This window comes from Gossypium hirsutum, chromosome D01, assembly GCF_007990345.1.
Source record: "Gossypium hirsutum isolate 1008001.06 chromosome D01, Gossypium_hirsutum_v2.1, whole genome shotgun sequence".
Lineage (NCBI taxonomy): Eukaryota > Viridiplantae > Streptophyta > Magnoliopsida > Malvales > Malvaceae > Gossypium > Gossypium hirsutum.
In genome coordinates, this window is record NC_053437.1 from 24,884,412 (window position 1) to 24,945,359 (window position 60,948).

General features: G+C 33.8%; 1 protein-coding gene, 1 long non-coding RNA gene and 1 other non-coding gene across 4 annotated transcripts; 2 read left to right on the forward strand and 1 right to left on the reverse strand.

Moving 5' to 3' along the window:
- Positions 1-24,169: 24,169 nt before the first annotated feature.
- On the reverse strand, positions 24,170-24,277 carry LOC121214240 (small nucleolar RNA R71). Its single transcript, XR_005909826.1, has one exon. It is a non-coding gene; the product is annotated as a small nucleolar RNA R71 (small nucleolar RNA).
- Positions 24,278-37,692: 13,415 nt separating this feature from the next.
- LOC107921160 (uncharacterized) lies at positions 37,693-39,936 on the forward strand. Its single transcript, XR_001690956.2, has 2 exons — positions 37,693-38,109; positions 39,472-39,936. It is a non-coding gene; the product is annotated as an uncharacterized lncRNA (long non-coding RNA).
- A 1,616-nt stretch (positions 39,937-41,552) lies between these two features.
- Positions 41,553-51,883, forward strand: LOC107922198 (F-box protein At1g78280). 2 transcript variants are annotated; one of them, XM_016852087.2, is made up of 17 exons: positions 41,553-42,104; positions 42,218-42,328; positions 42,439-42,494; positions 42,605-42,747; positions 42,982-43,179; positions 43,332-43,531; positions 43,845-43,944; positions 44,040-44,615; positions 44,957-45,079; positions 46,472-46,552; positions 46,631-46,962; positions 47,075-47,341; positions 47,910-47,994; positions 48,073-48,283; positions 48,789-48,957; positions 49,054-51,027; positions 51,589-51,883. In XM_016852087.2, the coding sequence occupies exons 1-16, from the start codon at positions 41,953-41,955 to the stop codon at positions 49,217-49,219; spliced, it is 2,970 nt and encodes a 989-aa protein (XP_016707576.1). In that variant the 5' UTR covers positions 41,553-41,952; the 3' UTR covers positions 49,220-51,027; positions 51,589-51,883. The 2 variants fall into 2 exon arrangements, with proteins under 2 accessions (XP_016707576.1, XP_016707577.1); XM_016852088.2 differs by lacking the exons at positions 42,218-42,328; positions 51,589-51,883 and having other exon boundaries at positions 41,556-42,104; positions 49,054-49,568.
- Positions 51,884-60,948: the final 9,065 nt, after the last annotated feature.

The window sequence follows — 60,948 nt, forward strand, 5'->3', positions numbered from 1 at the left end:
GATTTAATTAAATATATCTCAGATATAAATACAAAATGAACAGTCCATCATTAAAACACCCTTCATAAATCTTTGATAAATGGGTTAGATTTTGGCTTCTATGAAAAATACTTACTCTTGTAATATTTAATCGAAGATATAATCACTTTTGAAAATACTAACATTCCAAAATAGTCGTATTTGGTCCTCCATCATCAAAATAATATGCGATATGTTAATTTTGGAAAAGAGCGATATCTAAAACTACTACTACATTCAACTCTTAATGAAAATAATGGAAAGAGCTGATGATCTATACCCAAATCATCCATACTTACGTTATTCCTTAACCAAAACTTTGTTGAATCCATCTATCAAAAAGAGAGCAAGGATAAATCAAAGAAATAGTTGATAGAAAAAGATCTATTTCGGATAAAAACAATAAAATTCCAAAATCATTTTATCAAAATAAAATGATAGAGATTCAAGTGAAAGTGGTGAGTTTTTGAGAAGAAAAAAGAAGATTAGAGAAAATGGTTGTCACGGTGGTGGTCTGGCAGTGGTGAAGTGGTGGTGCAATGGTGGTGAAGTGGTGGAGAATGATATCAAGTGGTGGTGAAAAGAACGGAAATCAGTGGTACAAAGGAGAAAGTTTAGAGGCTGAAATAAAACAAAAAGTGAGAAAATGGGGAACAAGGAGGAGGAAAGGCCAAAAAGGGAGGAGAAGAAAACAAAATGAAAGAAAAATGTGAATAAAGGATACCTTAGGTGGGATGGACAGTTCAAGCTTAGTAAATGAGAGAAAATGGAAGCTTTAGAGGACAATGGCATGAAAAGTGGATCATAGGGAACATGTGGAGTGAAAAGAGAGTTTATAGGGGAAACTTGACTAGTTAAAAGAGGAAAGAATCTCCCTTTGCATGTTAACTAGGAGGGGATGGCAATGGAAACTTTGACCAAGGTTTTATGAGCCAAAATTAAATAAAAATAATGGGGATGTGAGGAATTGAACATGAGACCTAATCAAATTTCTTTCTACTCTTAACCACTAGGTCAACTCAATTGTTTGTTAATTATCCAATAACATTTATTTAAAAGCATGGTGTGACATTTACTAAGGTTTGAAGCAAAGTTGCACCAATTAGAAAATAATGTGAGGGGAGAGATTTAAACTCAAGTCTTCAAACATGGCTTCACCACTACTTAATCACTAGACTTGATGCTAATATATTATCAAATGCGCAAAGGTCAACTTAAAAAAATTCGAGGGTGAACACTCTCGGTTCATTAACCAAATTTCTACAAACCCAGCTTTTAGGATGCGACAACTCGGGCAATCAATGATATGGGCTGATAACTCTTGAAAAGAGTTATATTTTCTGTCTTTCAACCTAGCTACTTATTTGTACTTAGGTATCTTTTGTTTCATTTTAGGGCATTTAATTAGCATTTGTTATATTGCATTCGGACTTTGAATATGTTAGGTTATTTGGTGCTTTTAATTGTTTTTTATGGAAGTTTTGTGTAGTGGTAGGAAACGAATAGGTTTTCGAAGAAAGGAAATAAATCAGTAAAGTTTTGTTGGGGCAAAGTGCAAATGATATGCCAACATGAGTACCACAGCAATGCCAGGAAGACTGAGTCAAATGTTTCACACACAATTGTTTCAGTTTGAAATTTAAACTCGTACCAGATAAATCACCCTAGAAAAGAGGAGAAGATTAACACAAATTGATTAGCTATAATACGACGATGAAGGGAATCTCAAAAGGCATCACTAGAAGAGTAAGAGATCTCAAGTGGAAGAGGAACTCATCCTCTCGATCAGCGCAGGACTACGCTACTAAAGTGTGAATTAGCGGAAGCTATTTTCCCAAAGTTCTTTTTTTACTTCCTTGGTGCTCTCTTGTGAACTTATTTGGTTGTAAATGATGGTGATGGTTTGGAATTATATTTTCCAACCAATGAGTTAAATCTCATCAGGTCATCGGGTTGTGGTTATTTTGATGATACTTAACTATTTTAAGTTTCCATGGTATAAATTTGATTATTTTACTGCTGATTCAATTGTTTAAGTGCAATCCCTAGGAATAGTCGATGGGATATTATTCTTATTAAGTTGATTTAATGTGGGAAAGTTTAGATTACTTAACTAATATTGGATGGCATGAACAAAATTCCAATGATGCTTCATCATAAAGAAGGAATTACATAGGTTACTGTAATAAGACCCTATATGAGCAGGGACAGTAACTTAAGGTTTTACACCTGAAAGAGACAGGTCACTCTAGGACTTTTCTACACAGTAAGTTAATCAAGATTCTCTGCTAAAATATCTTCACCTTAGCATTCTTAGTTGATTATTTGTTAATTTATATATTTTTCATGCAATAGTTCCCATATTTACATTTTTGTGATCACCTTTGCCATAGCAATTCCAATTATTTACCCATCATCACATATTTACCTTGTTTTTTGCCACCACATTTCCTTCAATCGTTTTACTATAGCTTTAACTTGACCGTATTAAGATAACTTTACCAATTTTGTGCCTCAATCTGATTCTCATGGGAACGATACTCACTTACCTCTTTATTACTTGAATCAACGTGTATACTTGCACAAAAATTGCACACCATTTTACACGCAACAAGTTTTTGGTGTTGTTGCCAGGGATCGGCAATTTGGTGAAAATTGGTTTAGTTATTTTACTTACTTTCATTAGATTTATCTAATTTAGTTATCTTTAACTCTTATAGGTTTGCCATCAGTGCATGAGAAGAGGCATTCCTGCTAACACAAAATACCTTTTTTACCCAGAGATTGACAGAACTTTGCGAAGAAAGAGAAAAGAATTGAGAAAAATGGTTGTACACAGGAATGATCTCAATGGCATTCCAAATTATCACAATGAGAATCCTCACATTGGGCGTGTGGTGGATGTTCAAGACAGACCAATCATTATATGAAGATGAAACATTATATGAAGTATAGGAGCAATTTAAAGAGTTAATTAGGAAATGTCCGATGCATGGATTCCAGAACTAGACTCAAATGGAGATGTTTTACAATGGGCTAAATGTGCATACACAAATGGTAGTTGATGCCTCAGCAAATGGTACTTTTTTGGATAAGACATATAATGAAGCAAAAGAGATCTTGGAAAAGATTGCAAATAATGATTATCAATATCTGACCACGAGAGTTGGGACAGGTAAGAAAGCGACCGATACCATCGAGCTTGATGCAATCACTTCGTTGAAAGCACAGGAATCTTCTTTAGCTAATATGATTAAAACAATGAAAAATCCCAATGTTGTCCAGAAGATGAAAATAGTCGAGCTATCGTATGTTTATTGTGGTGAATATCATGTGTTTGACGAATGCCCTCAAACCTAGTATCTGCTTACTACATGAATAATAACCCTTATTTCAACACTTACAATCCAATGTTGTAGCAACATCCAAACTTTAGTTGGAATAATCAAGGTGTAAGGAATTTTAACAATGTTGCAAGAAAAAACGCCAACAATGCACCGCCTGGTTATAATCATCCTATGCCGAGGCAAAATGTTCAATAGGGTCAAGAATCATCTTCTACTTCCATTTAAGGTTTGTTGAAAGAATATATGGTCAAAAATGATAATGTAATTTAGATTCAAGCTGCATCTCTCTAAACTCTTAAGAATCATGTGGGGTAAATAGCAGATGCTTTGAATTCAAGGTCATAAGGAGCATTGCCAAGTGATATCGAAAATTTGAGAACATAAGAGAAGGAGCAGTGTAAGGCCATCACTCTCAGAAGCAGGACTTTGCTAGATGATGTTGTTCAAAATGCCACAAAAAAAGTGGATGACTAAAGATGTGACCAGGTAAAGATCTCAGAGCCATCTGGAAAATGTACTACAGTTGAAAAGGGTAAGAAAAAGAATGTTGTGGCAGAACTAGATTAGGCTGCTAACAAAAATGTCACAGTAAAACAGTATCAACAACGTGAAAGATGACTACCTCTACCTTTTCCTCAGCGATTCCACAATTGTAAACAAGAGGCCCAGTTCAAAAGATTTCTAGATGTCCTTAAGCAACTCCATATCAACAAATCACTGGTAGAAGCTTTGGAGCAAATGCCTAACTATGAGAAATTTATGAAAGACATATTGTCAAGGAAGCGCAGATTGGCAGAATTTAAGACTATTGCTCTCACTAAATGGTGCACAGAAATGTTGATGAACAAACTACCTCTAAAGTTGAAGGACCCAGGGAGATTCACTATCCCATGTTTCATTTTAAATCATTATATTGGTAAGGCATTATGTGATTCAAGAGTGACTGTAAATTTAATGCCTATGTCTATTTTTAGGAAGCTAGGAATTAGGAACGAGAGACCGACTAGGTTACATTGCAACTGGCCGATCGATCCTACACCTATCCGAAAGGTAAAATTGAAGACGTATTGATAAGGGTAGATAAATTTAGCTTCCCTGTGGATTTCCTTATTCTAGAATGTAAAGCTGACCATGACGTGTCAATTATTCTTGGAAGACATTTTCTTCTTATTAATAGGACTTTAATTGATGTGCAGAAAGGTGATTGACCATGAGGATGAATTATCAGCAGATCACATTCAATGTATTTAATGCTTAAAAATGTGCTAATGAGAATGAAGAGTGTTGAACTGTTGACTTGATAGATACCACAGTGGAGGAAGAATTTACAAGATTTTTCCATAGTAATTATGATAGTGATGAAGTGTTACTTGTGCTGAGTGACACAATAAGTTTTGAGGACCTTGGTGAACTTATGGAAACCAAGCAGTTTTCGGATAGACCAGGGAAGAAACCCTTGTGCACTTTGCTAGAGCAAAATAGACCTTTCGATTTTGATGAACATTTTTTGGTAGCTCACGTATATCCTCATGGAGTTGTTGATTTCAAAGATAAAAAGACTAAGATCACATTTAAAGAAAATGGACAATGTTTGAAGCACTACTGGGTGCTCATGTGGAGAGAGACAAACAATCCATTAATCTTCGAGATGTTTAACTTGAGCATCTCGATACTTCTTTTCATTTTATTTTTATCGATTTTAAGATTTTCTTAATTATTTAATTTAATTTGTTTAATAATTTTTCTTCCTTCGTATATAGGTATCTCTGTTTTCTTAAAAGTTGTTGTGAGAGAAATGACCTAGATTACCTGATGAGGAAGTAGAAAAGACTAAATCAATCAGCATAAAAACCGATCACGAGGAAACAAAAGAAGCAGATCCTACCTCTGTACCATCGAGGGATGGTACTAAAGTTGTCCTACCTATGCCAACAGCAGCAATGATCACACAAGACCGGCGAAATCAATCGCATCATTAATGAGATCATCGAGTCTGACAAAGATGAGGAGGACGTGCCACTCCATTCGTTGAAAAGGAAGATTCATTATGAACATCCGGCACGCAAGTCCACTCGTAGATAGTTAAGCAACAATAACCAAGATCCAAGCCAGGGAGTTCTCTTCCCCTTATTACACCATGCATTCATATTTTTCCATGACATTTATTTGCAAATATTTTCTTGCATTCAGGTTACATGTATGTTTATGCATTGAGGGCAATGTATGCCTTAGGTTTAGGGGTGTATTGGGCCTCTAGGTTGCATTTTGTATTATGATATATCCATATTGTTGCATATAGGAGTATTTTGCAATGGCATTGTGACTATTGATATACTGTTTGTCTATACAAACTATAGTTTTTATTCATGATGTTCGATGGTTATTATAAATATTATTTTTCAATTTTCCTGAATTTGTAAAAATGGATTTGGTAAGTTTTGTTGAGGCTAGATTGCTTGGAAATTGATTTCTAAAAATAGGATGCCTTGTACTCTGCACTTCTTTTTTCAAATTATAGTGAGTATCTTTTAATGCCTTAGGGATTCCACAACCTAGTATTATTAACTATTTTACGGCATATTATTGAAATCAAGGAGAGTAGACACTCCAATGCTTTAGCATCGCTAAGTAGGTCAGCACCACTTTGTTTGCTCCATTATTTTCTTGATAAGAAAGGTGGGCTAAGTATGAGTGTGTAATAAAAATTGTTAGGGACATTCCACTATAGTTAAGGACTAAGTAGCTAAAGAGGTAGTTGTATGCTCCATCTATCTTTTTAGTCAAAGGCCCTAGCTTCTTGAATGCTTTCTTGTTTAAATTGTGACATATGCAATGCCTCGGCAACTCGATGTATGCTTTACTGTGATTGTCAGGGTAGAAAAATGTTGTGACATGTTAAATTCCCTATCCCATTCAAAAAAAAAGAAAAGAAAAGAAAAATCTGGAATACTAATAAATAATTTATGTTAGGTGGCAAATGAACTAAGTAGGTTAGAAAATACTTGTTATACAACAGAAAGGGAGAGTGGATGAGTATTTAGGAGATTTTTTGCACTACCTTTGCTAGAAACCTTAGCCATTCGAACAGAATTTAGGAAAGAAAAAATTGTTGAGAACTGAGATATACATTTTTTTCGGACAGATAAGCAGTATGAAAGGGTTTCATGCCAGGGCAAAATATTTGCATTAGTACATATAGGAAATTTTTGCTTCAGGACAAGTAATAGCTTAGGTTTTGGGTTGTCATAACTCTTGAAAAGAGTTATATTTTTTGTCTTTCAACCTAGGTAATTGTTTGTACTTAGGTATATTTTGTAGCATTTTAATTAGCATTGTTTATATTGTATTCAGACTTGACTATGTTGAGTTATTTGGTTTTTTTAATTGGTTTTTGTGAAAGTTTTGTGTGGTGGTAGGAAAGTAACAGGTTTTTAAAGAAAGGAAATAAAGGAGTGAAGTTTTGCTAGGGACAAGTGCAGATGATATGCCAGTACGAGTGTTGCAACAATGCCGGGAAGACTGAGTCAAACGTTTCATGCGCAGCTATTTCAGTTTGAAATTTAGACTCGTACCAGATAAATCACCCTAAAAAAGAGGAGAAGATTAACACAAACTGATTGGCTGAAGTTTATCTATAAAAGAAAGATAACAGGAACCTCATAAGGCATCCCAGAGTGAAGTAGAAGAGTAAGAGATCTCGATTGGAAGAGAAATTCGTCCACTCAGTCAACATAGGATTGTGTAGCTAAAGTGTGGACCAGCGAAAGATGTTTTCCCAACGTTCTTCTATTATTTCCTTAGTGCTCTCTTGTGAACTTATTTGGTTATAAATGATGGTGATGGTTTGGAATTATATTTTCCAACCGATGAGTTAAATCCGGTTGGGGTTATTTTAATGATACTTAATTGTTTTAAGTTTCCATGGTATAAATCTGATTATTTTACTACCCATTCAATTGTTTAAACGCAATCCCTAGGAATAGTTGATGGCATGCTATTCTTGTTAAGTTGATTTACTGAGGGAAAGGTTAGATTACTTAACTAATATTGGATGGCATGAGTTGTTAGAGTATGTCAAAGACCAATCATGAGATGATTATAATAACATACTTGTTTTTCCTCATTTATTAATATAAGGCATTGCCATTACTATTTCAGTTTCTTTTCTGTGCATATAAATAATTTGTTTTATAATAATGTCCTGAGAATAATATGATTATTCTTAAAAGGTCCTTAGTCGGGTATTATTTTCGGCTTACATAATAATAATGCGTTAAGACTAACATGTAGTTGATTGATAACAAAGTGTTTTCATTAACATATGGATGTCAAAATCAATACATGAGTATATGTTAGAGAACGACATATTGGACTGACCCGCTATGAGTATATTTCTTGGATTATTATATAATAGTCACAACATTACTCATAGTGATAACTATGTATACGATCCTTAGACTTGAGATCATCATTGTCCCAACATAGTGAGTCGTATATTTTGATACAGTCAAACATCTATTGTAATAGGTTGTACTATAAAGACTGATGTTAGGTATGCCACAATCTATGTAGTGGGATGTGATTGATCAAGATAGGATTTGTCCCTCCTACATAATAGGAGCAATATCTTAGGCCACTATGCATGGCCATGCTCAAATAAGTTAATATGAGATATTAAACTTATTTGTTTATTGTAGTCTACTTTGGGTATCAAGAAACATGATATTAGACTTTACAAGTGTGACTATTCCATGACTTGTGTCCAATCAAGATATAAAGGACAAAAGGATATAATACATGAAAATTTATCATAAAAAGGTTATGTTGAACCATGAATTCTTGTAACTTAGGTAGTAATGATGCATTGCTAGATGCCACTCATTGTTTGTAACGTTAGAAGTGTTCTAGTGTTACTACCAATGTTACAAGAGCCTACAGCGTCACATGCTATGGTTGAAATGAACAAAATCTAAACACAGTTGATATTAAATTTAACTGTCAAGAGAATTATATTATTATTGAATTACTTTAATTTGATAGTTAAATAAGAAAAACAATATATATGTACAAATTCATCGTGCAAGAATAGGGAACATAATTAAAATAAATGTATGAATTTGGTTCATATAAAATATTAATTATGATATGTTTACCGAAATTATTAAAATAAAGTATTATAATAATTAATTTCGGTGAAACATAAAATATATATGGAAATTAATATCCTTTTAGGAATGCTATTACATTGTGATATTATCATATATATTATGGCACCAAAAAAGGGATTTTGTTTTTTTAGGGAATATTAAAAAAAGAAAGGAATCATAAAATAAAACCCAATGGTGTAAAAGAGTGTTAACCAACATTAACCACAAAAAGAAAAAGTTTTTAAGTCAAGCAGCCGCATTTCTTTTCGGAAAAACTCTGTGAAACATCCAGTGAGAGTTTTTGTTTGTTCGTTCGCAACAAGGTGGACTAAAGAGAGGCCGGGACGATTCTGTTGCGGCTTTGGATCGACAATGTGCAAAGAGGAATAAAACAATAGTGGTTCCTTCCTATTTTTCAGAGTACGAAAGGTATATTTTTCAAACATTTTCTTCTCAATTCGTTCCTCGTGCATGGATTCCTGGTTTGGATCGTCAGACTAATTTTTTTGCTGCGCCATGGGGCGTCTCGATGACTAACATGACCAACATTCGAATGTTGCTTGCGTCATAAAGAAGTAATTACACAGGTTACTATAATAAGGCCTTGTATGAGCAGGGACAATGACTTGAGGTTTTGTCCCTGAAAGTGGCAGGCCACTCTAGGACTTTTCTGCACAATAAGTTAATCAAGATTTTGCCACGGCATTATTGCGAGTAAGGTTGATTATGAGTTATCCCAACCTTCCACATAAATATCGTAGACACTATACTTGATTCTCTGTCGAAACATCTTCACCTTAGCATTCTTAGTTGATTTTTTTTCATTTATATATTATTCACGCAATAGTTCCCATTTTTACATTTCTATTATCACCTTTGCCATAGCAATTCTAGTTATTTACCCATCATCACATATTTACCTTAGTTTTTACCATAACATTTCCTTCAATCATTTTACTACCCTATTAAGATAACTTGACCAATTTTGTGCCTCAATCCGATCCTTGTGGGAATGATACTCACTTACCTCTTTATTACTTGAACCGACGTGTATACTTGCACAAAAATCACAAAACATTTTACACGCGACATGGGCATCTATGTATTAGAATTTTAAAAAGCTCCTAGGTTTCACGAAATCTCCCTCATTCTAATTGTTTGAACGTTGTGATCTCTCCCCTCAGTTGGACCATCCTGCTAATACGGAAAAATTTTGTAGAAATTTTCCTACAAGTTCATCCCATGTCGTGATAGATCTCGGTGCCTGTGAACCTAACCAAGAAAATACGTTATCGATTAACGAGAAGAGGAGTAGCCGAAGATGAATAGCATCATCGATGACCCAGTTGTATTTAAATGTATCACAAAGTTGAAGGAACCGTTTTAAATGCTGATTTGGTTCCTCCTTCATTTTGCCCCTAGACTACAAATTATTCTAGATCATGAATGATTTTATTTCAAAATTGTTAGTCGTGATGGATGGCCTTGTGATTCTTACTTGAACCATCTTCATGTTTGGTAGCGCGTAATCTCTTAGGGTTCTTTCATTTCGCATCATACGTATATTCGCGAGTAACTATTGTGGTGGTGGTAAGTCCTGCGGGTTATTATTATTAATCTCATCAAACAGCGAATTATCGTGTGGTAAATTGCCTGCAGCAGGTGGTTGATTTTGCATCTACTGTTGCTACTGTTGCTCTCAACGATTTTGGTGAATTAGTCTCTTTGGATCAGTAGCTAGTTTAATATGTGTTCCCCTACAATTACTCATATACTGAAACCAAATAGAAAGTAGAAGTTGTTAGTAAAAATAAAAATAAAAATAAAAATAAAATTTGTATCAATAATTTATTGATTTCCTAATTACTCTATTAGAACGTAAAAATTAAAATCAATTTAGTAGTGTTGCCTCCCCAGCAACAGCAACGGCAACAACAATTTGACCGCCTCCAGGCGTACCAACGTCCGGAGTGTGAATATTGCAACTAAAGATATAGATTTGAGGCGATGTCCACAAGTATACAGGTCAAGTTGTAATATAGTGATAACAAAGTAGGGGACTACTCCGAGGATCGTACCCAAAGGAGGCGAGTACTAAATTAATGTCAACTTAAACACAAATAGAAGTAATTAGTAATTTAAAAAATTTATAGTATGATAAAACATAAAGGAAAATATTTTGGTTTTTGATAAGGAAGAAAATAAAAACAGCATAAATAAAAGAGACTTGGGAAAACTAACTTAAAAACTTAATCAAATCTAGACACGAGTGATTAGTTCATTTCGATGGTCGTAACTAATTCCTATTTCAAGTTTCTATACAATCAACTAGTCGTTACCCTAGCAAGATCTCTCAATCTTCCACTAAACTAACGAGTCGATAAGAACTACTTATCTCTTCACCTCACAATCTAGACTGGTTCGGGGATAAGCTATACAGAGATTGGCCATACCAATTTTGGGTTAATTCCCACCTAAATAACTTCCTAAGGTCATCAAGCCTAGGGTTGAATCTCTTCCTCTCCCAAATAGTTGATCCACTAAGAAAACCTTACATAGTAATTAATTAATCACACCTCCACTCGCTAATGCCTCATAAGGGATTAGTTCCTCATGGATCTCAGAAACACAAGGATCTTTATAGATAAAATGAACATTAAAAACATTTCAATTAAATAGTTTAAGAAAAATCCTGAGAAGCATTTGAATGAAGCACGGAATCCACAATTGTCTAATCACGTTTACAAATCACGTTCTCTAAAGAAAATGAAAAAGAAAGAACTGAAAAATAAACCTAACGCCTAAGAGAAAGAAAGACTAAAAACTAAAATTACAAAGAAAACTTAAAGTATTGAAAGTTGTCCTCAAACAAGTGTTTTAAAAGCCTATTTATAGAGATAGGGTTGTCGTCGTTCTCAACCATAAGTCAGCTGACATTCTAATGTTTAATTTCCATTATGTAGACCAAAACACCCTTGGCTCATAAGTCTTTCCCGTACAAGATCCATGTCACGACATCCTTGTAACACTCAAATCCCGTCCCAAATACCAAATAAAGGATCGAAATTACAGAAACAAACTGAACAATTTATCTTAATTCAGAACAAATATTCAACTAAAATATAAATATATAGTAATTCATAGAATAATTATTCACATGGGCCTTATTTCGGAGTTACTGGGCCTAATATTTATTTGGAAGTAATTAGGGATCAAATTGAATCAAAACAAAAATTTAGGAAAAAATTGGAAAATTTGGAAAACAGCGATCACACGGTCGTGTAGCCAAGTCGTGTGACATAGCTCAAATCGTGTGCGCATTTGAATTAGGGGCACACGGTCGTGTACCAGCCCATGTTATAGACTGTGTAACCCACTGACATGGCTCACACGGCCGTGTCGCAAGTCATGTGCTAGCCCATGTAACTCATTGACTTAAGACACACAGTCATGTCTCAGCCTATGTTCCAAACCATGTGAAACCTGTACCTAATTTATAAATCACACATGACCGTGCAGTCAAGCCGTGTAAGGCACATGACCGTGTGTGACAGCCCGTGTCCCAGGCCTTGTGAACCAAAATTTACCGCTACAACAAGTTATATCATCACTAATTCTTGTTCAATAAGACACTTCTTTTGTTCATTTATTCGATAACTTAAAACACACCTTAAACACTCACCCATATACCAAATAACCAACCTATAATTTTTAACCAATATGCCAATCAAAGGCACCTCAATTTATAAGCAATTCAATACCATACTTTATTCAAGATTTTTCATCAAAAAAACCATATCTAACTCAACCATATTAACCACACATACAAAAATTTCTAATCCAAATACACACTATGATAATCATCAACATATCTAAATATAGATACCTTATTTCAACATTACATGATACATTCAAAAGTGTTATTAGCCTACTATATCGTTCATAATTTTTGACACCAACATTCTTTCAACAAGACCTATAACATGTCACCACCAAAAGTAAGATGCAAAAGCTACCAAGATAGATGTGATAATGTGAGCTTTACGATTGATCCTTCCAAACGGTCAGCAACGATTATCTACAAAACAAAATAGAAGAATACCATAAGCTTACATATCTTAGTAAGGACATAATATAACTTTTTTAAAACTAATTGCACTCAAATTGTTCAATAGATCAATACTCCATTTTCAAGGGAATCAATGTTGCCATACCAAAGCACTGAAATGCATTTAAAGTACAAATGTGTGTTAGGGTATCAAGGTATGAACAAGAACACGTATGTGCAATCCAGGGTATCGAAGTACAAATAGGGGCATGTATGTGCATTTAAGGGTACTGAAGTACTGTAACACCCCGAATTTTGGGCCTAGAAGAAATAGGTTTTGAACAAGGGAACAGTTAGGAGACTGCACATAAATTTTTAGTTGTGCAAGGAAGTGACATAAATGAATGTCTGCTTCAGTGGTTAATTGATTTAGGAGTGTTTGGAAGTGTTTGAGAAGTTAGGGGTTCAAGCCTTGGCTTATGCAAAATTTTTATTTTAAGTGAATAAAATCCTTGGATCTAGATAGTAGGTTCTTAAATTATTATGGTTAAATATGATACAATGGAGTTGTTGTTCTAGTGGTAAGAAGCGTGTGGAGTGTACATGGGGTCTAAGGTTCGAGTGGTGGCGTATCAAAAAGGAAGTATTTATTTTGCTGCATAATTCGTGTGGGTGGTAGAGTTGGATTGAAATACTGCTAAATAGAGTTTGAACTGGTCATAGAGAGAATTGAGGGGGATATTTGGAGAGATTTGAGGAGAGAATATTGGGATTTGGGGAGGTTAGTTTTGTGGAGAGATATATATCATCTCATTTGTTCATTGTTCTCGATGGGAGATCGACGAGGTTTTCAAGGTTTTCGTCGCTTTCTCCAACCTACATTGCTTCCACTCCTAACTGGTGGTGGTCGAGGTTGATTGGCACATTGCCTGGGAACCAAGGATGCAATGATCATTGATTTTTGGAATAAGAGTGTTCGGAACAAAGGGAATCCGCAAATCGCATCAAGTGTGTAACCACCCCACTGTAACTGTAGAACGGTAAAAGCTGAAAAGCCGAAATACAGCGTTGAGACCACACGAGTGTACGGTCGCTCGTGTGGAAAACCAAACCTGCGAATCATGGGCGATAAACTGTAGAGGCCTCCATGAGCATTTCCATGGGCTTAGGCCGTAATGGGACACATTGGGCCAAAATGGGCCATGTGGGCTCAATAGGCTTGTGGCCCCCACGGATGAAATCCATGATTTTGGCAAATTTTGGACTGGGTTGTGTAGATCTCATAGCCGTGGCAAAATCTGCGCTGAACGAGCCGCACGAGCGTGTGGGCCCACTTGGGTCGAGTAATGGGCCTTGGGCCCATTTACACTGTTATGACCAAAATACCTCCATAGGATAAAATGACCAAAATACCCCCATAGGGTAGAATGACTGAAATACCTCCATAAGGTAGAATGATCGAAATACCCCTATAGGGTAGAATGACCGAAATACCCTCATAGGGTAAAATGACCGAAATACCCCCATAGAATAAAATGATCAAAATATCCCCATAGGGTAAAATGACTAAAATACCCCTATAGGATAAAATGACCGAAATACCCCCATAGGGTAAAATGATCGAAATACCCCCATAAGGTAGAATGACCGAAATACCCCCATAAGGTAGAATGACTGTTATACCCCTAGGAGATGAAATGATTGTTATGGCTTTATGTTATGTATGACTGATTTGCTTTATGATAAGTATGACTATGATTGAGCATGACATTTTGCATACACGTATGATATTATGCCACGATATATTGCATAGGGATGGGTTGTTATATTTGGAGGAAGTGTACCGTACTGATAAGGTTGCACGGATCGTCCAAGACGACTGTGGACCTACTGATGGCTACATGTTGTTTATTTTATTGGCAGCTTTGCTGCAATACTGTTTAGTGTCGCAATCGGTGCTAATCTTGGTGTGTCTAGCTGGGTGGGTCGATTTTATCCCCACATGACGTGTTTGGAAAGACGGAGTGGTGTGTAAAGGCTGGATTGCGTAGGATTTCTAACTGCATATCTGCACTGATTAATGATTTTGTACTGTTACTGCATCGATTAATGATATTACATACTGTTCACTTCATGACTAATATATGTTACTGTTATGGGCCAAGGCTCCACTAATAATATTACTAAAATTAGGCAAAGGCCCTACTGATTACTGGCTTTGTGATGGGCTCAAGCCCAATCATTTACTGTTACGAGAAAGGACTTAGGCCCACACTGAACTGGACTATTACTATAACGGGCTCAGGCCCAAACTGCATTTATCTACTATTTAATTGACTGTTTGCTTGTTAGGGGATTACATATTGAGTTTTCATAAACTCACCCCTCTGTTTAACTGTACAGGTAATCCCCAGTTGTAGGCGGGTCGGTGCTGCGAGGGACTCGGAGGTGGCCACACAACTACATCTGTGCTACACTTGCTTTTATTTAAAATTAAAGTTTGTGTTGGGTTTGGTTTATGTAATAAGGCCATTTATGTTGGTTTAAATTTTTAGTTGACCTTTTTCTTACTTATTTTAAACGCTAGTTTAGCAGAAGACGAATTTTCAAAATAATTATTGTTTTCAAATACACGAAATATAAACATTAGAGTTTTCAAAAGCTTCCGCGATTTTAGATCAACCTTTTGTAAAAATAACAGATAACAATGTAAATGTTTTTGACTAGTTGATTTGTTAAATAATAATAAAGGGGTTTTTAAACCTGGAAACAAATTTTTACCAAAGAGTTCAATTTTCGCTAAACACCTCAATGTGACACCGCCAGATTCGGCCATAACTCCTAGGCCAGGTTTGGGGTGTTACAAGTACAAATAGGGGCATGTATGGGCAATCAGGTGTATTATGCAATAAAAACGTTACTAATATTCCATTGTCTATTGCATAAATACAATAAAAATTATAACCTTTATTATTATGCAATATTCAAAGTACTTCCATTATAAATATAAATCTGTATACAAATATAAATTAACTAGTGAATCAGAAATATAAATCATTATCGAAATATTATATTTACATATTGAAATATTATGAACTTAACTAGACTGAATTGTAATAGTTGTAGAAGTCTAAGGACTATTCCGTAATTTTCCCTTTTCCACGTAAGTCAACAGGGTTTTGATCTAAAATTTAAAATTTTCACTTTATTAGCTTATATTTATATGCCAATTAATTTTTCATTTTATACCCTTTATTTTTTTAAAATTATATAATTACCCCTAACTTTTATAACTTTTGCAATTTACTCCCTTAACTTGAAAATAATCAAATTAACCATTTTCTCAAGTTCAAAATTTACAGCCGAATAATCTAGACTCTTAGACAGTCCCAATTATACCTCTAATTCACCATCAAACCTTGAAATTTTGACATTTTAACAATTTAATCCTTAAATAAAAAACTAATAAAAATTACTTCAAAAAACAACCAAATACCACAATAAAAGCTTCAAACACATAATTATCATAAAAAAAAACCAAGATTCATCAATGACAACTTCTAAAACATTTAATAGAGTCAAAAACGAAGGTACAGGTTAGCTGGACCTAGTTGTAATGATCTCAAAAACATAACAATTACGAGAAACGGATAGTTTAGGTTCTTACATGCAAGGGAAAATTATTAGCAAAAACTCCAAAGCTTAACCATGGTGGTTCGGTGATGAGCAAAACAAAATGGAGAAGAAAACCATTATGTTTTCTTATTTTTACTTTTTAACATTATTATAATAATTTTTAATATAATAAACATATAGTACTATTGAACCATTATAAATTTAAACTGTGCACTATCTTCAATTATGGCTAATTGTCATATTAAGCCATCCCATTTTAATTAAATACTCAATTGGCACTAAAACACTAATAATATTATTTTACTTTTTATGATTTAATCCTTTTACTTTAATTAATTAGTCAAACAATAAAATTTCCTAACCGTAACTTCACATACCAATATAATAACTCCATAAATATTTAATAAAAATATTTACAAGCTTGGTTTACAGAAATGAGGTCCCATTACCTCATTTTCTGAAACCACTTAACTTTTTGGACACACCACTTATACTAATGTTTTGTTCCATTAGCAAAATTTAATCATATCAATATTCATTATAACTATATTTGACCCATATAAATAAAATAATAAAAAATCAAAGACTAGTTAGTTGGATTTGTGGTTCCAAAACCACTGTTTCTAAAACCACTAAAAAATGGGTTGTTACAATCCTAGTCCTTGTGGTGTGACATCGAAGGCAATATGTATGGTTCAGGGTTAACTTCAGGGGTGTGTCGCAACATCCCTTGGCTATGTCACGAAACCCAAGGTAATATAGCAATTCTGGCATTCTGCTGCCTATGTTGCGACATTGAACTCCCTATGTTGCAACACAGCGACTAGCTTTAAGCTCCTACCCCTTTAAATGGTCTCATGCACGCTTACTAAGTACGTTAGCTAGCCTTTAGGCCTCATTCGACCCCTAAGGTCAATAAAAGACTCAAAATGCACTTTTTATTAAATTTAACTAAACTAAGAAAACATAACTAAAACATACTAAAATTGATTGTATTCAAGCTCCTCAAGTACGAAACCCAGTTTAATCTACTACATCGAATTATGACAGATCAACCCTTTTCACCAAAATCGATTCATACCCACCTGGAAATACCTTAATCATCATGTCTCCCACTAACATATACTTAGTTCAAAACTAACGGAACTGGTTGAAATCCAACTTTTCCTCAACCAGTCCGCTACATGTTCTTATTGTAAAAAAACCCGCCAGATTAGAGAACCTTTCAATTTAGTACGCTACCCTATTTTGCTACATAACATCTTACAATATGGGATTGATAACTCTCTCACCCTTCAAGAAAATTTCGTCCCCAAAATTTTTTACAATCGAAAAACGATAATCTCATACAACATACTTAAGAGGGGTCCTTGTACTTTGAAACATGACGAACTAATCATGTCATCTCGTGACTAGCGATAACAAATGTCACGCCCCAAAATTGGTCCTAGAAGTTTCGAGGGTAAAATAGGGATTTAAACCCCCAGTGAGCCTGGGAATTTCGTTAGCATGGTATTCAAAAATGTTTTTGTCTAGGGCATTTTGAAAATTAAATTAATTTCTAAAAATACTACTAAAAACGTTTTCAATTTTGAAATAGGGACTAATTTGTAAAGGGAGCAAAATTTTGTGTTTATGGAGAAATTAAACCAAAACTTTAAAATCAACCTAATATCTTCCCTTGCCTACAAGTTTTGCGTTATTTTCTTCCCATTCAATTGTCCTGCCGTCCATTACTCTCCCAAGTCTCTCCCATTAAATTTTATTTTACAAACTTGATTCCTTTTGATCTCTATCATTATCCAAGCTAAAAATCTCCATAAAATATGAAGAAAAACACCCAACATCACCATAAGTTTCTCCATTGTTAAGCTTTTGGGTTTTTGATCAAACACTCAGTTTTTCATCATCTAAGGTAACGATTAAACTCTTAAATAGTTTTAAATGTTATTTAGTCTTTAAAACTAAGTTTTTAGCCATTAAATCTCATGTTTTGAATAAAAGTCAAAAATTAGCTCATTAATGGTGGATTTTAGGATTTTGGGTAAAAAATTATTTTAAACTATTTTTTGATTAGTTTTGACATGATTAGAAAGTTTATAAACATACTTTGAAGTTTCATTAAAGATTTCTTAAGTTTTAATTTCGTTAAAATTTCCATAAACATGTAAAAAAATTTGATATCATGAATTAAGTAGTTTTGTGTACTTTAAAGGTTGAGAATATGTTACAGGTGAATAATTAGAAGAACATAATCAGTTTTAGATGAAAAGATTAAGTATAGACTGAGATATTTGGAATTTAAGTTTGCTATCTCGAAGGTTTTGGTTACTTGAGAACTTAGCTTAGGCTTATGTTTTTGATTGCTTAAGTTGAGTCCTTAGCTAATTTTTGAATGTGCTGTTGTGAGATTTGTTGTGTTAAACCTTCAGATTCATTAAGACCATCTAGGAGTTAAGGAAAGGCTAGTTTGGGCTTTCGGCATTTCGACGAAATTGTATTGGTGAATGTTTGGAATAATTGCTTGTGGACACAATTCAATGCGTTAATTAGGAATTTGGAAGTAGCTTAAACCCCTACTCTAAATTCCAAGTGTAAGTTTTCTCATACTCATGATTTTATATGTGAAGTTTGGGATTAAAATGTGATATTGTGATATGTGCATTAAGCTTATGATGGCTACTGTGAAAGTGTTGATTATGGCCATGTTATACGTGTCATGTGACAGTGAATATGTTGTGATTATAATGTGATTATGCAGTAAAAAAGTGCAGCAAACGGTAAGTAATATTTAGTTAAATAATAGATATTTTAGCCTTGTGAACCATGAGACCATTGGATATAGTTGGCATGCCACAAGATTGTGAGCACTCACCTATATGTGTTATGTGATTTGGGAATTAAGGCCTTGGGACATGTTGGAGAGATAAGGGAATTTGACCTAAGCTCCATTCAACGGGACATGTTTGGTGTGATGGAGAGTGTGAGCTATATGCTTCATTTTTTGGGATATGTTCGAACTCTATGAGCCATTTGATGTGTTGGAGATCCGTGTATCCAATGAGTGGTGATAGAGCCCAATTTTACGTTTCATAACTCAAGTGCCAAATTATCTTAAAATGAAAATATATGTAATGTAATGTATGCTTGAATGAGTATGTGGTTTCCAGGGATGGATCCAAGCGGCACTCTAGTAATTCTTCGTAGGTGATATAATTATTAATTTATGTTTTGGGCAAATAAAGGCAATGTGGTAGACTTTTTGCTGGTATTTGTCGTGATATTCTGAATGTTTCCATAGCTTATTCGTTCTTAGGATTTAAAGGTTTGAACCGTGATATGTTGATTATTGCTCGGACTTATTTTTGATGATTGAACTATTATTGTGGTAATTTTGATATTTATTTGACGAGGTTTTAGTTACATGTTGAATGGTATATGTTTGGAATGTATTAATCTATCTATTATGTTGTTTCTGATGATAGAATCAGAGGTATCACCATTCGGGTTTTAAAAATTATACATCTGTTATATTTCGTTGTGCAGGAAGTTAGTATTGTAATTTGTTATCGATACCTTATCATGAGTATCGATACTCAGGGTAAAATAACTAATACTTTAATAATTGTACTGATATTTTCTTGGATTTTATTTTTAGATGAGAAACAGAATGTTATTTTGGTATCGATTTTCCAATTGGTATCAATACCTTTTCAAGGAACTATCGATACTTTTGTTTCAGTATCAGTACCTACGTGATTGTTTTGGGAAATTTTGCTAAGTGGTCCCAATGCATGTCTAATCATATTTATAAGTCCATTTGATGTGTGTTGGCATGTATTAATGTTAATTAGGAGTCTATTTGTCTTAAAACTCGTGTAAATGCTAAAATAGAAGACATTTCTTTAAGAATGAGCTCATCTGTGCTATATATGTTGTGAGATGATGGTGTGGAATCCTAATATTCGTGCTCAGCGACCAGGCTGAGTATAGTGTGTTACATGAAATCCTTGGATGGAATGCTCCTTTGAATAATTTCGTGAGTAATCTCATTAAAAATGTATTTACACAAGTAGTCGCTTTGGAGGATAGGCTCATTAAAGAAACCTGAGGCGAAAACTTGCAGAGTGCCAGAATAAATATCCTTAGCAAATAATTACTCTTCAACATCCAATCTTTGCGGATATATATAATGGGCGAACCTTACTTGGTAATACTTATCTGTGTGGAAAGAATTGGCAAATATCATCGCTTTTCTAAATACCAAGGGTTTAAGAAAAAACCCCTCGAGAGCCCAACAGTTGTCAAACGTAGATTGGGGAATGTGAACAGTTTATTTCCATTTTGAACTTGAAACTTCCAAGAGATGATTGCTTTATATAACTCATTGTAGAGAAAGTAACTCGTTACTTTATCAAATTATATTCTTTCAAATTTCTCATCCCTTGAAATCATTCTAAGCCCTAATTTCTTTTCTTTGTCTTCCTTGTTCATTCCTCTGTTCACATCAAAGCACTTCTGCTTCCTTGACTAGAACGCAACCCCTCCTAAGGTAATCCTTCACACTCTAACATTCTTACTTTTCAATTTCCATCAAATGGCTAGAGTTAGGATAGGTATGATGGATAGAGTCACAGGTTGGGGTGGTCGAAATCAGAGGGGACGGGGCAGCAAGTCTACTATAGATGCTGGCGACAAGTAACAAAATCGCAAAGTTGGTATGTCTATCAAATCTTTGTTATTCAGATGTACGACCACCCAATAGGAGATGGTTAAGCACCTGGCAGCTAGGGGAATCAGACTGCCCAACTTTGCCTACGATTACAAAATCGTAGAAGGGGAATGTCGATTGAATGATTCAAATGGCGAGTTATCCTCCCACTCTACTTGTTAGAGGCAAGCTTCCACCTTCCTCTACATCCTTTCTTTTGTATGGTGCTAAAAGAATACGGAATTGCACTGAGACAGCTTACGAGTATGGGTGTGCAAATTTTGGGTAAAATCGAATTAATTCGGTTAATTGACTGAATTTATTTAATCAGTCAGTTAACTGGATTAATTCGGTCAAAGGTCGATTAATAAATTTTAAAAGTCTGGTTAACGGTTAATTCAGTTCGAAATCGGTTAATTAACTAAATTAACCAAAATTTTATATTTTTATATAAAAAAAATTATATGTTTTACACTTGTTTTTACCAAAAAAAACAAAAAAAATATAAATTTCAATTATTTCGGTTAATCGACCAAATTAACTGAAAAAGTTCGATTCGGTTAATGGTGCTAAAAGAATACGGAATTGCACTGAGACAGCTTACGAGTATGGGTGTGCAAATTTTGGGTAAAATCGAATTAATTCGGTTAATTGACTGAATTCAGTTAATCAGTCAGTTAGCTGAATTAATTCAGTCAAAGGTCGATTAATAAATTTTAAAAGTCTGGTTAACGGTTAATTCAGTTCAAAATCAATTAATTAACTGAATTAACCAAAATTTTATATTTTTATATAAAAAAATTTATATGTTTTACACTTGTTTTTACCAAAAAAACAAAAAAACATATAAATTTCAGTTATTTCGGTTAATCGACCAAATTAACTGAAAAAGTTCGGTTCGGTTAATGGTTAAGGGTTTAAAAGGGTCGGTTAATTCGGTTCATGGTAGTTCGAGTTGGTTAACCGATTGAACACCCCTATTTATAGGCCTTTCTTAGTGGACGTTGGTAGTATACTTCATCGACTACTTCCAGCATTGTGAGCCACCCTTCATTGGTGTATTCCAACATATTTACCAGTTAAAGGTTATTCCCCGAGACAAATAGTTAGTTCATCACAAGACTGGAAAAGTGATAAGTCTTGAAAATAGTTATATTTCATGCCTTTAGACCTAGCTAATTGTCTATACTTAAGTAATTTAATTGCATTTTAGTACATTCCATTCGTAATTTTCATTGCATTACATTAAGAAGATTGGACTGTGCTTAAATGTTATGATATGTTACTTTTACTTGATTGTAAGAAGGATTGTTTGGTAGTAATTGGTAGGTGCAGGATCCGGAGAAAGAAATAAAGGAATAAAGTTTTGTTGTAGCAAAAGGTTGGACAGTTTGCCAACACATATGCCGAGGCAATTCCAAAAAGATCGAGTCAACACTCCACGCATAACAGTTTTAGCCCAACTCTACTTGTACAAGAAAAATCTGCCTAAAACAGAGAAGAAAATCATTGGCTAGAGGAAACCCTTAATGGGTGAACACAAAATAGAAGAGATCTTTAGGCAAAAAAAGAGGGTATCGACTGAGTAGAGATAAAAAAAGGAAGACGAAGGCAGTCCTTCTCAGCCACCATAGGACACTATATGGCTGGAGTGTGGACCAGATTGGCGAAAGCCATTTTCCCAAAATTCTTCAATTATTTCTTAATCTATTTCTCTGTGAATTAATTTGATTGAAACGATGTTGGATGATATTTTGGTTTTGAATTTTACTTGTCAACCCATGAGCTAAATCTCGTAGGGTTGGGATTACATGAGGACACATTTATCGTCTTTAATGGTTGAAGCATAGATCTGAATTACTTTACTATTTCATTCAATTATTTTTATTTCTATATTGTATGCATGCAATCCCTAGACATAGATGATTTGCAGCATGCCCATAAACTAATCTAATTCTGAAAAGGTTGGAGTAGTTGGACCGTAATTGAATCATATGAGCAAGTACTCGACAGGCACTTTTAGTAGACTCTAGACATAGGGCAACGTTCATATAGAAAGAAAACAATCAGTTCAGGTACCATGCTAAAGGCCTATAGACATATATCACTTAAGCTAAGTTAACTTGAGGTTTTGCTCTCGAAAGAAGCATACCATTTTAGAACTCTTTCAAGCAGTAGATTAAGTAAGGTTTTACCGAGACATTACTGTCAGTAAGGGAAGATTTTGGTAAACCCGACCTTCTAAATCCACATCGTAGACCTTCTATCCTCTATCCTTTGCCGTAGTATCTTTGCCATAGCATTCTTAGTTGTTTATTCGTTCGCATATTATTCACATAATTATCCTCGTAATTGCCATTGTATTTTCACTCTTGACTTGTCATAGCATTTTCCATTATTTATCAGTTACACATATCACACACATTATTATTCCTTTAAATTACCACTGCATACTATCTTTGTTTTCCCATAGCATTAATCATAATTCGTTATAATAACTTGACCAATTTTTTACCTAATCCGATCCCTAGGGAGACGATCTTACGTGTCACTTTATTACTTGATCCGACGTGTATACTTTCACAATTTGCATATCATATTCACACGCGACAAGTTTTTGGTAGTGTTCCCGGGGATCAGCAATTTGGTGAAATTTGGTTTTGTTACTTTACTTAGTTCCATTAGTTTTATTTAACTTAGTTGTTTTTAATTTTTCTAGGTTTTTCATCAGTGTATAAGAAGAAGTATTCCAACTAACAAAGCATATCCTTTTGACCCAATGATTGAAAGAACTATACGAAGAAGGCGGAAATAACTGTGAAAATGGCTAGGAACGAGAATGATCCTAGTCTGAATGATAATCTGAATTGCCAGGGTGCTAATCCTCCTATTTGTAGGGTGATAGATGACCGAGATAGACCAATTCGAGAGCAACTCTTACAAATTTTGGATTATCTGAATCCAGGGATAGTCAAACAACAAATTCAATCTCAAAAATTCGAGCTGAAACTGGTAAAGTTTCAGATATTACAAATAGTAGGACAGTGTAGTGGATTCTCTAATGAAGATCCAAGACTGCATATAAGAATTTTTCTAGAGGTTTGTGACTTGTTTAAACAACAGGGTGTTCTTGAAGATGCCCTGCGGCTTAAACTATTTCCATATTCTTTGAGAAATCGTGCAAGAGCATGGCTAAATGCTTTGTCATCGAGAACAGTGGCATCATGGAATGATCTTTGCTAGAGATTATTGCTCCTGTATAATCCCCCAAATATGACATCACATCTTTTGGGCAGTTAAAGTATGAAACAATATATGAAGCTTGGGAACGATTTAAGGAATTCCTTCAGAAATGTCTGATGCATGGATTCCAACACTGGGCACAGATGGAGATATTTTATAATGGAATGAATGTGCATACAAGGATGGTAGTTGATGCCTTTTCAAATGGTACTCTATTGGATAAATTCTATATGAAGCATATGAGATTTTGGAAAAGATTGCTAACAATGATTATCAATATCCTACCACAAGAGTTAGGACAGACAAGAGAGCTGTTGGTACTATGGAGTTGGACGCGATCACTTCGTTGACAACCCAGGTATCTTCTTTGGCTAATATGATTAAAATAATGAAGACTACTCCAGTCTAAGAGATGAAATAAACCAAACTATCGTGTGTTTATTGTGGTGAAGACCATGTGTTTGATGAATACCGATCAAACCCAGCATCCGTGTACTACATGGGTAATTTTAATCGAAAAAATAACCCCTATTCCAACACCTACAATCAAGGTCGAAGTAGCATCCAAATTTTAGTTGGAATAATCAAGGTGTGGAGAATCTAAACAATGTCGTAAGATAGAATGCCAACAGTACACTGCTAGGTTATAATCATTCTATGCTGACATAAAATGTTCTACAGGGTTAAGCATCATTTTCTACCTCCATTGAAGCCTTGTTGATAGAATATATGGCCAAAAATGATGTTGTAATTTAGAGTCAGGCTACATCCCTCCGAGCTCTTAAGAATCAAGTGGGGAAAATAATGAATGTTTTAAATTCGAGACCACAAGGAGCATTGCCAAGTGATACCGAGAATTTAAGATCACAAGGGAAGGAACAGTGCAAGGCCATCACTCTTAGAAGCAGAACTTAGCTTGATGATGTTACTCAAGATGTCACGGCAAGAGAGGATAACTCGAATAAGAACCAGGTAAAGATCCCAAAGTCATCTGAAAAACATACTGAACCTATAAAGGATAAGTAGCCAAATTTTATGGTAGAATCAAAACATGTTGTCAATAAGAATGCCACGACAAAACAATATCAGCAACCTAAAGGACAACCACATTTACCTTTTCCTCAGTGATTTCATAATTCTAAATGGGATGTTCAGTTCAAAATATTTTTGGATGTATTGAAGCAACTCCATATCAACATACCACTGGTTGAAGCTTTGGAGCAAATGCCCAATTACGTGAAATTTATGAAAGATATATTGTCAAAGAAGCACAGATTAGGAGAATTTAAGACTGTTACTCTCACTGAAGGGTGCATAGCAATGTTGATGAATAAACTACGTCCAAAGTTGAAGGACCCATGGAGTTTCACTATCCTATGTTGGTAAGGAGTTATATGATTTAGGAGCAAGTATAAATCTAATGCCTTTGTTTATTTTCAAGAAGCTAGGAATTGGGAAGGCAAGACCCACAATAGTGCAGCTATTTGATCGATCTTACGCACATCTAGAAGGTAAAATTGAAGACGTTCTGGTAAGAGTAGATAAGTTTATTTTTCCAGCCGATTTCATTATTTTAGAATGTAAAGCTGACAAAGATGTACCAATTATCCTTGGAAGACTTTTTCTTTCTATAGGTAGAACTTCAATCGATGTGCAGAGAGATTAACTGACCATGATGATGAATGATCAGTAGGTCACGTTCAATGTATTTAATGTGCTAAAATGTGCTGATGAGAATGAAGAATGTCGTGCCATTAACTTGATAGAACAACAGTGGAGGAAGAGTTCACGAGATTTTGCCACAACAATTTTGATAGTGATGAAGGTTCATTTGAACGGAGACCCTTGTGCATTTTGCTGGAGCAAAATAGACCTTTTAATTTTGGTGAACAATGTTTGGTAGCTCATGTATATCAGCATGGAGCTATTGATGTCTAGGACATGAAAATGGAGGACACATTTAAAGTTAATGGACAATGCTTGAAGCATTACTAGGGTGCTCATGTAGAGCGAGACAAATAGTCCATTGATCTTCGAGATGTTTAACTTCAACATTTTGAAAATTATTTTTATTTTTATTTCATTTTGTTGATTTAAATTTCTCTTAGTTATATCATTTCCTTTGTTTAATAAACTATAGGAGGGAAGGGGTTGGTGACGTAAAGCCCGTTGAGATGAATACTACCAATAAAGAGAATGCACCCAAAGAACTAGTGGAAGAACCAGAGAAAACAGAGTCTGTCAACATTGAGATTGACTATGAGGACGGAGAGGAAGCAAATCCCTCAGTTGCACCACCAGTGGATAGCACTGTAGCTGTTCCACCTCCTTCTATTGAACCAATGACTAAACAGGATCGTAAGATCGATCAGATTATTGATGAACTCACCAGAATTGATAATAAAGAGGAGGATGTACCACTCAATTTACTTAAAAGGACAATACGTTATAAGATGAGTGCACAAAATACCACTCGCCTTAATTAAAGTACTACCATTCAGTTCAAAGCTCGAGAAGTTTTTCTCCCTTTATTACATCTCATTATGTACATATATATGTTCTTGCATTCATGATTCATATATGTACATGCATTGAGGACAATTCATCCTTTAGGTTTGGGGGTGTGTTCAGCATTTAGCATTGCATTAAATAGTTAGTTGAGCATGTTTTAACTTTTTGTTCATTTATCATTTATTTTTCCATGACACATATGACTGCCAGGAATTTTTTAGACTGTGATGAGTGTGTTTTTGTCTGTGATGTTTGATGAGGACCATAATTCTTCAATAAACTTTGAAAGTTTTGATAGTGGATTAGATGGTTTTAGCTTAGGATAGTTTGTTCGTAAATTGATCCCTAAAATTAGGATGTTCTAATTCCAATTACAATTGATCTATAGTAAGTTTCTTTTAATAAACTTAGATATTCTTGAAGCTAACCTCAGTGCAATGGCAATACTCAACAATGAATAAAGAGGCAATATTTAAGAGAATTCAAGAAAAAAATAATCTAAAAATGCCATAAATACGCCAATGCTTAGAACTATTGGGTAGGTTAGCAACATTTTGTTTGCTCTATTGTGTTGTTGATTAGAAAAGCAAGTTTGAGTAAGAGTGTGTAAAAAAAATTAGTATAGGGGCATTCCACTGTAGTAATAGGTTGAGTAGCAAATGGGGTAGTTGTTTGCTCCATCCATCTTTTTAGTTAAAAGCCTTAGCTTCATGAGTGATTATTCAAATTGTGACATGATCGAGTACTTAACAATTTAGTGTATGCTTTATTGCAATTGCCGAGTCAAAGAATCAGATGACTAGCTAAATCCCCTAGTTAAAAATAGGCATAATAAAGAAAAATGTATGTGTTTGGGTATGTATAAGGCCAAATGAAAAAAAAAAGGAAAACTGAGTTAGTTAAAAGATGAACTAAGTAAATTAGAAGATACTTGATATAGTGAAAGTTGCATGAGTACTTAGGATTTTTCTTTCTTTTAAGGCAAAATTTTATGCACTGCCTTTGCTAAATAAGCTTATGAAACTTGATCAAATTTTTAGACATAGAAGATTGCTGAGAACTAAAGTACAAAATGCTCTTTAAATGGTTTAACAGTCCAAAGGTAATTATGTTGCTATGGCAATTCTTACATTCATGCATTCATGCATATTTTACTTGAGAACCCAGGTTTGAGGTTGTCAAAACTCTTGAAAAGAGTTATATTTCATGCCTTTAAACCTAGCTAATTGCCTGTACTTAAGTAAATTTAGTTGCATTTTAGGACATTCCATTCGTAATTTCATTGAATTACATTAAGAAGATTGGACTATGCTTAAATGTTATTATGTTACTTTTACTTGTTTGCGAGAAGGATTTGTTTGGTAGTAATTGGTAGGTGGAGGATGCGGAGAAAGAAATAGAGGAATGAGGTTTTGTCACGGCAAAAGGTTGGACAGTTTGCTAACACAAATGCCGTGGCAATTCTAGGAAGATCGAGTCAACACTCAACACATAATAGTTTTAGCCCAACTCTACTTATACCAAAAAAATTTGCCAAAAAATAGGAAGAAAATCATCGGTTGGAGGAAACCCTAAATGGGCTAACATAGAAGAGGAGAGATCCTTAGGCAAAAATAGAGGATAGTGGCTGAGTAGAGATAGAAAGAGGAAGATGAAGGCAGTCCTTCTCAGCCACCACAGGACACTGTGCCGCTAGAGTGTGGTCTAGATTGGCGAAAGCCATCTTCCCAAAATTTTTCAGTTATTTCTTAATCTATTCCTCCGTGAAGTGATTTGATTGAAACAATGTTGGATGATATTTTGGTTTTGAATTTTACCTGCCAACCCATGAGCTAAATCTCATAGGGTTGGGATTACATGATGACACCTTTATTTTCTTTAATGGTTGAAGCACAGATCTGAATTAATTTACTATTTCATTGAATTGTTTTTATTTCTAAATTGCATGCGTGCAATCCCTATACATAGATAACTATGCAGCATGCCCATAAACTAACCTAATTCTGAAAAGGTTGGAGTAGTTAGACCGTAATTGAATAATATGAGCAAGTACTCAATAGATACTTGTAGCAGACTGTAGACATAGAGCATTGTTCATATGTGCAACATCCCTATCCCGTAATCGTCGCTGGAATAGGTAAGGGCATTACAAGACCTTTAATACAGTTTGGAACAGTAAAAAAATTGAACATTTACTAAATACCATCTCAAACATACCAAATTCAACGTAATTTCTTAAATCTATTTTATATCCAAATATATGTTCATATCTCATTTCAACACATTATAAAACATACTAAAATGACCATTTCATTTGGTCATACATATGATTCAAAATATTCCTTTACAATTTAACCACATATCACCATTCATACCTCAATTATGCCAAAATACCATTTATCAAAATGACCACAAAATGAACATAAGACATAATGTTTCCATTCTAAACTAAACATTTCCAACTCAAGCCATATCACATAGCTTGATCAAACCCCAAAATCCATACCACATTCACCGACATAAGTGACCATATAATTCACGCCATAAACTAGCTTATACATATGATCAGTATCAGTAATTATACCCGTTGAACCTATTAGAACATCGATGGATACACGGGTGATACTCTATAAGTGTATTTATCAAAAATCCGTCAATTCATTGTCATTTTCGCTCTTTCGAGCCATGATCGGTAAGCTCATTCCGAGTTGATGAATGGTAAGCTCTATCGAGTTGAAACGTAAGCTCCGTAGAGCTGAAACAGTAAGCTCATAAGAGCTGAAATGGTAAGCTCATACGAGCTATGGTGAGTCCCAACAAATGCAAGAGCTCGACCAAACAGTAACCCTAGTGACAAGTCACTCGTATCCGACGATTTTCTAAAGTTCAAACAGGCTCAGTATTATCCAATTTCATCATTTAAGCAATCAATAATCAATAACTCAATTTCTCAATTCATATGTATAAATATTTAATATGATTAAGTACATACATTTAAATACTCAAAATTTCATATTCAAAGTCTATTATCATACCGAATCTATGAAACGTATATCGCATTTGTAACATTTCATTTGCATTCATGTAAACAGTAATTTAATAGTATACGGGTAATTTAAATTTCAAGTGAATTATATATTCAACTTACATACATTCATTTTTGGAAAATTACAAATTTTTAATAATTCAATTCTAGCTATACGAACTTACCTCGTATTGCTCGGATAACCGTCGTCTACTCTTCTACGTTTCGTTTCCCCCGATCTAGTTCCGGTAATTGTTTATCTTGATCTAAATATTATCAAAATCGGTACTTTCAGTAACTACTCAATACAATTTAACCCACAATTCACATATTTGGCAATTTACACATTATCCCCTATGTTTTTGACTACTTTGCAAATTAGTCTTTATCACACAAAATGACAAATTTATGCATTTAGGCCATAACCTATGCATAGCCGAATCTTTATTACAATATTAGCAGCCCATATTTCTATTTATTTTACACATTTACCCATAAATTTTACAAATTTCTCAATTAAAATCCCTAATTGACATTTTTGTCAAAAATCATTTTACAAAACATATATATCAAACACCTAGCTTACATAGTTCATTATCAAACATCATAAAACTCATGGATTCATCAATGGAATTTTTCAAAATCACTAACAAACTCAAAAATTAAGGTACGGGTTAGCAGTACTCAAAGCAACGATCACAAAAACATAGAAATCATCAAAAACCGAGCAAAATTGCTTACCTAATCAAGCTACCAAGTTGCCGAATATCAAAACCCTATTTTAGCTTTCTTCCTTGATTCATTCGGCCATAAAAGATGATAAAATGGCCATCATTTTGTTTTGTTTTAATATAATTCATAATAATACAACAATTATCATTTTAGCCTTAGTCACATAACATTAAAATCCCACTAACTAATGTCCATACTAGTCCATGCATTAATTCAATGGTCTAATTGCATCATAAGGACCTCATATTTAAAAAGCCATGTCAATTCAGCACTTTAACAAATGGCACACAACTTTTGCATTTTCTGCAATTAAGTCTTTTTTTCACAAATAGGCACACAAACGATAAAATTAATTCACGGCAATTTCACACATATCAATTCACATACTATAAGCACAGAAAATAATATTAAAATATTTTTCTAACTCAGATTTGTGGTCCCAAAACCACTGTCCGACTAGGGTCTAAATTGAGTTGTTACAATATGGAAAGAAAACAAACAATCCAGGATACCGTGCTAAAGGCCTATAGACATATATCACTTAAGGTAAGGTAACTTGAGGTTTTTCTCTTGAAAGAAGCATACCATTTTAGAACTCTTTCGAGCAGTAGATTAAGTAAGGTTTTGTCGAGGCATTATTGTTTGTAAGGGCAAATTCTAGTAATCCCGACCTTCCAAATCAACATCGTTGACTCTTTATCCTCTATCCTTTGTCGTAATATCTTTGCCATAGCATTCTTAGTTGTTTATTTATTTGTTCACATATTATTCACATAATTATCGTTATAATTGCCATTGCATTTTAACTCTTGACTTGTCATACCATTTTCCATTATTTATCAGTTATACATATTACACATATTATTATTCCTTTAAAATACCACTGCATACTATCTTTGTTTTGCCATAGAATTTATCATAATTCGTTATAATAACTTGACCACTTTTATACCTAATCTGATCCCTATGGAGATTATCTGACTTATCACTTTATTACTTGATTCAACATGTATACTTGCACCATTCACATATCATATTCACACATGACAAAGGGCTCCAATGGTAACTGAGATAAGGGTTGTTTCTCCTGATACCCCTTAAGTTCCTAGGTCACCACTAGAGTTTGCCATTCCCATGTATTCGCCCATTCCTATAACTACACTAGCTCCTTTAGAGCCTACCTTTGGCACCATTCGATGCTTTCATAGGGTTCTCCCTTTATCTCCTTGCAACTCACTGCCTTGTCGGGCGAGGTACAGACCTTATTCACTTAAAGACAGCATTTGAGCAAGTCAATATCTCTCCTCCCCCAATGAAATCAAATAGAAGTGGAAGAGGGGTCTATCTATAGAATTAAGAGAAAACATCTACCCTTCTTCGTCTTCTTCTTCTACCTAGAAACTTACACTAGAAAAATTAGTGGGTTCTTTACAATTAATGGTGGCAGAATGCAAACTTCTTGGTTGGCCATTTTCTGAAGACTATAGAGAGAATAAGGCTAAGCAGATCAAGTTTGAAAATTCTATGAGTATTCTTAATGAATCACTTGCTCAGCTCTACCACATTCACAAGGGTACATGTTGCTAAAACCAAGATATTTCTGATTCTGCCTCTATTTAGGAGGGTAAGTACAATTCCTTAAAGAAGGAAATGAATGGGAAGATCCACCAACTAGAGGCTAATAAGAAGGCTCTAGAGGAACAACGCCTCTCATACTTGGAACAGCTCCAAAAAGAAAAGCACGAGGCTCTAGAGAATTATAAAGCAGAGACTAGTGCTAGCATTAAGAGCTATCTGGCTAAGTTAAGATCAAATTTGATACTGCAAGTACAAGTCACTACGGGTCTTTTTAATGTGAGTTTGGTAAATTTCCATTACATGTGCAAACTCACCAATTCAGAAATTAATTTTGACATTCTCAATCCCTTAAGCGAAGAGTGGGACAATTTTCAAAAGGAATAGAGAAAATCAGGTAAGCTTTTCTATTCTCAAGATCCATGGGTGACTAGCCCCACTCTTCTAGAATGAATTGCCTTCGAGGAAAAGGCTCCAAAAGATCCCTCCACAAGAACTCCACCAAATAAAGAAGAAAGTTAAAATTTCTCTTTTTGTAATTGTACTTGTCTCTTTCTTTTATTAATGAAAGTTTTAGATCCTTCTCTAGCTTTCATGACTGCTTACTCTTCTTTCTTACTTTCTTTTTTCATTACGATCCTTTGAATATTCATACTCAACTTCACAGTTTGTATATTCTGCTCCACATTTTACACTTCTCACCTTAATACACCTACAAAAATTCAACTACCTAACACACAACATAACCTTCAAGCAGTTCAAGGGACTAAGCCAAAATTCATATAACATGCATAAAAGGCTAACTTTCCAAATTCTATTTTCTAAGGACCAGTTAAATCAGAGCTTTGATATTAATAAAATTGTAACATGCATACTCGACCCGATCACCAGGTCCGGACTATATGATGTTACACTCTAATTTAAAATTTAACTTAAACTTGTCACATTATTATTTGCAAATAAAAGAATGAAGAAAAATAATATATAATACTGCTACTAAGAAATTTCAAATTTTACGAAAAATCTATTTCGATGATAAATCCTTAATTTATATACAACTGTTTCACCAAGTAAACTTTAACATGTTAAAATAATCACTTAGTATTAAAGTAATTTTTATTATGACCATTTAATTTCATTTACTATAGAGACCCTGAGACTCTGCCTCTAGGTCACCCCGCTATATGCATATTATATATATGTAACAAAATTTTCCCATGTATGGCGATCTTTGGTCCGGTCTCTTCTCAAATTCTGAAAACTCCCTATTTACCTGCAATGCACAACAACACAAGTAAGTTCTAAAGAACTTAATTAGTCTTCATACAACGTCTCGAAATAATACCTGGGGCAGGAGATTCAATTAACCGAGATTCAGAAGCTGAAATTTCACCCCGACCGTCAATAGGCTTAGCCAGGGCATTTATAACACGACCCAAATAAGCCTCACTCACTGGTATCTGAGCAATTTTTCCTGTTGCTTTTACAGAACATAATGTTAATACGATTTCACAGTAGATGATTCTATTTTGGTCTCCTTTCTACTTCCTTTTTATTAATTACCTTCATAGATCCTCATGCATTTGCCTTATCGAAAAGGGAATCATCATGGATTCTTACTAGAGAACTGTAAGAGATACTCCATGAACATTTCCCATGATATGCCTTGCACCAATGACTACAAATTCACATAATACCATTCTTGACGAATAGTCCCTATTACGAATTGTTAATAGCAGTTTGTCCTACTGAACTCAGATTCGATTTACAATCTTCTTGGTGGTTATCTCTTTGTAAAATATTACTTGTAGGCGGACTTTTAATAGTGGATCCTCTATTTGTAGAATCATGCTATGAGATAGTTGTGGTGGACTACCATATCTTTCATTTACGGTTTCGTATAAGCAAATAGCTTGCACAGTATTTCAGACACAATACTTATTTAGATACATGGTTTCCTCATTTCAAAAGTATAGGAGACTACTCTTGTATCATCACCAAAAAGGACTTGGCAGATAGTCATATATAATATGACTTCCATAAAATTTGCTTGTACAGTGGGATCGAATGTAAGATGTGCTACTAGTATGTGAACTCGTTCTTGGAAGGCTTATAAATTTATATTTGAGTCTTCAAATGAACCTGCGATTCTCACCAAGGTGAATTTCCATCACTACGGTATATGTACAATTGTAAGAATAAGTTGGCATACCATCATAACTTGTGTCTACCTCACATTATTTGTTACCACAGGCACCATGGCCTTCTCAAAAATAATAGATCACCTTTCTGTGGATTTATACATACGAACATTGGATGGAATCATATTTATAAGATAGTTCTATTGAGCTTTCCTCATAACGAAAATCCTGGCGAACTTTCCCCATATTAGATAGTCTTCATGGTCTTCCACAAAAGATAGTTCTGGTAGACTTTCCACATAAGATAGTCTTGATTAACCTTCCGCATTTCAAATAGTCCTAACAGACTTCCACAAAAGATAGTCTTGACGGACTTCCACAAAAGATAGCCCTAGCGGACTTTCACATAAGATAGTCCTGATGGACTTCCCACATTTCAAATAGTCCTTACGGGCTTCCACATATACGGTATTTCCATGGCTATAGTATTCCATTCATCTTACTAAGGGCTCTTATATATCCCATACAAGTGGCTCTCAAACGTCCCACACAAGGGGGTCTCATATACTGGTGCGCACCGTTCTCAATTATCATTTCAAATCTCATTTCCTAACTCAATCCAACAGAACCTCCTTCAAAGTCACACATATATAATGCATATGCAACCCATGCATAACCATCCAAACCTCCACAAAGCCACATAAATAAAATGCTCATCATACAAACATTCTACCAATAAATGCTATGAATCATATGACATACAACACGTCAATCATTCCATTAAATTATCATAATCATACATACTATTAGCCAGTCATATCATTTTAATACACAATAATGCATTAAACCAAACAAATCGTTTACCCAACACAACTAGCTTACAACCAGTAGTAAATTTTCATACCTCACTACTTACAATTACCATGCATCATTGCTTCGCTATAACATACTCGTAGTTCGACCATTCAATAATTCATCATTCACATAACACTAAAGTAAACCTATTATACTCATGAAACTCTACAGAAACATCCATTTACTAGTTGAGTATAGGAACTCACCTGGAAGTTGACACCAAATCCATCTACTAAGCCCTCTTCCCTTGTTACTCGAGCCTCCTTGATCAATACAACATAAAAACCATTTTAGAATCCAACTAAGCCCATTCATTATAATAGAAACCATAACCTCTTTGCATGCAAGGGTCATATAAATGGTTACCCGCCATTTTACCTAAAACAGAGTAAAACCAATAATAAACTAAAATCCTTAACTAGCTTTTTTTTCTTAATTCTGATAATACAAGGATATTAGAAAACTTACCAGCTTACAAGATTTCTAATTAAGTTTTCTAATTTCTAAGACTTAAACCTCAATCTCTCCCCTTCATGCACGAACATTCCTTAATCTTCTCTCTCTTATTGCAAACTAGAGAAATGAAGAAGAAGAACAAAAAAATAAAAGAATCCTTCCCAAATAAGGATATATATAGTCCCTCCGACCCCTTTCACCAAAACCAATTCACAACCACCTAGAAATACCTTAATCATCATGTCTCTCACTAACATATATTTAGTTCAAAACTAATAGAACTATGGTTGAAATCTAACTTTTCCTCAACCAGCCCACTACTTGTTCTTATTTGCAAAAAGAACCTGTTAGATTAAAGAACCTTTCAAGTTAGTATGCCAAACTTTTTTGCTACATAAGATTTTACAATCTGGGTCTGACATTCATCCAAAGTGTCATAGGATAATCCTAACTCACCTCTCATTTATAGATGATCTTTTAACCTTTGTGAAAGGTTTAGTTGATTCAGTGGTTGAAGTCTGGTGTATTTTGCTAGAATTTTACACTATTTTTGGCCTTCAACTCAATGATGCTAAGAGTGAGATTTTCCTTGTTGGGGTGTCTGGTGTTGAGACTAATCTCATGGTGGTTGTCATTGGGTTTACACTCTATGTACATTACCTTAGTGTGCCTTTGGTGCCTAGAAGACTCATATATTGATTGCAAACCCTTGATTGAGAAGATAACTTGCATGATTAATTATCGGTCAGCCAAACACTTAATTTTGCAGCAGACTTAAGCTGATCAAATATGTTCTCTTCAGCGTGCAAGCTTTCTAGAGTAGATAGTAACTTCTACCTAAGTTTGTTCTCTAGAGTACTACCTAGTTGTGCTTAAGATTTTTCTAGAATGGGTTCAATAACAGTGCTGCAGGGGCTAGGGTAATTTGGAGGACCATCTGCTTACTCAAGTCAGAGGGAGAATTAAGCATAAAAAATTTAGAGGAGTGGAACAAGGCTTGCATGTTTCAAGTAATTCCAGTCTTGCTTGCTTCTGAGGGTTCTTTATAGATTGATTAGATCCAAATGTATGTTTCGAATGGGGATTCTTTTTGGAATGTTTCTTTGAATTCCTTTAGTAGTTGGACATGGAGGAGGCTCTTTAATCTGAGGGATCTTGCTACTGAATCTATTTTGCTATCCCCTACTCGAATGAAAAGGGAAAAGGTAGAGGTTTATCTGGTTTCCACTTTATGTGCCTAAACACTCACTTATTGCATAAATGGATATTTTGAACAGGCTACCTATAAGAGATTGGTTAATTGCTTGTGGTCTTAACATTGATAGCAGTTTCCTTTTATGTTCCTCTGCTACTGAAACAAGAGATCGCATCTTTTTTGAACGTGAGTTCGCCGAGGAATTTGGGGATTGATTTTGGTTCTCTATGGTATTACAAGATCTATTGGGACTTGGATTCAAGAGTTGAATTGGGCAATGACTTACTTGAAATGTAAGCCTCTCATAGTTTGCATTCTCAAACTTACATGGACTGTATTTATACATATCATTTGGTGTGAGCGGAATGGCGACTGGTGGAGGTCTTGCTTGCAAGAATTCAAGAAGTGGTGAGAATTCGACTGAATGGTAAAAAGATTAATAGGGCGTACACCATTAACAAACACCTTTGCTTGAATTGGGGCTTATCTAGTACATGAAAGTATAGTTTTGTTGTGTAGTTTCTTGTTGATTGATGTTGTTCATGTAGCAAGGTATTTTTTTTTTGCTTTTTGGTAATGAATTCTTCACTTATCAAAAAAAAAAGATTGTTAGTTTTGTTAAATTCAATTCAACTCTAAATTCTAAAATAATAACATTTTCTCTATTTTCATCATTTGGACTGTTTTGGTGTAAGAAAAACAGTGAAAATTTTATTTTACAGATAAATTTTGCGAGTGATATTATATAAATGATTTTGCATTTTAAAAACATGCTTGTTGAAACAAGTTTATATTTTTATATATGAATAACGAAATTGTCAGTCTTTGTTTGGAGAACTTTTCGTTTAAATTAAAGCTGATATTAGAGAAATGAAATTATTGAGAGCTTCGAGAAGTTTCAGTTGAAGGGATAATGGAGCGAAATTGGACGATTAGGGGAGAGATGGAGTTAAATGATTGTAATTGACTTGAAAAAAATTTGTGTAACAATGACATAAAAAAATGATAATATGTATTAATTTAATTGATTGAGCCCATATCCCATGTGATGGAAATGGTCCATTAGTTTAAACATATAGATGAGATAGTGTCTAAAAGTTGGACTTTTATACAATGATATTCGGAGTTAAGCCCATATAGAGGAGATGGTTGTAACTTAGGCTACGTTCTTCATTGCTTAAGAGACGAACTTTTACTTGGAAAAGTCGAAAAGCAATGAAGAACAGCCTTCATTTGGTAGCAAATTCTCAGAAGCTGAGAAGTGTTTTTGGGTAGATGGAGAAGTAAAATTTTTTAGCTTTTCAACCAAAAACTGCTTTTGGCTGGTTCATTTACTTTTTTAGCCACACACGAACGTCCTTCTTTGCTCTCTGCTCTCTGCCCTCTGCTGGTTCTTTGCCCTCATCTCTGCCCTCTGCCAGTTCTTTGTTCTGCCCTCTGCCGGTTCTTTGTTCCTCTGCCCTCTGCCGGTGAGTTTATCTTTTTCTTCTCTTCTTCTCTTCTTCTGTATATTTTTATTTGTCTGGGATTGATTTTCGTAATTGATTGAAGATTGGATAGGAGATAAACCATTAAACCATTAAACCCAAGTTCAAGATTTTCCAGGATTTAGGATTTTCAACCCATGATGTTGCTGATATTGTAGCTAGTGATCCCTGGATTTTGACTAGAAGCGTGGATGATAGGATTGCACCTTCTATTTCCGATTTAAAGACTGTTTTAGGATCAAATGATGATGTTGTTAAGTTATTGAGAACTTCTGCTTGGTTTCTCAAATCTGATTTGCAAAAGACTATGATGCCTAATATAGAGCTCTTGAGAAATTGCGGGATTTGTTCGTCGCAAATTGTTTCATATGCGTTCAGCTTTCCTAGATTTTTCTTGTTTAAACCTGAGAACATTAAGCAGTTTGTTGAAAGGGCGGATGCCTTGGGGTTCGATAGGAAGTCAAATATGTTTCTTGCTGCTATTAGGATGTTGAGTTCAATGAGTAAAGAGAATTGGGAACTCAAATTGAAGTTTTTAGGAAATTGGGTTTCTCTGAAGATGATATCATGTCTACTTTTAGGAGGACACCACAGGTGTTTGCTGTATCTAAAAGGAAGATTAAGAAAGTCACTGACTTTTTGCTTAATAGAACGAATGTAGGTATTTCATTTATAATAAGCCACCCAATGGTGCTTATTTGCAGCCTTGAGCGTAGGCTGAAGCCTCGGTTACTGGTTATTGAGACTCTAGAAAGTAAGAATTCGCTAAGAAGGAAAGTTAGCATGACTACAATTTATAAGATGCCTGACAAGAAGTTCAGAGAGAAATACGTTGTTCCTTACTTAAAAGAGCTCGAGGAAGTATTCATGTCTATTGTGGGCACTTAATTGTTAATTGTATAGTTGAGGGCACATATCAAATCTTTGATGTACTTTGGGTTCATAATCTTGTATTTCTTCATGAAATTGGTTCTTTAAAGCAGTTTGTAAGATTTTACTTCGCAATAATCGAGTCTTATGTTGGATAAATCCAATATGGTCTCAATACAACAGACAACATTGTAGTTGATTGTTTTAGACTTTTAGTCATTGTTTCCAGTCTCTGTACTATGCACAATGCACATTCACTTGTGATGGTTCTTGTATTTGCTGATTTCTAATGTTATTTATATACTCACACCGATGGTTTTAGGGTGTGTGCTCGTACTGGTAATTGTTAGAAACTTTTCATTTTCTTGCCATTGAATATCTATTCTGATATGCCATAGTTTTGCATGTAAATGGTCATTTGCTACTGTAGGCAGGTTGCTAACCTTAAATGCATTTTGGATTGATCTTTTGCAGGTCACTGTAAATCATGTTTTTGATCAATTGCATGAGAACCAGTGTTTTGCGAAGCTGAAGTATTTTTAATAAGGAAATTGCATGTATCTTTCTTTTAAACAAATAGGAATGCAGATGGCTAGTGGACTGGGGCCTAGAGTTGTTCATAGTGCTTGTTTTTCAGCTTTGGGCTATTTTGCATTTGAGACTGCCAGGCTTGCGATTTTGCATCAGTATCTGGAGCACAAGGAGAAAGAGTTGTCCAAAATCAATGTTGCACCGGCTTGAGTTACAATTAGTGGTGATAATGCTAATTTTTTTTCACTGTTTTGTTAAATTTGTTTTGTTGCCATGTAGTGTAGTTCAAAGAAACTGATTTTTTGCATTGCATTTCTTGGTTAGAGTTTCATTTTTTTCAACTAATATATATCAATGTAAAATAATTTGATTAATGCACCAATGTATGAAGGACCTTATTCCATATTACCTCAGATTCAATATGCTACTGAATTTTACATTTTCTGTTTGTAATATCCGATACCATGCTTGCTAGTCCATGAACATTTGTAGATTTCATATCAATAATAGGTTAACATTTCTATGACTTCCAAGTTGACTGGGTAGTATTGGTACTTTTGTGGTCATCTCTTGTTCTAGTCTTTTAGATAAATTTTTATGGATTAGTGGCTTGTTATTGGTTTGGTGAATGATTAATAAATGATTGATGGTGCTCCATCGAGGGTGCTGTAAGTAATGTAGATTCCACCTCCATCACTATAAAGTTTTTTGCTCCAACTTAGGTGGAGATAATGCATCATATTGATTTAACTCACTTTATTGGCAATGGTCTGTAATTCTCTCTGATGAAAATGCCTATATGAAATCTATCATAGTTTTTCCTCTACAAAATTCCCTGTTAAGTTTTGCATGAAGACTGCTATGATAATCAAGCAACTATAACTTGCTCTTATGATGTTTTAGGTGTGGAATATTAAATTATCTAGAATCAAGAAAGGTACTTGTTAATTTATAAAAATCAGAAACTTATATATCTGTGCTAGAAAATACTAGTTGGTTTATAGTTATGTGAGTGAATGCATGAAAGAAATTTCCCCTGCTGCTGTTGGTGGATATTATACGTTCATCCCTTTAGAAACTCTATGGATTTAATTCTCCTTGCTTATCTATGGAGAAATGGCTTCTTTAAATTTCTATACGAGTTTACCTTCCTTAATTATTTCTCATGTGCATGATGGCTTTTTGCTGTCGATGTTTATTGGATAAAAGTAAGTAAAACATGAAACCTTTCTTTGGATGGATGGTGATCAAATACGAGAATTGGCATGACCTGAACATATGCTTTCTAGATATGCTTGTTTTGTATATAAATAAAGCCTAACATATAAAACCCAAATTGATAATTTATTTTTTTATGACATTTTAATTTTTCACCATTTAACATATAAAAAACCCAAATTGACATGTACATGTTAAGAATGGTAGAAGACAAGAAAATAGTATGTTGCATCTTAAGTTTTGTTGGATGTTTAAAGTTAAAAGTGTGGACAGGAGTCAATTGTGAACTGCTAATTGTTATCAATTGGCATCCCCATTAGTAACATTGTTTTAGTACATTTTAAAATAAAATACTACAAATATGTTAAAAGCATTAATTAAAAATTAAAAATAATTTTTAAAATAATATAATTATGTCAATATTTAATTACAAATATTTAATTATTATATTTAAAAATTTAAATATAGTTTATAATTCTAATTAAATTTAATAAATAATTAATATTAATTACTTAAAAATATTTAAAATTAATATTATATATTAAAATATTAACAATAAGTTATAATAAATTATTTTTTATATTTTTACTAAAATATCATAATATTAATTAATTTAAATATTATTTAAATACATATTTATTAGTTTATAAACCCATGTCTAAAATAAATATTTTATTTTTGTAAAGCAATTTTTAACCGCAATAACAAACACAAAAGCACTTCTTAAAGTACTAACAATACTTTTCTACTGTAGTTTTCAAAATCACCTTTTAAAACAGTTATTTTCCCTGATGATTGTCTGCTAATGTTATTTGCGTGAGTCTCCCCTTCTTTTTTTATATTCGATGGTGGAAACCTGATTCAACTGAAGATTGTTCCTATTTCCTTAGTTTGTATCTTAGGGTTTTTCGACCTCTTGCACTCTCTCTAGTACTACCCATATTATTTATCTTGTGCGAGACATCTTTCTCTGCTTGTGACTTTTCTTCCAATGGAAGTTATAAATTTTGATTAATATGTAGCATAGAAGGAAGGCTGCGACTAGCACACGGTAAAGAAAGCCCCCCAGAAAGCCTTATTAGACACGTGGCAACGCGCTCTGCGTTATTTCCAAGCAAAGTTGTTTAAAAGGCGACGAAACAAATCTATATCGCCTTTAATCTGTTTGCTTCGATCGATTCCCATATTCCCTCTGAACCCCCCCCAATGGAAAATTCTCATGAATCCCAGAGTTTGCATTTCAAAGACCGGCGCGTGGATGCCCTGGGCAACTTCAACCTCCTCCCCGATGAACTCATTTGTGCCATCTTAGATTACCTCACTCCTCGAGATATAGCTCGTCTCGCTTGTGTCAGCAGGTTTTTGTTTTTCTTTGCTCTCTTTTTATTCTTAATTTTTCCAATTCCCGTATTTCGCTTTTATATCTTCTTCTGTTTAATATATTTTTCTTATTTTGAGTTTGCATTTTTAGTGTTATGTATATATTCTGCAATGAAGAGCCGCTTTGGATGAGCCTTTGCCTCAAGAAAGTCAACGGTCCACTTCCATACAAAGGCTCTTGGAAAAAGACGACGTTGCATTTGTATTTTCATCTTTGCAACTGAAACTTAAATTTCCTATTTTCTTTTTGCTTCAATTTTGTATTTTAGTATATAATATCGCTGGCTTTTTTTTATAATTATTTTAATGCAGAGAGAATTTGCCGAATAAATATATAGACTATTGCCGAAAACCATTGCAGTTTGATGGTAAATAGCCTCACGTTTTTGTTTTTATGAAAATAAATTCTTTCTTTATTTAAATGATGGCATTGATTTGAGTGATTGTTAACATTTTTTTTGCGGGGGGGGGGGTGCAGGATTTCACTCTTTCTTCTTATACAAAAGATTATATAGGTGCCATACTACATTAGACGGGTTTTCTTTCGATGATGGAAATGTTGAAAGACAAAACGTTTTATCGAAGGAACAGTTTGATCGCGAATATGATAGGAAAAAACCGGTATGCTACATATATTTTATGTTTGTTTTCAGTAAATTGTGTTGAACTCACTGCTTCTGTCAATGATTGCTATGGTATCCCCTACATATTTGTCCTTTGTTGAGTATTTAAAAGAAATCTGTTGCATTATATCTGTAAATGTTGCACTCTTCATTAATGCCAGATATTATGAGTTAAGCAGCTGCATAACAATTTCTGCTTTTTGGATGGGGTTCTTGCTAATTCACATTCCAGGTTTTGCTCACTGGATTGGCCGAGTGTTGGCCCGCAAGGACTAATTGGACAATTGACAAACTACTGCTCAAATATGGAGATACAGCATTTAAGATCTCTCAAAGAACTGCTGGAAAAATTTCAATGAAATTCAAGGATTATGTATCATACATGAACGAACAGCATGATGAGGATCCTCTTTATATTTTTGATCACAAGGTGAGCTTAGGGTAGTCATAACATTCATACGTTTGTGTGTCTATTTATGTGCAAGTATGTGCTTGGCTTTTTTTTCCCTCTCCTTGGGGAGCGTGATGGAATAGTGGCCTCTTTAGAAAAACTTCAAAGTATTATGATTGTTTGTCGTGTAGTTTGGAGAATCTGCACCTGGGTTGTTGGAAGATTACAATGTGCCCCAAATATTTCAAGAAGACTTCTTTGATGTTCTAGATAGAGATAGTCGACCACCATTCAGATGGCTTATCATTGGGCCAGAGAGGTCTGGTGCCTCTTGGCATGTTGATCCAGCACTTACCAGCGCCTGGAATACTCTTCTATGTGGTCGTAAAAGGTATTTTTGAGATGTTACCTCTGTATTTATAAAATGCTTCCATGTGGTGATTTTGGATTTCACATTTTGTGCCTCCTGCTTAGTAACAGTAGAAGTCTGTTTGTGGAGCTCATTTAGGAATATCCAACAGCTTCATTAAATTTTATCTTTTATTGATTTCATTTGACCTTATTCTAGTGCTCTGGTTATTAGTGTATGGTTTACTATAAACTGCCTGATAACTGAATTTGGCTGCATAAGGTTGTCTTTTTTGTTTCTTCACTATGGCTGAAAAGCTGATATCCAGGATGTCATTTGTCAATTTTTTGGGCAGGTGGGCGTTGTATCCTCCTGGAAGAGTTCCTTTTGGCGTTACAGTGCATGTAAATGATGAAGATGGTGATGTCAACATTGATACTCCATCATCATTACAGGTAATCTAAACTATGGTCCTTTGCTTGATCTCCTAGTTCTTGTCACATTTCTTGGGATTACTTTTGTTGAATCTCCTTTTTCTTTTTGTGTACAGTGGTGGCTAGATTATTATCCACTTCTTGCTGATGAAGACAAGCCAATTGAGTGTACTCAGCTACCTGGGGAGACGATATTTGTTCCAAGTGGATGGTGGCACTGTGTCCTGAATTTGGAAACAACTGTTGCAGTGACACAAAATTTTGTAAATCCAAGGAACTTCGAATTTGTATGTCTAGATATGGCTCCAGGATTCCAACATAAAGGAGTTTGTCGTGTTGGATTACTTGCTGTTGATGGAGGCTGTTTAGTGAACATGGAGAAAAACATGTCCTGTGACAAAGACAATTTTAATAATTCAGACCTGACTAGGAAAGAGAAGCGGGTCAAAATTCTAAGATCCCAAGAGAGTGAAAATCATGAAGAAACAGCTAATGCTGCTTCTAGAAGATATAATTTATGGAAACATGGTTTTTCTTATGATATAAATTACTTGACCATGTTTTTGGATAGAGAAAAGGACCACTATACTTCTCCATGGAGCTCGGGCAATTGCATAGGGCCGCGAGAAATGAGGGAATGGCTTTCCAGGCTTTGGGTTGGAAAACCGAGAATGAGAGAGCTGATTTGGAAGGTATTTCACATTTTTAACAAAAGTGTCTTCATCCCACCAATCCAGTCTATTTCTTTTACTTCAATTTCTCTTCCTATGCATGAGTTGCCTAAGAAAATTTTAATAGGTTCCCATATGTTTTAAGAGAGATGAACTAGGCATATTCCAAAAAGGGTATTCTCAGAAACAAATTGCAAATAGTTGAAAAAGAGAAATAGCAGATCATATAGGTTGTTTAGAAGATTTGCATGATCGTGAGCTCCTTTCCCTACATATTTGAATTATCATGGCTGGATGGCTTCTTCTCTCTGGTAATTGCTTCTTCTATTATTATTATTTAATTTCTTCTCTAATTGTCTTAGGGAGCATGTCTTGCAATAAACGCAGACAAATGGTTGGAGTGCTTGGGGAAAATCTGCTCATTTCACAATTTGCCTTTTCCCAATGATGATGAGAAGCTTCCTGTGGGAACAGGCAGCAATCCTGTGAGTTCTTTTTTTTTTTTTTGTCATTTTTCGTTCCTCACTTAACTGCTGTTTTCTTTTAAATATTTGGAGTTAAAGGGAACTGATTGTGAGAAATCATTTCAAGGTTACTACAGAACTTGTCATCATTACCTTGTGGGATAGGCATGATTTCCGCTAATGTCATAATCAATGGTGGAACCTACACACAAAAGAGAAAAAAAAAGAGCATTTCCCTTGATGGCCCCCAAAATTTTTTTTTTAATTTCCCTTGATACATGTATATTTATATACTAAATAAAATGAAATTGGCACCATCATCTAAACTCTTTATATATGTATATAACTTAAATTTATGCATTATACTAAAAGAAATTAAACATACATTGTTATTTATCTTTCCGTTTTATCTCCAATCATTAATCACAAACTCTTCAAAATAATCGTTTTATCATAAATTTCAAGTCAAAATCATCTAATATCATAAATGTCAAGTCACGATCATCTAAACTTTAATTTCTCTAAATATTAGTTTTCTCTACTGACTTGAACCAATAGTGTTGAAATGTCAAAAAATATTTTCCTAGCTTTGCTCTCTTGTACTTGTCTTCTATTTTCAATTCCAAATCCACAACTTTCGTTGAAGTTTTAGAATTAATGTAAAAGTTTGTGTTGATTGATTCGTAAGTGGTCAAGAAGAAAAAGATTGTGGATTTGTTGGTGGTTGTTATTGGTTGATAATTCATTTTACTTCTATTATTATGGTTTCTTTTCTCTAAACATGTTTAATAAGTTCTAGATAAATTTCCCCCTCTTTTATACTCCTTTTATTGCTTATGTTACTCTACGATGAGGTGCTTTTGTTCTTATGAAATGGGTATTTGCTAAATTATTGTTAAAAAAATATGCCCAAAGATTTGAGTTTCTTGCAAATAATATGGTTGTTATCAAAAGAAAGATTTCTAAGTGTTTTTTATACATTTATTTATGAATCAATAAAAGTTATAGTTTTATATGTTCTTTGTTTTATTAGTATAGTACTTGTTTATATTTTCTTATATTGGTAAAACATGATAAGATATCTTAATTAATTATATTATATAAACAATATATAAATTTAGTCTTATGGTCGGTCCCCTCTAAACTCAATGCCAAGATCCACCGCCGGTCACAATACTCATTTCCATTGGACACATTTACTTTGACATAACTTCTCAGTACTTGATAAGGAGTCCTAAAGAATGAAAAATGATTTCCATATTTGATCTGAGTGCTTGCTGATATGAACTTTGATGTTAAAGGATCTGATCTCTATGTCAATTTTTTATGAGTAACAGGTTTTATAAATCAATCATTTTATTACCACAGATTTCTTTGTAGTTCTGATTGATTGTTCTAATTCTTATGCAACAGGTTTATGTCATGGATGAATATGTGGTTAAAATCTTTGTTGAAGGAGGGCTGGAAGCTTCAATACTTGGTTTAGGCACTGAGGTAGGTGTATATGCTAATTTATACTCTTCGTCCATGGAATCTTTTAAATGCTGTAACTTTTTGTTTCTTTCTGTGAAGCTTGAATTCTACAACACTCTTTGTGAAGTTGATTCCCCTCTGAAAAACTACATTCCTACTGTATTGGCTAGTGGGATTCTGCACTTGGAAAATGGATCTTTCGAAATCGATTCTTGGGATGGTAAAAAAGTTCCTGATGTGCTTGCAAAGTGCAATTTGATTCCAGAAACGGGAAAAGGTGACGTTTTCCCCTTTGGTATACAGAGCAAGAAACTGTTCGAATATAGAAAAGCTGGATTACCAGAATCTGGACCAGACAGTTCAGCTGGATCAAATAGTATCTGGCCTTATCTTATAACAAAGCGTTGCAAAGGAAAGATTTATGCTGAGTTGTAAGTATTCTTAATTTTACAATGTCTTACTTTGGATTTTAACTTCTAGAACAAGAGGTGGCAAAAGTAGAATTGGTGTAATTATTAATCTTCTATTTATTTTCTATTGCAGAAGAGATGAACTATCATGGGAAGATGTGCTTAACTTAGCTTCCTTTTTAGGAGAGCAACTGCAAAACCTTCATAGTTTACCCCATCCTTCCTTGGGAAATTCATCTCTTTCAGTTGTTGAACAGAAAAAAGAGTTTTCTTTTGCCAATGGCATGGACATCGACGTTGCCTGCAACGAGTTAGATATTCACATTCCAGCTGAATGGGAAATCTTCGTGAGAACTCTAAGCCAGAAGAAGAAGGATGTTTCCAGCCGCTTGAATAAATGGTATACTATCTAGTTTGGGAATGAAGTTTGTTGATCAACTTTGACACCTTTAGTGATTCTATTGAAAATATGTTGGAAAGAGATTTTCCTTCTATTTCTTTTCTCCTAGTTGCCGTCAATGATCTCATGTTTATTTCATTGTGTCTGCACCCTGTATCTGTTCTCATTTGAAAACATTACATGTTTCAGTGTTCTTCAGAGTGATACCAACTGTGCTGACCTTGACTCATCGTTTTATACTGCTATTCAGCCAAAAGCTTGTTTTTTTGCCATGGTTAATCTTTGGTTTCTATGGAACTCATTGCCGCCTCTTGTATATAATGGGAATTTTTTGTTGCCATTTTATTTTGGAATATTTCAAGATCAGTTATCTTAAAACTGCAAGTTTGGTATTCTGTTCTGCCATGTCATCATTCCATGATAGCGTTCCCATAGTATGCGATGGGCATAACACTTTCTCAGATAAAGATTTCTTTTTTTTTCCCTTTCTTTAAGCTTCTTTGTTTATTTACTTTATCATAGCATTCAATTATTAGTTGCCTCTGAAATTCTACTGTCCGAATTGTAGGGGGGTGCCAGTTCCTGAAAAGCTGATGGAGAAAATTGATGGATACCTCCCTGATGATTTTCTGAAGCTGCTTTTTATATCTGAGGTTTTTCATAGTCCTACTATCTTTGTCTTTTTTCTCTTTTCTCTATCAGCTGTACCTGACGCTATTCATTATTAATAGCAAAATGGCATGAAAAGAGCTCTAAAGCCTTTGTCATGGATACACTCGGATATTATGGATGATAATGTTTACTTGGAACCATGCTGTACATTTGGCTCAAATGAAATTGCTGCCTTGACGGATAACGGTTCAGTGAATGGGCATAATAATGGTGGAGAAGTGAAATCTTGGCGCCCTAATTACATCATTGATTTCAGCGATCTTTCTATAGGTCAGTGCATTTTCTTTCTCATTTCGTGTTGCTATAAATAACGCTGTTTTGGTTTATAAATCATTCATCTCCAAGCCATATGATATTGCTTATGAAATCTTCAAAACCATATGATCTTGCTTTATATCTATTTAACCTAAGCAACTTTCCTGTATTTTAGAACAAACTGAAGTTCATCTTTTTCTAGAAGACGTGTTTTTTGTGGTTTTCTTTGAAATTTCTCATGTTAAAAGGAGTAAACAATTGGAGTAGTGAAACAATGAGTAAATATGTTACTTTGACTCTATTTTTCTCGAAGAGCCTAAGTCCGACATTCTCATCTGACTCATATCTTGACATGACTATGGGGATAATGACCATCTAAAGAACTTCTAAATATGTGGAAAACTTTAAAAAGTTTGAACATACTTGTGTTGGACGTATGCTTGTATCTAGCATAAATGGTTTTTACTTGTAAGTAGAGAAATTCAACATCCACCACCTTGAATTCAATTTCATTTTTCAGGCGATCCCCTATATGACGTGATACCAATACATTTAGATGTTTTTAGAGGCAATTCTTCTCTCCTTAAGCAGTTTCTACAATGCTATAAACTTCCTTTGATGCAAAAAACACCAGAGAACAGATCAATCACTGCTAATGACAAGTTCAGACGACTTTCATACCAAGCTATGTAAGTAGTAACGAGTAGTTTTTTTCTTCGATGTTAATTTCGCCATGCTTGTCAGTTTCCAGTGCCAAAAATTCATCTGGTTATTTGTATTTGCAGGTGCTACTGTATTTTGCATGATGAGAATGTCTTGGGTGCTATATTTAGTCTATGGACTGAACTTCAAACAGCAGAAACATGGGAAGAAGTTGAGCAAATGGTTTGGGGAGAATTAAATAACTATCAAGGCGTTGCCTGTCATGTTACTCCCACTCCAAATTTATAACGGATCATGCACATACTTGTGTTTGACATTTAACCCAAGTCTCGTGCACTAGGAATCAAATTGCATTTTGTTCTCTTTTAAAAAAATAAGCAAATTAAATTTTGTACATTAGATTTGCAAGAACTGATCGTTTTGTTAAAAGTTTTGTTCATTTTTATTGTTAGAAACTGTTTTATGCACATTAGTAAGCAGTATATGTAGCATGTCACATGTCATTATATTGTTATTCCGTTAGTTGTGTATATATTGATGAAACTTTTAATAGAAAAGATTAAATTTAATCAAATGTATAAGGATTAATTTGTCTATTTTTTAAGTAGAGAGTCAAAATAGACTCTAACTTGTGGTATGGGGTATTGATTCCTTATTATTCAAATTATTTTGATGGTCTTTGGTTTTACTTAAAGCTGATCTTCATTCATACATATATATGCACATATATATTAACCCTTTTTTCTTGTGACATTACTTATAGCCAGATTGGGAAAGTTTGCTTATTGTTGAGTTCCTTTATCTAAACTCTTATTTCTGTACCGTTAACTGATACATCCTCAAGTTAAGTTTTTGTTGTGCTGGTAGTTTTAAACAAATGCAAAATACAAGGATATGAAAGTTCGGTCAATCATTACTTCCCACAATCACCAGCTGCGAATTAATAATTTTGGTGATTTGCGTATTTTTCATCTATAATATATTTGAGGAGATTAAATGAGTTAGATTTCAAAAGTATTTTTATTTTAAAAGTAACAAATTTTATTGCAAGGATATTTATGTTTTTCAATATTTTTATAATTTTTTAAATTTAGCAGTTAAAATGAAAACAAGCTCAAAATGGATAAATAGTTGATAGAAAGATATTTTGAATGCGAATTTGATTATAGGTATTGGCATTTGTTTTATATATTCACCTACAACATGAGTGACATTTTATTTAGAATAATACGGACTCTCATAAATAAATAAAAAAAGAAAAAAAGAGTAATCATTTAGAAGATATAAACTTAACTTGAACTTAAAAAAAAAAAGAATAATTAAACAGTTGTTTTTTTCTATTTAATTTGGTAAGCACGATTTCAAAACCTTTCTTTAGGGGACGAAAAACGCACTTCAAAATTACTCTGAAACACCTCCTAATAAAGTATTCTATTTAAGAAATCACTTAAAAACTATGACTCATCCTCACACATGTCATCATCTAAAATATACTAGCATGTGATTATAGCAAATCACATTACAAGATAAAAACATGAAACAAAAATAGGTAAGATAAGGCCACTAATTAAACCTTATGGCCAACACCACATGCTCCAGGGACCATGCCAAAATAATTACACTTTAATACAAGACTTGCAAGTAGCAATGAAACTAACTTACATACAAAAAAGACCTAGACTCTCTAATACATGCCACTACAGGTATGAATCTTATTTAGAGTCTGTTTGATTGGCGGAATTGATTTTCCGAAAAATCAATTACAAGTTTTTCAGTGTTTGATTGGCGGAAAATGATTTCCTATTGTAAAATATTTTACAAAACACAGGAAAAGGAGTTCTTGTTTTAGGAAAATGTCTTACCGTTTTGAATTCGGTAAGACATTTTCCGGAAAATGACCCATTCTTCTCCCCTTTCCCCTTCTCCTTCCCTTTCCCCAACCCCTTCCCTTTCCTGTTTCGAAGCCTACAATCGCCTCCAAGCCATGGCAGTGGCCTTCGAAGAGAAGTTGCCGATTCCCGAAAATTGTAGCCCTTGGCAGTCAATCTGATGGAAAAAGCTCTCTCCTTGAAGCTTTGCTTGGATTCCGTTTCAATGTGCGTGAAATTGAAATGGGTACTCGTCAACCTCTCATTTTGCAGATGGTTCATTACTGTTCTGCACTTGAGCCTCGTTGTCGCTTTCAAGTGATTTTTGCTTTTAGAGTTGGGTGCTTTTGGTTTAATAACTTTATTTGTAGGGGGTTTGTTTTTATGTTTCTATTTAAAGTTTTTTATTGATTTTTTTATATGCTGAATCGGGCTTTTATCTGTGTTTATTTAATTTATATGAAGTAATAACTGGATTTTGGATGGAAGAATTTCAAATTGTATAATCAAAAGAAATATTTAGAACCTATGATCGAAAAATTTAAGGCTTTTTCTTTATAATAAATTAGACGGATCAATTTTGTTAAATATCGATAATGTATCTATTTACCAAGGATTTATTTTGTTTTAGATCTGAATAATCTTAAACTATAGGGTTAATGTTTGCTAGAAAAATGTTTTTTTCTGTAACATCTGGGTGTTCATTGAGTAAATGCTCCATTTGAGCAGCTTCCTATGTTTGCATTGTCTTCTTTTTTGTTGATACTTAAAATTGACAATTGAAAACAGGAAGAAGATTCTAAAGAATATGGAAGTCCAGTTGTTTCAGCATCAACAATTGCGGATGTCATAAAATCAAGAACCGAGGCACTCCTGAAGAAGACTAAAACTTCAGTTTCTCCTAAGCCAATTGTAATGAGAGCTGAATTTGCACACTGTCCTAACCTCACCATCATTGATACCCCAGGATTTGATCTAAAGGTAGCTTGCTGGCTCATCTGAAAAAGGAAAATTCAGACTTGGATTAATTGAAATCTTTGTAGCAAAATGATATTATTAATGAATCATATTATATTGATTGAAATATTTTGTTGCAATGCAGCATGTTTGACACTATAAAAAGCTAGTTCATCTACCATTTTTTGTTGTTTGAAGTCTGAACTTTAGGGGTAAATGTGAAGATTCTAACTGTGTAAAGTTTCATGCCTCTTAAGGTGCCATTGGCTCGCATGCAGCTTCTGATGTATGAACTATTTTAAGGCTTGAGTTAGCATCTTCCATCCTTTGTAGGCAATAAAAGTTTGTTTCTACCATACTGTAGTGAGAAGAAACCTGTATAACTTATTTACTGATGATATTTGTTATCCAATCCTGGATTTCCGGACTTCTTATTTTCGACTCTATTCAGATTGAAATTATTTGTTATTCTCCTTCCTTTGTTAAAAGTTTTCACTAGGTGAATGGAAATGCAAAAAATGTGTCTTTTTTTTGTATAAAATGCACAATGTTGGGAGCATTTGTACAAGACCATAAGTACCAATTTGCTATGACTGGCATGGTCGTCTCACCTTATATGTTCTTGCAATTTCAAAGCCCTTGCACTAGTAACAGAAGCTATTGAATGATAAAAAATTGCCATAGGATAAGGTCTTCTAATGTCTAAACTTGCATTGTCTATGGTGTTGTTCGATCAATTGCAGGTACAAAACATAATGTTCAATTGCTCATTAGATATAATGATATAGAAGATAATGTTTGTGTTTTCATTGTTGCTCACCAATTGTTGGGTGATAAATCAATCTCCAAGTTTCCTTTAAATTTTTTCGCAGCTACTTGGTGACAGTCATGGGTTTAGTGACTCCATAGAGTGTGTCATTAGCATTGGTTGATACATATTCTGTGTTCGTTAAAGGCTTACCACAACAACCAAGGGTACTGCTGGTTGTCATTGTTGGAGACTAGGTATGTTACAAGGCTTATTATGCATATCATCACCATGGTGTTATCCTTTATCATAATTTGATGTAAAAACATGTGTTTTATCTGATTGCAGGCCTTGTCATTTCTCTCACTAGCTGCGGCTTGCTCAACTGCTAGTGTGACAAGTCTTTTGGTCAATGTCAGCTCGACATATTGCCCGTCAAAGATATGCAGTAGATATCAGTTGTCTGCAGCTACGGCTTTCATGTTGTGGTTTCTATCCTTTGCTTTAACTCTCTTCAATCTTTGGCTCCTTTTGTCTTTGTAGCGACTCGCAACTTCCAAGTTCCAACCCTTTCTTCATACACAAAAAGTTCAGCAGGCAGATCCTGACAGTTCCATAGATGTTCAAATTAAGAAGTGTACATTGATAGTGTCGAAACCATCTTTTGAAAATAAAAAATTTTGGGTTGTCGACTTAAAAAAGTGAAAATTGGGAGTCGCCGCCAATCTTTTATTAAGGTGTGATTGGGTCACCAAAAAACGACTTTAGTCTACGAATTTTAAAAAATCGGGTCCGTGAGTCAGTTACGTATGAGGAAGGATTAGCACCCTCATTACGCCCAAAAAATTGATACCTAGTTAATTAATTAGTGTCTTAAGGTCGAGAATTTGGAAAAACGTAATCCTTAGCAAAACTTAAAAGGCTACGTATTAAGACCATTATTATTTCAGAGAAAGAATATACCACACCCAATGCGTTAGGGCATAGCATTCTAATTTTCCCCCAAAAAATGAATTGGGCCAAAATACTAGTGCAATAAAACTTTAAAAGAACATCCACTTATCTAAGATTTAAGAAATCACACCCAATACGTTAGGGCACGATTCCTTTAGAATCCCAAACTCGGAATATTTCCTTTAATTTAAAAGAACATCCACTTATCCAAGATTTAAGAAATCACACCCAATATGTTAGGGCACAATTCCTTTAAAATCCCAAACTCGGAATATTTCCTTTATGATTTTTAAAAAATCTTCATTTCGAGAAATCAATGCGTTACATCCAATACGTTAGGACACAACGTGTTGAATTCCCAATAATGAGTTTTTAGTTGGTTTAAAGAGCAATCCTCGATTGTTAGATTTTCAAAAAAATCGGAACCCAATACGTTAGGGCTCAATTTCTTGAAAATCCTAAATACGAGCATTATCTCAATTTTGAAAATTTTCTATTTTTAAATTTGAGTAAAAGATGATGTAACATTATATTGTACATACAAATGCTATAATAATAAATACAACAATAATGAATACATCAATTACATAAAAATATAAACAAATGAATAAACGAAATAAAAAAACAATAATCCATGACATGCAAAATGGAATAGAGGTGTAATAGCAAATCAACTGTTTGGTTGAATGTAATGGAATAGAGGCGTAATAGTAAAACTGTGTTTGGTTGAATGTAATAGAGGTGTAATAGCATAATGGAGAAAACTAAAATGACCAGAATACCCTTAGCATAAATTTGTTTTGGTAAATGATTATTGTTATTGTTATTTAAATTTTAATAAGATTAATATCAATAATAAATAATTTAATCATATTTAAACATAATTATTATTAAATATATTTTAATTAAAATATATAATTTAATAAAATTCTTAATAATTAATATTCTTATATGAATTTACTCAAACCATAATTATTATTAAATATGATACTGTAAAATATAAAATAACATAATTATTATTAAATATAATATAATTAAAATATATAATTTAATAAAATTCTTAATAATTAATATTCTTATATGAATTTACTCCAATCATAATATATGATTTAATAAAATTTAAAATTATTATAACTAATATGATTATAGTTTATGAATTTGTATAATTTAAAATAATAATTATTACATATAATTTAATAATAATATATAATTTCATAAAATTCTTGATAATAAAAATTTTCTTATATGAATTTATACAATTTAAAATAATTAATATTAATATAATTATATAGTGATATATAATTTCATAAAATTCTTAATAATAAAATGTTCTTATATGAATTTACTAAAATCAATATATAACTTGAGAATTATATTATGCATAAACATAATTAACTTATATTAAGAAAAGGTTAGATGAAAATGAAATTGTACATTAAAATCCATATGTTATATAGTTTTACAACATCAAAAAGTTTGAACATTGATATTTAATGGTAAGAAAGAAATCTCCTAACCCATTCCAATCGGGCAACTGAAGGTAAACTAAAGAAAACGATCATTTGAGTTGGATGGTCGGGAATTTTACTCAATGCATCATATCGTTGATCGTCGGTTAAACCTTCAATTGACCATAAGGCTGAATATAAATTTGAAGCTCTCTCTTCCATATGTTGTTCTGACTTCTGCTGAACTACCACCTCGGAGGCAAAACTCCTACTGATTTGATCGCCAACGGCCTGGATTTTCTCCCCGAACAAAGTGGCAGCCTCATTAAATGAAGAAAACATATTATCACGAGCATCAGATTTCTTCTTTCTCTTGTTTGAAGATGAGGAACCCCCTTGGTCTCGATCTCCTCGCGGATCCGTACCAGAAACATCCATGTCATCTAAAGAGACGTCAGCTTCGCAGTCATAGAATGTGTTTCTCTCTTCATTCATATCTGTAGTACGTTCATCATCAGCATGTATTTCTTCAAGAACATCAGCAGCTGTTTGAGCATCTCTCCTAGTTGCTCGATCTCTTGCGTATATGGTAGTAAGCTGGTCATAGTAAGGGAAAGTACGAAATCTGAATTGGGCGGCTTCTTTGTGACTCTAAAAAAATGAGGAAATCATATTAGTCGTAAGTTTGGTAAAAATAATATAATAAAGACTTGAAATAATCCTACCTTTAAATAGGACTCCCAAACCGCATCTTCAGCAACAACGAGCTGCCTATGCTCGTCCCAACCAAAACCGCTATTGTTTTGGCCATTAAGCATGTCGTAGACGATTGACCACTCCCTTTTAAGTAACCTAATCCTTGATTCAATATTAGGTTTCGCCTTCAACATTGCATTTGGTAAAACCGTTTGTAGCATTCTTTCCAACTCGTTCAAATAACCGGCTTTGAACCCGGTATCAGCATTAAATGTTCCAACATTGTGCAGGTCCACCATGCTGGAAACTAATGCTGCATCTTCCTCGGGAACCCATTTTCTTTTGCTTCCTCGAGAAGCTTGAGCATTTGATTCTGGAACACCTGACATAATGATCTTAAGAACAAAAAAAAAATAAATTATATTAATTACTATTTTAATATCATGATTCAAAAGGTCAACACTTTAAATATCTAGTAATTAAGTTGAATATCATGAATCAAAAGTTCCATAGCACAAAAAATTTAAAATTATAACACATGCTGAATTAGAAGAAATTATATTATAATTTCTGTAGTTTAGTACAATACAAAAATCAATACAAGAGTTTCACAAACTAATTTCTAGATGCTTGCCATTCATCGAACATTTGGTTGGCTAGTTCCATCCTCCAAGTAGCCCAAGCATCCGATGGATGAATATTTGTGATATTCGGTTCATCGTCATCCACCACATTAATTGTAGGTAATCATTCTCCCACCTCCGCTTCAATGGGATCACTACTCATATGGGTTCGAATAAAATTATGGAGCAAACAACATGCAATAATAATTCTATTGTGCACCCTTACAGGATAGAACGATGGACTCCTAAGTATTCCCCATCTAAGTTTTAATAAGCCAAAGCATCTTTCAATGACATTACGTGCTGAGGCATGTTTCATATTAAAAAACTCTTGCGGAGAACTTGGCTGATAACCCTGACGCCACTCGTTCAAATGATATCGTTGTCCTCTAAATGGTGCAAGAAATCCCTCACAATTTGTGTATCCAGCATCAACTAGATAATAACAACCTATAAAATAAGTTTCATATTAAAAAATGATTAATTCAGCACACAAAGTGTGATCTTAATGAATAAATCAAAGTCCTCTAACTATACACTTTACCATGAGGAACTTTTAATCCATGTCTTCTACTAATGGCATCTCGAAGAACCCGTCCATCAGCAACTGAACCTTCCCAACCAGGAAGAACATAAACAAATTGCATCTCAGGTGTACAAACACCTAGCATATTTGTTGCTATGTCACCTTTTCGCGTCCGATATCTAGGTTTATCAACTGTTGGAACCCTAATCTTGATGTGGGTTCCATCAAGAGCACCTAAGCAATTCTATATCACATTATATAAAACCTTGAGTTAGAATACTAATTTAAATCTAAATCAAGTAAATGTTGTTGAAGCTATATATAAAACTTAGTCCTATACCTTAAACCATTTCCACCTTGTGTCAGAAGAATCGGCTGTAATTGGCTCCGGGTTTTTAAATAACACATCTTGCAAGCGTATGACAGCATTTAAAACACTATGAAATGCTCTGCTAACAGTTTCCCCGGACCTTCTAAAGTGATGCTTGATAACTCGATTTTTCAGGTGATGGGAGATGATATGTAAAAACATTGCTACTTGCTCGTCAACAAGCATGAACCTTGTCGACTTCAATCCCCCTATCGATTCTAACATCTCACATAATTTAAAAAAGGCAGCTCTATTCATCCTAACTTGTTCAATACAGGTCTCGTCACTAGCATATACAAGCCTATTCACATAATCCCGTTTTGCATAAAAATCTACGGTATAGGACCTAATCCTTGGTCTATGTAGGCTAAGGCTGGCACCCATTCTAAATAAGAACCAAACCGCGATTCTACAGATTTCCAACCATATTGTCACAGCAATACTAATTCTTTTACGCCTCACACTTTATGCAATTAAAGGCAGACGAGCCATTACTGCAACATTTTAAAATTAGAACACACTATCAAAGAATTGAAGTTGCAATTACACATTATCGAATAAAAATAAATAGCACAAATTTAGAACACACGAAGCAAAAAATTAGACGACTAAATGATATCGTTGCAACTTTAATTTCATTTCTTTATCAATCACCCAAATAATAATGAAAGAGTATATTTAATTACTGATGATTAGTTTAATTAAGGTTTTATAACTTTTATAACATTTTAAATGGTAATTTCATTTTGTAAAAATATATATAACTTTGAAGAGGACTTATTTTTTACAAGAATTGTTACTTATCTGTCTAGTATCAAGTTTAAAATACATGTTTAGCATTTTTTCATCAAAAAATTATTATTATTAAAATTTCAGAATTCTATAGAATTTATTAATTTAACAGCCAAATTTGACTTTTTAAGTAAAATTTGTATAATTTTATTTATCATATTATATATACGTTAATTTTAAAAACTTCCTTACACTTTCACAATTATAATTTATGTATTATAGGGAAATCATATTATGAATGAGGAATATTTTATGTATAATGTAATTGACTTAAAATCTAAGATAGAATTAGACAATAATAAATTTCAGTCCATTTATCCATTTTTATAATTAAGATAACATTATTTCCATTATAGGGGAAAAATAATGTTTGAATCAATTAACATTTGTTTTAAATAACATGTATTGCGTGCATAAAAGGTTAATTATAATCCATGAGCATTTAATTTCTTCAAAAACTTATATTAAATTTTAATATATTATGTATAATTGAGGTAAAATTAATTGAGGTAAAATTTGAAGGTTGGTATTTGTTAGATTATAACTAAACTCATTATAATTTGGACCTTTAAATATATTGATTAGTTAATTAAAATCACCCAAATTAATTGACCTAAAATGATATCGTATAAATATATTGATTAGTTACTTAAAGCATGTTCAAAGTTTGATCATTGAAAAATTTTTTTATTGATGATTAGTTTAGTTAAGGTTTTCCAATTTCAAAATAAATAAAATGAAGAATGAAGATTTAGTTTAATAATGAAATTGAAGTTTTAAAACTAGATAATAACATTTTAAATGGTAATATAATTTCATAAAAAATATATAACTTTTATCTCATTTACATGTACAAATTTATCTCATAAAAGATTTGTAGGCATAATGCTCTTTAAACAAAATGTTACCTAATAGTAAAAACATATAACTTGGCTGATAAATTCAAAAAGAACAATGGTCATGCAGCAATAACCATAACCATACAAACAAAAGCTTTAATGAGCATTACAAACATACAAACAAAACCATATTCATTTGGGAAACAACAGAACCTACTACATCAATACTAACCTGTAATGCTCAAATCTGGGACGACTGCGATGTGGAAGTGTTGGAAAAATGTTACCTGTAATGAGAAAAGTGCTCGGATCAACCTTTTTTTTTGTGGAAAATATTTATGCTATAGCTAAATATAGTATATCAAAGCACAGAACAACCATACTCCAATCATTACAATAATTCTTCCTAATAAAGAACCAAGCCCCCATACTGTACAGAAAAAACAAAGCAAAATCTGCAAACAGTTTCCTGTTTATTCTTTCTCCAACTCATAACAAAGAATAACAAAAAATGGAAAGGGAGTGTCTTTTGTAAGCTTTCTTAATTTAAATGAAGTCCGCAAGGCAAAATTTCACTGTATATATGTATATAATATGGTATTAAAAAAAACATGAATACACAAATGTACCACAATCCATATAACAGAAATTATTTAAATGTTCAAATTTGTATACCTATAATACCTTAAAACACGAATATGACACGAAATCAATACGAATATGCAGATTGCCAAGCATAAAGTATACTATCCTGTTGTCTACCTAAAGACCCATGTCTCTCAATCTACACCGAAAAGAAAATATAAATATAAATGCCAACTACTAAACTATAGTCTTATGGATAAGGCTATCAAGTATTGGTCAGAGTGGTAGAAAGATTGAGAAACTAAACCCATCAAACCTATGAATTCATTGAATGGTAGTTCGGATTCTTATCGCCTGTCTCGGCCATAGAGATAGAGGTCTCAGAGTGCAGCAGCTCGACCTGAGGGGGATTTTTCCCAGCCATGAAAGCGGAATGAAACTATAACACTGCGGGATCAGAGATTCAATTGGCAGACTAAGGAGCTCTACCCAAACTTGACTTTCTTTAAAGTAAATAAAGACAGGATTAGTCGGATGAATGGTTATAAACTTTCCTCTGGAAATGAGCTATCCGGCGAACAGCAGCGGAGACTAGATAATCTTTGATACAATTGCCTATTACAGACGTTAACGATAGGAATTGGTAACATACTTTTGGGAAAAGAGGCTCCAAGTTCGGGGGTTTTTTAAGGGAGTGAGTGCCCCACCCCAGGAAGTTCTCGGATAAGGTTCCCTAAGGGGCATAGCGAGATGCGGGTTGATGAGCTAGAAGAAGAAAGACCCGGACTTAGACTTAGATAAATTCCAAAACCCCTACCTAAATATACTTCCCAAGAGCGATAACAACCCGAATAGAATGGGTTTGACATACCTAATGGTTTGAGCTGCAGCATATGGAAAACAAGGAAAAAAGCCCCGAATAACGGGCATTCAGCAAAGACAACAACAACTGCTAGCAGGGATCTTCCCTTTACCCAAACCCAACTCAAGCCTTTGAAACCCAAATAAGAAACAGGAAATTAAACCAATCAAAAACTGAAATTTTCTATTTAAGTGATGAAAGAATGAAAAAAGAAGAAGAAAGAAACAGCAAAAAGAAATCAAACCCGTTAAAACCAAACCTGTTCTAACACTAAATTCACATTGTTTATCATCACTCATAAACATATATGAATAGAAAGTAAAGCAAAAATTAACAAAAAGATTCAATAAAACGCAGCATAAAATCCTGTAGTAATAGCAAAGAGAAAAGAAACTGTAAAATAAATAAAACCCAGTAACATCAAAGCTATCCCAACACTAAATTCACTGTGTTTATAATCACATAAGCAAAATTAACAAAAAAAAACAATGAAACAGAGAAGGAAAAAAAACGGAGGGAAAAAAAAGCCAGTCAAAATAAATCAGACCCATAAAAATCAAAGCTGTTCTAACACTAAATTCACAGTGTTTATCATCACCTGATAATCATATATGGAAAATTAAGGAATTAACAAAAGACTGAATGAAACAGAGGGTTAAAAAAACCCAAAAACAGTAGGAAAATAATTTGAGAATTACTTGATTGAGAGGATCAAAGAAGGGAAATTAGTGGTAGATCTTTCGTAGCTG

Excerpts from the sequence above, each read along its gene's own strand:
- LOC107922198 (XM_016852087.2), top strand. The coding sequence starts at position 41,953 with ATGGAAAATTCTCATGAATCCCAGAGTTTGCATTTCAAAGACCGGCGC. Across the intron at positions 46,963-47,074 it reads GGAAAGATTTATGCTGAGTT|AAGAGATGAACTATCATGGG; the intron begins GTAAGTATTCTT and ends TTTCTATTGCAG. Across the intron at positions 47,995-48,072 it reads AGCTGCTTTTTATATCTGAG|CAAAATGGCATGAAAAGAGC; the intron begins GTTTTTCATAGT and ends CATTATTAATAG.